This window comes from Mesoplodon mirus (assembly GCF_964341445.2).
Source record: "Mesoplodon mirus genome assembly, chromosome: 15".
Classification (NCBI taxonomy): domain Eukaryota; kingdom Metazoa; phylum Chordata; class Mammalia; order Artiodactyla; family Ziphiidae; genus Mesoplodon; species Mesoplodon mirus.
The window spans coordinates 16,538,295-16,599,242 of NC_138991.1; the positions used below are offsets into that span (position 1 = coordinate 16,538,295).

Consider the following 60,948-nt stretch of genomic DNA (forward strand, 5'->3'; position numbering starts at 1 on the left):
TTCCTTGCTGACTCAAGTCTATCGCTAAGCAAGGTCAATAGCTGGGCCAGGCCAGGGATGAGTGGAGGGCTTTTTACTCCAATATGATATGGCCCCAGCATCCTAGGCCACAGCCTTTTGTAACTGCTTTTATATTTCTCAGGCTCCTGCCCTCACTGTCAGGCTCTCAGCTGCCCCCTCCGGCTGGTGCCAACGCGCCTGCCGACAGCCATACCAACAGCTCTTGTTACTTGTAATCACTATGACCAGGAAGCCAAAAATACAGGGGTTATTAGAACGGTGTGCAAAACAAGAGATAATTGCTATGAATAAGGGCTTGCCTGGCATAGACAATGAGATCTGTGACAGCTTCACTTCTGTTTGTTTCCTGGGTCCAGAGAGGTGAAGTTTCTAGATAAGCCAAGTGCCTCTCTAGTAAATTTTTTCCCTTTTTGAATGCTTTAATAAAAAGGTTTTTTGTTTGGAGTCTGAGGACTTCATTCTTGTAGTATTTCTATAGCTTGTGCTGATGGTCAGTACCTGACAAGTTAGCTCAGGTCTTTTTAGTCCTGAAATCCCATCAGACAAAGCAGCCGGGAGAAACACAAAAGTCCTTTTGCAGCTCTAGGCTCTGAGGCAGAAATGAGTGAAGTGATACCGTGAGGGACTGGTTTCTAGCCCCAGAGAAGAGCTGGTGTCCTGTAATCCTGGGCTTTCATTGGTCTGCTCCAGCTCCACTCTCCTGGGCGAGACCCTCCCGGGCGAGATTCTCCCACCCCCTCAGGTCCCAGTGTCGGCCGTACACTTACCTGATTCTGGACCTGAGCTGGGTGCATAAAATAAGCAGGATGGGACCCACCCAGCCTCGTCCCCTGGCAGCCTCCTGCTCCTGTGCTGTGTAGCCCTCCTGGACAGTCCAGGTCTAGGTAGCATGGTCCCACTCTAGTCCCCCATCCCAGCCTGTCCTTCCCTCCATCAGCGCTCACTTACTTCCACTGGGCACTTTTCAGTTCTTGATATTTTTTTTTTTTTTTTTTGCCTGTGCCATGTGGCTTGCAGGATCTTAGTTCCCTGACCAGGGATCGAACCTGGGCCCAGGGCAGTGAAAGCTCCGAACCCTAACTGCTGCACCGCCAGGGAATTCCCTCTCAATATTTTTTTAAAAATGAAAATCTAAACCTTCTCTCCACCCACCTTACCCCCACCCCCTTGGAACAAGCCAATTCTGCATCTATTAACCTATTCGTTTCCACCTTCCTGACTACCTATATTCACATCCACTCTCTGGAATCTCTTCTGAACCAGTTTTTAACACCTTACTGGTTTCTTCAGTAATTAATGGGTTAAAAAAAAAATCTTTGACCCCGGTTTAAAAAAAAAAAGAGTAAATCTGTCCCATGGGCTCACACCATGAGCATGAGCACTCAGTTTTCCTGGGTTTCACGCTCCCCTAAATCCAGGGCCTGACACCAGAGAGTGCGTCTCTCTTCATGGACAGGGACAGCCATTTGCTTGTTTTCTGACACTTCTTGCCGAAGCTCCAATGGCTGTGCTGTAAAAAGCCACTCCACCCTGGGCCCACAGCTCACGTTTGGCGACTGTGTCCCTTTTAATGGATGCACACGTGTCTATTGTGGGTACAAACATAATGGTTTCCATGGAGACGTGGTCACAATGACTAATTAGACAAAAGAAGAGTGTTTTTCAAAGCCTTGAAAGACATGATGGTTGTGATAAACGAACATCATCCTAGTCAGTTGATATATTCCTTCTCATTTATCCCCAGAAACTTCAAAAAATGGTCCCTGGTGATGATTTTATTATGGAGTTGGACTCTCTAGCCACTGGGACAGAGCCTTCCAGATTCTCAACCGCAGGATTCTGATCCTGACACACATTCCAAAAGCAGCCAGAGGGCTACTCGTCCACTGCCAGCATTTCCAGACTAGGCGTCCCACTCTGGCACCACCTGCTTACTCTCGTTATGGCCATTCAGGAGACCAAGGATGCTCCAGGCCTGGCGACCTCGTCCTACGCCCTCCAGCACACCAGCCTGACTCAGCCATCAGCTGCCCGACGGGGCTCACCCCACCACCTTCACTTATTTGTTTCAGATGTTGGGTGCGTGAAAATTCATAAAAAGACATCTCAACCAAACTTGGAGTTGGGAAGGCCTGTAGAGGAAGCCCTCATACACTCATAGTCAATTACCCCAAACAGGAAGACGTCAATTACCCCAAACAGGAAGACATCAATTACCCCAACCAGAAGACCTCAGTTACTGACCCCAACAGGAAGAGACCTACCTTGCACTGACAGAAAGTGCTACTACTTTACTACCCCAGCAGGAGGAGGAAGACTTCCTTCCCGCCCAGCAACAAACCCAGCCAATGGAAAACGCCACAGCTCAGCCAATGAGAGGCCATCGTCACCTGAACTTTTACTTTCCTCCAATGAACTTGAATTTTTTTCCTTGCTGATGACTTCCCTTCCTCGTCCTGTCCTCCTTACTATAAAAGCCTTCCATGTTGTGTAACCCCTCAGAGTATCTCTCTGTTGCCAGATGAGAGCCTGCCTGATTCATGAACTGTTTAATAAAGCCAACTAGATCTTCAAATTCACTCAAATTTTTTTTTTAACAGATGCAATTTTTCTTGTAGTCCCCTCCCCCTCAACAAAGCTGGGGAACGAGTATGAACTATCCCATATTCTAAAGAAAAGTGATATTTTCCCCAAGGGTGTGTAAACTTAGCATAATGTACTGGCAAAAATCTCAGAAGTGAGGGAACAACCCCAGGTATTTCTTCCAAGGGCTGTACACTGATCTGCATGAGCTTTTCCACTTTCCTGACCCTCATCCCACCATGATCCCAAACAAAAAGAAAAGTGTTCAGAACACAAAATACCAAGACCTGAAACTACAACTTGACAAGGAAAACTAACCTGTCTCAGATATATTGAGTAATGAGTCCCAAAGCCACTCTATATAACAGCAAAATAAGAATAATATAATAATATATCTGGATAGAAATGAGAAATGTCTGGACACAAGAAGCAAATGGCAACTATGCAAACATACTTTAGCTAACTGCCCAAGAAAAATATCATCTAAAGGCAAAGCATCCAGTCTAGAAGAAAGCACAACCTAAAACTGAAGAAAAGTTTACCAAAGTGCTGTTATAAAACTGCATAATAAGAATACAAATATTTTAAAAGCATAAACTCTTAAGAACAAACATAACAGAAGAAATGACAGTAGAGATATCAAAATTTTGAAGATAAAAAGTGAATGGATGAATGGTAATTGACCCAGAAATACAGAAAATTGAGACCTTCATGTGCCTGCAGGGTAGAGAACCTGCAAACAGAAAACTGATTCAAGCCACAGAACTCTGCATCGACCAGAGCACAGTGGAGGCTGGGGTACAGGAGACACTGAAACAGAAGTGACCAAAAGGCTGTATGATGAGCATTTAGAGCTCCAGGTTCCCTTTACTGACCCTGTAAATCCAGGTGATGGTATCTCCCACCCAGCAGCAGAAGAAGGTGGGCAGTTTACTCCCTGGAAAGGTCAAAGCCAGAGGCTCAGGAATGAACATGAGGCTTCCCTGGTGGCGCAGTGGTTGAGAGTCCGCCTGCCGATGCAGGGGACACGGGTTCGTGCCCCGGTTCGGGAAGATCCCACATGCCGCGGAGCGGCTGGGCCCGTGAGCCATGGCCGCTGAGCCTGCGCATCCGGAGCCTGTGCTCCGCAACGGGAGAGGCCACAACAGTGAGGGGCCCGCGTACCGCAAAAAAAAAAAAAAAAAAAAAAAAATCCTTTATGAGCTTAAAAAGTAAAAAAGTCAGAGTTTTCAATCCTGACCTCAGACAACAGCTTCCCACTGTCTACTTTCCTACAGTGTAAGAGAAATCAGGGAAGAAGGAGGACGTGGCTAAAAGCTTAGCTCATAAGAACACTGGGAGACCAAACATGGCCATCTCACTGCCTAACAGCTAGTGACATGTCTCTCTCTCCTTCTAGTGAGAGATTTTGATGGAAACCCAGCGGTTAGGATTCTAGAACCAAGAGTAAACAAAGAGAACTTCAGAATGTGATGGAGCCACAGAAGCCTGGAAGACACCATGGTTAAGCAGAGATGGAATAGATAAATCCAACAGACTCCTTGGCATTCATTCATGAAGTCAACATGAATTATCTGTAAGCCGTCTTCAAACATGGTGACATGAGATCACTTGTTATTTCACTGAGGAATGAGTTCAGCTTACATGCACTGCAGAGCTGGGTGTAGGAGGTATTGAAGGGGTGAGCCCCTTGGATAGTGAGTGAGCCAAGCCCACCACCAGTGCATTTCAACAGGGTCTGTTTCTCTCTCTTTGTCCTTACATGTCCCCCCAACTACTCCCAAGTGATGAAACTTTGCTGTTGTGAGAAATGGCTTCAAAATAAATCCAACTGCTTGTGTTGGTAATAGAAGTGAAGAGGAAATGAAGAAAAAGTGAAGGCATCCAAGAAAGTGATGATGTAGAGCTATATATACTGAAAAGGAATATCAAATTATAGTGTAGCTCAAATCGACCATGTGAATGACTTCAATATAGTACATTCAATATGGAAATCAGAAAATGTGACTCATGAAACTTAGAAAGTTCTTCCATCATAGACAAAAATGCTTATCAAATGAAAGCTTGGTTTGTTTGTTTGATCCTTCATTTGATTCAACCAGTATTACTGATGTCCTACTATGGCCCAAGCCCTGGTCTTGGCCTTGCGGATGTGAAAGTCAGGAGAGCGAAGTCCCTGCTCTCGTGGAGCTTACTGTCCAGTGGAGGAAGACAATAAATAAATACATCCTACGTCAGGTGGAGACAAACTGTGAAGAAAAAGTAAGCAGGAAGAGGGATAAAGAGTGAAGGGAGGGCTTCCCTGGTAGTGCAGTGGTTGAGAGTCCGCCTGCCGGTGCGGAGGACGCGGGTTCATGCCCCGGTCCGGGAGGATCCTGCATGCTGCGGAGCAGCTGGGCCTGTGAGCCATGGCCGCTGAGCCTGCGCATCCGGAGCCTGTGCTCCGCAACGGGAGAGGCCACAACAGTGAGAGGCCCGCGTACCGCAAAAAAAAAAAAAAAAAAAGAGTGAAGGGAGCTGATATTTTAGGTGGAGTGGTCAAGAGAGCCTCTCTGGGAAGGTGTCAATTGAGCAGAAACATGAAGGAGGCGAGGGAGGGAGCCACATGGATCCCTGGGGGAATATGCATGGGTGTTTCAAGCAGAAAGAACAGCAAGTGCAAAGGCCCTGAGGTGGGAAGACACTTGGAAGAATAGCAAGGAGGCCAAAGAGGCTGGAACAAGAGCAAAGGAACAGCAGGAGATGAGCTCGGAGGGGGAGTAGGGCAGACCCGTAAGGCCACGTAGGCCACTGCAAGGACCTCGGCTCTGACTCCGAGTGGGACGGACACCACTTGAGGGTGGTAGGCAGAAACTGGTATGATTTGACTCCAGTTGCTAACAGGATCCTTCTGCTGCTGTGCAGAGAATAACCGGCAGGGAGAGAAGCTCAGGGGAGGGAGAGCAACAAGGAGGCTACTGCAAAAATCCACGTCATTTGCTGGGAGCTTGGACAAAGGTAGTAAAGTGGAAATGGTGAAAAATGGTCTGATCTGGGAAATAGTTTGAAAAACATATTCATATGCTGAGGTGGGGGGGTGTGGGGGTCGTGCCCATCCCTAGAAGGTGTCAAGGGTGTACTTGGAGCAAGAATCTTTTACTTGTGTTGAGCCATATACATTGATTTAAATATTGCTTTAAATTATGCATTATATTCTTAAATCTATTGCTGATCATGAATAGTGGCTTATGTTCAGTTTTAGCACCATTCTCATTTTGATAAGAATGACCCACTTAGGGTGCTATAGGGTGACTGATTCATGGGCAATCCCATTGTTGGGAAGCGCGATTCAGGTCCAGACACAGCCAACTACTTGTGCTTGGTGTCAGATATCCAAACGGCAGTAAGTACACTCAGGGCACCCAGGAGGATACACCTGACCTAGTCTGGCTTAGCCATAAGGCCAACGATTAAGACAAAAGTTGTGTGTTTTTACAACTACCAGGGAAGATGCTTTACACAACAAATCCAGCAGACTATAAACATGGCCTCAGTCCTGTTCGGTGATGCTCCAGCACCATTGAGTTTGACCACAGGACGGGGCAAATGGACAGTCTCATGCAGCCACATGGGCAATGAAACCTCTCTGCCTTCAGGTCCCAGGCCAGGGAGTAGAGGATGGGTGGGGAAACTGCCAGGCTTCCTGCTTACCTGCAAGGTCTCCTCCACTGTTTTGCTATGAAGCCTCTAAACCTTGATAACTATGCATGACTTTGTTTGTTGTTTCCAAATTGGGGAGGTGTTGGAATCAAATAGGCTTGAGTAAACATGCCACCTCTGCCCCATACTTACTCCATGACTTGAAAATTGCTTAGCCCCTCTGTACCTCAAAGGTAGGAGTAATGGTACCTACCTCACATGTGAAAAGCCAAGTGAAAAGGATATGAGACCATGTATGTCCAAGTGCCCAACACTGCACTTGGCACTTAGAAAGCCCTGGGCCATGTTTGGCCCTGATACTGGCTTTGTGAATGTTCCACTGCAAGTCCCAGAGTTGGGAAGTGATTTTTGAAGGGGTTGAAGGACCTTGAGGGGCCCCTTGGGTCTGAATATTGGACCCTAGTGGACTTGCGCATCCCCAGACTGGACCACAGTGGACTCGTGCATCCCCAGACTGGACCACACTGGACTCGTGCGTTCCCAGATTGGACCATACTGGGCTTGTACATCTCTAGACTGGATCACACTGGGCTTGTGCATCCCCAAACTGGACCACACTGGACTCGTGCATTCCCAGATTGGACCATACTGGGCTTGTACATCTCTAGACTGGATCACACTGGGCTTGTGCATCCCCAAACTGGACCACACTGGGCTCATGCATCTGGCTGGCCCCTCTTTTCCCAGATGGAGAATCAAGCCCAAAAGAAAAGAGAGAGTTAGCCAAGGCCACATGACCACTAAGAGTCAAAGCCATAGCTGGGACTCGGAGCCTGGTGCTCCCTCCCTTACCCAATTCTAGCTCCCACATTCACACCCTTTACAATTTGACAGAGATCCCCAGGTGCTGCCGTGAGCTACCCCAAGATGCTCTTTGGAGCTGATGCAAACATTTTGTTTTGTGTCACACCTGTGGTGACAGCTGAGTGAAACTGAATGTTCACAGTCATTCTGCTCAGAAACCACACATGCGTTCCATGTAATCGGAGTTTCAGAATGAATCAGGTTTCCAAACTCTCCTCTCTCCATCTAATCGCATGTCTGTATACGGTAACCTTTAGAAAATGAGTCTAATAATTAGTCATCTTGGCCTAGTTAAAGAAAACAGTATGTTCTCCAATTTCACTTTGTTTTCAACAAGAGAGTGATGCCAACCGTAATTTTCACCATGGTGAAAATGTGCTTCTCAGCTGGGCCCTGCCGTCGACCATCATCGACCTAGACAACGCCAGTGGCCACACCTGCCCGGTGCTTTCCCACAGCTCACCCTTTAACCAGGCTGTGCCCCCCAGGTGCCCTCCCCTCACACACACATCTATTGACACCAACTGTGTACTGGGCCCTATCTGAGACATTTTGGACTCATTATTACACTTAATCATCTTTGCAAAACAAACCTTACTGCCCCATTTTGGAAATGAAAAATTTAAGAGCCTGAGGGTCCCTGCCTACTCTCCAAATCCCAGGTCCAAGCCCTCTCCCCCTTTCTCCCTGCACTCTAGCCAATCTGCCTCCTTGCAGTTCCTCAAAGGCAGTGAGCTCATTCTCACCCCAGGGCCTTTGCACATGCAGAGTCCTCCATCTGAAATGCTCTTCCTCCTGACTCTTTGCCTAGGTAACTCCTACTCACCCTTCAGATCTCAATTCAAGCATAATTTCCTAAGGAAAGAACCCCTCACACCTTCCCACAGGGTCCCATAGTTCTTTACTCACATCACACCAGCCTTCCTCTCCTTTCAAAGCAGCTATCTCAACTTGTCGCTTCATGTTTATGGGATGATTTGCTATTATCTGACCTTCCCACAAAAGCATGAACTCCAGGAAGGTAGGAATAGGGCATCTTGTCCACCACTCTGTTCCCACACCTAAAAAGGACACATAATAAGAGTTTAGTTACTACACTGGACGGATGATGGATAGATGGGCAGATGGATGGATGATGGATGATTACAAAATCTAAAAACCAAAAACAAACAAAGACAAAAAACTTTCCATCCGCCCGGGTAAGAGATGGGGCCAGAATGCAAGCCCAAAGCCTCCGACTTGTCGCACTTGCTCTGCTCTGCCTGATGATCATCCACTCCCGCACCACAACAACCAGCACAAACACACAGGGACGTTCACACGCACACCCGACCCCCAGACTCTGAACCCAGAAGACTGTGCCCACTTCCATAGAGCAATCTACAGAAGCAAAACTCTCCAGGCGGTAACTGTCCTGTCCAAACTGTCCCCACACACCCTCCACACACACCACATCCCACATCCCACATGCCTGGAGCTTCCGAGGTGCTGATTCAGTGGATCCAGAAGGGCCCCCAAACCCACACTGTTAACATGCACCCAGGTAATTTTGAAGGGCGCGTGTCCCAGACCTCCGTCTGAGGGTCCCTAGACTAGGGCGAATCCCGAGGAGCGGGTGGAGATGCGGTGAGCCACCCACTGGAGAAGCTGTGATGGCCGCAGAAGCTGGGGCCGTGCTGCCCTCTGGTGGTCATGGTGGCGCTGCAGCTCCTAGGCTTCCCGAAGGACAGTGGCCCATATTGGCCGGGCACCTTCGTTCCATCCCTGACTCAACAGTGACCTCTCCAGGACTTCTTTCTCTTTTGCAAATGGAACACAGTGTTTTCCAAACTTTGGCTCTTCAGGTAGCATCACCATTTTGCCCATCTCATATGACACCTGCTCTATTTTTTTTTTCTCTAAATGTTAGTGTATAAAATAACTTTTTTCCCTTTTTTTGGCCACACCACGTGGCTTGTGGGATCTTAGTTCCCTGAGCAGGGGTTGAACCCAGGCCGACCACAGTGAAAGCATGGAGTCCTAACCACTGGACCGCCAGGGAATTCCCTAAAATAACTCACTTAAAAAAAAGAAACTTGAATCTTCACAGTAGATGGGGAAAAAAACAATTTTACTCACTATAAATAGGACAGGGGAGGGAGATATGGAGGAGTGGGGAAAACAAGGATTACCAAAAATTTTTTACAATAAAGATTACCATTTGACAAACAAATATAAACAATGACTTGCCCAGACGGCGAAAGTATAAAGAACAGCGCAGAAATTATCATAAAAGTCAGGATAGGGGTGATCTCTGGGTGAAGGAAGGAAGCTGTAATTGGGAAAGGATAGTGGGAGTTCCCAGAAACCCAATTCCCCTTAATCTGAGAAGTAGTTACAATCATGTAACTACTTATGGACATATGAGTTGACTGCATTTTTTTCTGTATTTTTATCTCACAATAAAAAAAAGTGATGAAACTTAAAAATAAGCAGTGAAATACAAGTAATTTACAACCACACACCTGAAAATAACAGAGATGATATCGAGCAGCGGTGTTAGGGGCGGGGACCCACCTGGCTCTGGGATGCTGGGAAGAGCTCTTGGCCTCCTGATAAAACAGCTGGGCAGGGCCAGGAGCCCCGCCTGGATAAATGCTCCAGAAACAGGCTGACCAGCAAAGGGTCTCCCAGGTGATCCACCTCCAGGCAGCAGCCACCCGACCCTACCCCAACCCCCCTTCCTTCCTTCCTGGGGGGCGGGCAAGGCTGAGATTAAAGCTCAAAGCTTGGGGACTTCCCTGGTGGCACAGTGGTTAAGAGTCTGCCTGCCAATGCAGGGGACACGGGTTCAAGCCCTGGTCCGGGGAGATCCCACATGCCGCAGAGCAGCTAAGCCCGGGAGCCACAACTACTGAGCCCACGCACAGCAACTACTGAAGCCCGTGCGCCTAGAGCCCGTGCTCTGCAACAAGAGAAGCCACCGCAGTGAGAAGCCCTCGCACCACAACGACAAGTAGTCCCTGATCGCTGCAACTAGAGAAAGCCCACGCGCAAAAACCAAAAACCAAAAAAAGCTCAAAGCTTGGAGCATGTCTGTGGTGGCCGGGCTGCTGTCGGAGGGTCTTGGGGCCAGGGTGATGAAAACAACATGAACCCACTCTCGGGGGACAGTTATCACCCCAATCACCAGGTGGGCTGCTCTGGTTCAGTTAACCTTCAAGGGTTAGTCACTGACACTGTCCATTCTGATTGGCTGAGTACTACGCTATTCCAGTTGTTAAATATGTTTGTGATCAGCCCTGCTGATATTCATTAAAGCGTGTGTGTAACTGTTAACTGAAGCACCGCCCACCGAAACACCATCACACAATGCTCAGATAACTCCAGTGGGGCATGTACTGAGCCTCAGGGTAGGCGAGGCTTTACCCGGCCCCTCCCAGGGGCAGGCTAGGTGTGAGGGTCCCATGAGATGTCCAAGGGGAGGTGCCCATTAGCAAAGTGGATTTGTGGGTTTGCACTCAGCAGGTGGTTTGGATCTTGAGCCCCTTATTGGTGAGTTGTCTGCATACAGACAGGAAGAGTGAGAAGAGCAAACAGAGCTCCGAGGACTCCCGCGTTCAATGGCCTGGTGGCAGAGGATAAGATTGAAGAATCCAAACAGCGAATTCAAGCGTAGGGTAGAAACAGTACAAAGAAAATAGAAACTAACAACCAGAATGCATGAACACCAGAATGCAAAAATGCAGGGCTGGGCTTCCCTGGTGGCGCAGTGGTTGAGAGTCCGCCTGCCAATGCAGGGGACACGGGTTCGTGCCCCAGTCCAGGAAGATCCCACATGCCGTGGAGCAGCTGGGCCCGTGAGCCATGGCCGTTGGGCCTGCGTGTCCGGAGCCTGTGCTCCACAAGGGGAGAGGCCACAACAGTGAGAGGCCCGCGTACCGCAAAAAAAAAAAAAAAAAAAAAAAAAAAATGCAGGGCTGACTACAAATAATGAGGCATGAAACCCACTCCCAATTATCAGAAATAAGTATTAAAGCTGAAGATACACAATACGTTAAAATAATTTACTATGAATAACAATGATCATAATCATCTGCCTGTAAAAATCCCAAATAATTTCCCCCTAAAATGAGATATAAGAGAGGAAGGAAAAGCATATGATGGGAAATCAAGATTTTTGTATTTAAGATAACCTCTGGTATAATAAAAACAAGAGGTATGACTTCTAACCCACCAAAGAAAACTAACTGGAGAAAGCACGGCTCATTAGAAACAAAATGACAGAAGTAAACCAAACATAATAGGTGACACAATAAATGTGCACAGATTAAATTCATCAAAGACTTGGACTGGATCCCAAACCCAAATCCAAATTGTTAGACTTCAAAGTGAGGTTTTCCTGATATTTGATGGAAGACCCAGGAATACCAAATCCTGCGCTGGAGGACCCAGGAAAACCAATACCAAACGACCCCTTCTCATGAAGTTCCCAAGAGACAGACTCTCCAAAAATAAAAGAAAATAGAAAACAAGTTTCCACATTATTATGTTTAGGCTTGAGCCCTAACAAGGACAAGGGCACCAGTTCATGGGTTGCCAGATACAGCAAGTAAAAATACAGGATGTCCATTTACATGTGATTTCAGATAAACACCAAAGAATTCTTTATTTTTTAATTTTTTTAAATAAAAATGATATTTGCTTTGAAGAAATGTAAGTCATGCAAGAAATGACAAAACAACAACAACAAGAAAATAAAACCCAAAAAACTGACATGTTATATGATAGATCATCTCCAGGCACAACAGCATTTATTAATGAATATTAAAAAGTAATTTTGGGCTTCCCTGGTGGCGCAGTGGTTGAGAGTCCGCCTGCCGATGCAGGGGACGCGGGTTCGTGCCCCGGTCTGGGAAGATCCCACATGCCGCGGAGCGGCTGGGTCCGTGCGCCATGGCCGCTGAGCCTGCGCATCCGGAGCCTGTGCTCCGCAACGGGAGAGGCCACAACAATGAGAAGCCCGCGTACCGCAATAAATAAATAAATAAATTTAAAAAAAAAAAAAAAAAAGTAATTTTATTATTTTTTTCTGCTCTTTCCCCAGCTTTAACTACTTGTTTTTGGAAGCTTGAGTTTCTAAGAACATTCCACAGTTATCCCAGCCCCTACAATGTGACTGAGGTTAAAATCCCATTCCCGCCATAGGGAAATAAATTTCTATCCTTGGGGATTCTGAGCTAGACCTTAGGAAGTTAAAAAAAAACCAAAAGGTGCTTTCATTAGGATCCTTCTAACATGGGGAAAATGCAGCCACTGTGCACTGAAACATGATCCAATTTGGATACATAAGTATATTTTCAGCATAAGTAGGTCCCATGCAATATTTGGGACATACTTGAGCTAAAAAGGGATCATTATTTGAAATTCAAGTTTAACTGGGTGTCCTGTATTTTATGTAGCCACCCATCATGCCATAGCAGGTGTATTAGAAAATGAGATCCAGGAAAGGGAGATGGCACCCACCCAGCCACATAAGGGGGAACGTAGACTAGCAGGTGACCTACCCACTAGTAAAAGCAGACTCACCAATCTGCAATCTGGCCAATGAGGTCGGCAACTCCTCCTGGGAAGAAGTCAGAGTGAGCCAAGGGCAGCAGCTTTCCCTCCCTGTCCTCAAATCAATGATGTGTACGAAAAGCCCACGTCCAGGGAAATGCCACATAAAGGTTAAAAGTGAAGAGATTTCCAGATGACTGGCAGTGGTATACAGACGCTTGCTGAAATGGTCAAAGGAAAATCTATATGAGCATGTAAACCAGAAAGGAACCCAAACCACATGTTCACAGCCTCGTGGTGAAATGTAACAAGGGAGGGAAGGCCTGACTGTTGGTGAGCTGGGTGGAGCTCATCCTGCCTCACAAGAGCTGAACTTTGAGAGCTGGTTATTAAACCATCGGTAGCTGAACTTGGCCTTAGCAGGAATGTCTACACCATGGAAACTGGCAGATGCTACAAAGCAAGAAAAAAACAATTTGAGCTGTTGGTTAAACATTTGTTGGATTGACGACACCATAAGTCACCAAATAAGAGTGTCGGAAGTGGTCAGTGCCTCACCCTTATCCGTGGGACCTTTCAGCGTTCTGGCCAATCCACCTCCAGTCTCTGCACTTGGGGGATTCGGGTGGACGGGCTGTTGTTCCCAGAACTGCCCACGCTTGGCAGGTTGGAAATGCCAAGGAAGTTACAAACCCTCCCACGATAGCCCTCAACAAATGAGTCTCTTGGAAGTCGGTGTATACATGCCCCAGGCCCCTGCCCCTTTGGCTGGGGTAATTCTGAGTTGTGTGCTTTACACCATTTCCCATAGTTTCCCCAAAGGCCTTCAGAAGGAGGGAGATGGCTTGATCACTCATACTGTTACCGAACCTAAGTCCATGTGCCCGACGCACAGTGAGGCAAAACAATACCACATGTCAGAGTTTGGAGCAGAGAAAGGTTATTGCAGGGCCGTGCAAGGAGACAGGTGGCTCATGCCTTAAAAACCCTGAACTCCCCAGAAGCTTTCAGCAAGTGAGGGAGGGGCGTGGTTAGTTGCTGCAAACCTCTTGGTGTCAGATCTTTTGTTCTTAAGGTCAGGTCACGGTCGGGTCACGGATGTTCCTGTAAACCTCCACCAAAACAAATGTTATTCTCTGTGCTGACAAGAAAGGGCAAGGTCCCAAGGCTCAACTTTCACCCTCCGAGGTCCAGGCCCTGGCTAAGAGGAGGGGGTCCCTGCACGGGCTGGGTTACCCTGCCAGGGAGAGTTCATCCAGCACCCAGTCTGGGTCCTCCCGCCAGTGCCCAGGCCTGGGTGAGGAGGCAGATCTCAGCTGGTGGCGCCCTCAGGGCCAGGTCCCCAGACCCCGCCCACCCATCATCACTGAGGAAGCCAGGTGCCCAGGACCCGGCCGGCCCTCGGGCTTTTCATTTAAACTGGAGCGAATCATTTGTATAGGATCAATAGGAATACGGGCGGTAGCAGATACCCGTCAGGTGAATTCCCAGCTCACAGCAATTGCCCTTCTTTGAGGAAAGCCCCAATACAGAGGTGGACCTGAAGTAAGGATGTGCAAGTGTCCTTGCAACTTAACCCTAGGGGTAGACAGCTGATCTACGCTGAACCAATTTTTGAAACTTGAACGGAGAGACTGAAGCTGGTTGAAGCTGTTACCTTAATGGCAGTGTCCATATACTCCAGTTGCTGAGAGCTCCATGGACCTCGTGAGACCCATGGGGACCACCACCGCCATGAGGTCGAGGAGGTGGGGATGGGGGAGGGGTTCACCGCTGCTTCAAGGCCTGGGCCTGGCAGTGGGTGGCCATGGCAAGGGCTCTGGAGCTCTGCGAGACACAGCCCCAGCCAGTCCCCGGGCCCCCCAGATCACCCACCAGCCCCAAGGCCCAAGGGCCTGGAGAGCCCCAGGGAGAAGGCCGCGATCCGCACCTCTGCGGGGAGGACCCCTGCGAGCTGACTGTTGGCAAAGTGGGACTCCGACTGCCTCCCTCAGGGTCTTGAGATAACAGTCTCATGCTAACGGCTACAAGCCCCCCACCCCACCCCTATTACAATCTTTTAAACTTCGTAAATCTTTACTCGTTTCCATAAATGTTTTTCTAAATATAATCTTTGCTTGATTCTTCTTGGTATGGAAAGATATGTTCAAGGAAGTTTTAGAAAGTATAGAAACTACACCGCTACAATTTTTGTCTCATTCTTTTTTACCATCTGCATGTGAGTGTACATACAAATGTATCTCACTTCCCCAACCTTACCTGCACTTCCTGAATAAACTACCTGCACTTGAGTCCTTGTCTCAGGCTCTGCTTCTGGGAGAACCCAGGTGAAGACAGTCACATCCCTGGTAGAGCACCATGAAACTGGAGAGCTCCAAGCAGCAGGGAGCACGGAAGCAAATCCACAGGGCACCTGTCGGGGACTAATGCTCAGTGTCGAAGTGACCCCTGGGGAGGTGCGGGAGGGCTGGCTTGTGGCACCCAGGGCCATGGCCCCACATGACACCCCCATCACTGATGTTGGAATGAGGTCTGAGTTTCTCTTGGAGCCAAGTGTGGAAAGGGGGTCTGGCTGACTTCAGGCTGCTAGAGCAGAGAGACCCTTAGGCACAGATCCTTGATCTTGGACATCCAGTCTCCAGAATTATGAGAAAATGAACTTCTGTTGTTTCAGCCACCCAGTCTGTGGTATTTTATTATGGCAGCCTGAGTTGACATGCATTCTCCATTGAACCTTCCAAATTAACTAGTGTACCATATGTATTTATTATTCTCTTTATTTTTTTTGGCCACACCGCAGGGCATGTAGGATCTTAGTTCCAGAACCAGCGATCGAACCCATGCCCCCTGCAGTGGAAGCATGGAGTCCCAACCACTGGGTTGCCAGGGAAGCTCCAGTATTCCCTTTTAATGTGAAAGCTCTTCTCTGCAGCTTTGGCTAAATTTCCTTTGCTTTTCTTTCTTTCCTCCCTCCCTCCTTCCTTCCTTCCTTCCTTTCCTTCTTTCTTCCTTTTCTTTCTTCCTTTTTCTTTCTTTCTCTTTTTTTTGTATCCTCTCTCTCACTTGTTTCCCAGCCCCTCCCTTTAGTGGGCTTTTACAAGTCTAGGTGTCTTATAGCGATTTACTAGTAGCTGAGTCTTAGATTTACCAGTTCTACTGATTTTTATGTTTTCCGTCTCATTAATTTTTACCTTTACTTTTAATTCTCTCTCTAGGTTTATCTTGTTGCTTATTTTCTAGCTTCTTGAGTTGGATGCTTCATTAAGTTTCAGTCTTCCCCATTTAACAACACAAACATTTAGAGCCATGGGAGTACTTGTTTACATTTCATGGGTTTTGCTATGTGGAGTTCCAATTGTCATTATGTTCTGAATGGCCTATAATTGCAGTTTTGTTCCCTTTTTGATTTGAGTTATTTAGGAATAAATTTCCAACTGGTTTAATTTTCTGTTTATCCTTTTGTTTTCAATTTCTGTTTTTTTTATTGCTTTGTGGTCAGATAATGTGGCTGGAAAAAGACTGCTTGTTAGTACCTCGGAGGTTGTCTTTGTGGCCTAGAATGGCATCTGTTTGTCAGTTCTTTACAGATGCTTGAATGAAATGTCTTTTCTGTTTGTATTTATTTATGACACTGAACTTATTTTTTCCAAGCTGACATTCCTTGGAGCATGAGTCCTGCAAGTAGCTCTGGGGATCCCGGTGCCACCAGCATGGACCCAGAAGTCCTCAGGCAGAACCACCATGGACCTTGCCCCACTCAGTGTCTCCTGAGTGCGGCCTTTTCTCCCAACACCTCATACCACCTCGAGCAGCTAGTTTTCCATGGAGCGTATTTCAGAAAATCCCGTTTTAAGGTTTTCTCTTATTTCTTGAGGATCAGCTACTTATGAAGGGTCATGGGACAGGCATACCTCGTTTTTATGGCACTTTGCTTTATTGCGTTTTTTACCAATTGAAAGTTTGTGACAACCCTGCATCGAGCAAGTCTATTGGCATTATTTTTCCAATAGCATTTGCTTACTTCATGTCTCTGTGTCACGTTTTGGCAATTTTTGCAATATTTCAAACTTTTAAATTATTATTATATGGGTTATGGTGATCTGTGTTACCAGTGATCTTTGATGTTACTATTGTAAAAATATTATGACTCCCTGAAGGCTGAGGTGACAGTTAGAATTTTTTAGCCATAACATACTTTTAAATTAAAGTATGTAGATTGTTGCTTTAGACATAATTGTGTGACTATTGCACACTATAGTGTAAACCTAACAAGGGAAAGTTCGGGGCAGGGGGGTGGGTAGGAAGCACCCCATCACTATATGATCATCCTCCAGGGATGCTTGGAAGGGGATGTTGGCCTGTCAGCAGAAGTCTGTCTGAGGGAATTCCCTGGAGGTCCCTCCAGGCAGGGAATGGAGGACTCCGTGCTTCCACTGCAGGGGGCAGGTGTTCAATCCCTGGTCAGGGAAATAAGATGCTGCATGCTGCGTAGCACAGCCAAAATAAATAAACAAACAAACAAAAAAAGAATTCTCTCCAAGCCTGAAGGATTCGGATCCATAGTGACTCTGATTCTCCATCCCACCCCACGATGATAATTGCTGACTTGGCTGGCCAAGACACACAATTTTTCATCTTCAGGAAACATTGTTTCTGCATGTTCTATGACCTCTTCTCCATGCCTGCTTTTCCAGCTGTTGGCAGCATCTCTCAAGATGATCAGGGTGGGAAGGGAGGGAGAGAAAGCAGATCTGACCTCGCTTGCATTATTGGTCTCTGACATGCACTGGCCTGCGAATTGCTGCCCAGACAGGTGTGTCTGCGTCCCTCTCTCCCCTCTTGTTGCCATGGTGAGTGACCTGTCAGGTCCCAGGCATGAAGTAGATGCTTGGAAAAGGCTGCAGGCTGGAGGACCATTCAAGACGTCTGTTAGAAACATCAACAAGCCAGGCCTTCCCTCTCTCTGTAATGGATTAAATGTTAGCCTGCCCCGCTAATGGGTGCTTGGCCACAAAGAAACCTACAACAGCTAATGCCCTGTTCCTTATTATGTGGATTTCAGTGACAGAAGAAATGCTTTCATTATCATCTCCATTAGCAGACTTACAGATGCTTGAATCATTTGAGCCTGGGCCACCACTGGTCACGAGCATGAAAGAGGTTATGGGACTGGGAACAAAAAAACATTGTCAACATCATCAACAAACACCATCCTGGGCTTTGGGGACCCATCAGAGCAGATGCTGAACCACTTGTTAGCTCCCAGTAGGGCCAATAGTTCCTTCAATACTGGGTTTCAGGCTTACAGGAAATGGGCTCTCTGTCACGTAAATGGTGTGGAAGTAACAATTTACCAAGGACTCCTTCTCATCAAAGTATACCAGGAGCCATCCTTGTGTATAGGACATTCAAGTTGGTGGTGGGATACAGCAAGCATGACTCTGAAGGTCTCTCATTCCTCATAGGGGACAGCTTAGCTTCGTTGGAGACACTAGGATTCCCATCAGTGCAGAGTAAGGTCCTGGCCAGAACCCAGGAAGCCCCCAGTGAGCACTGGTCGAGCGTTTTTCACCAAGCCTGAGCTAGGACTTTGGGTTTTCTCTCTTGGAGAGAAGGCATGCTCTGTATGTGTGGAGAAAAGTGAAATAAGTACTGGTGACAAAAAGAACATAATGGGGACATTCTTAGGACTCTTGTCAAAGTTCCTATTTTCCTCCTTTTGTGCATGTGACAGGCCTGTAGTTCCTCAACCCCTGAAGTTAGGTGTGGCCATGAAACTCACTTTGGACAATGAAATGTCAGTAGAATGAGCATTTATCATTTCAGTGGAAGTAAAAGAATAAGGTAGAAGCGATAACTGAAGAGACAATGCCTGACCATTTTCCAAAACTAATGAAAGACACTAATCCATAGATTCCTGAGGTCCAACCAACAAATAAAAGGAAAGAATAAATAAAAAGAAATACACAGGTCGACATCATAGTGAAACTGTAGGAAAAACAAAGATAAAGAAAAGTTCTTTGAAACAGACCTATGAAAAGACATAGATTCACTTCAAAAAAAAGTGAGGTAACCGTGGGATTCTGAATTCTCAACCACAGGATAGAAGTTAGAAAGAAACTGGGCTCTGCTTCAACATGAAGAAAGAAAATAGCACAACTACTCTCAGCAAAAATAACTTCCGAGAAGGAGGGTGAAATAAAGACACATTCAGACTAACGACATCAAAAGCATTTGTCAAGAGGAAATTCTAAAAAAAGAAAACTTTGAGCAGAAACAAAGTGATCCCACATGGTGAGTCTGAGATGCAAAAGCAGATAGAAGTAAATGTGAGCACAAGTGTAAACAAACTAGCAATACTATCTTGTGAAGTTTCCTTTAAAATTAGGCTTAAATGCAGGGAACAATAACATAGTAAGTCAGGAGGGAAGTAAATGAAGAAAAAGCCCTGTATTATTCAGGAAGAAGGTAATACTTATTAACTTTAAGCCTTGATAAGTTATCTATAAATGTTTTCATTGTAGAGGAACCACGAAAAGATTAGTTCTACAATGTGTAACTTACAAAACAGCGAAAGAAATGGAAAGTTTTTTTAAATGTCTATTTAAAATAAGGGAAGAAAGGAGGAAAAAAATGAACCAAAGAGTAGGCTAGGAAGCACAAAATAAGATGGTAGATTTAAACCCAAATATATCAGAAATTATATTAAACGTGTAGGTTTAAAGACCGGTAAATAATAAATTAGGAGTTTGGGATTAGCAGATACAAACTATTATATATAAAATAGATAAACAACAAGGTCCTACTGTATAGCACAGGGAACTATATTCAATACCCTGTAATAAACCATAATGGAAAAGAATATATATATATGTATATATATATATATATACACACATATATATATATCTGAATCACTTTGCTGTACACCAGAAACTAACACAATATTATAAATCAACTATACTTCAATTAAAAAAAAAGACAACAGTTTTGAATGTCAGCTTTCCCCAAGCCCACCTCGTCCCTTGAAAGTGATGGACAACAAGCAGCCTGATTCTGATGACACACGCTGCCCATTGAGACTGTCCGTGACCTCCCCGAGACATCACATAGTTTGAGTCAGAGGCAAGGGCGGGCTGCCACATACCTTCTTCACCTCCCTGAGGGGCTGCTGTGGTTTGGGCTCTTGCATCTGCTTTGTGTGGTCCTTCTGTCTCATGTGCCGTTTGATGACTGTCTGCTCTCTGTGCAGCTGCTCCTAACAGCCCCTTGTCCTTCTTCAAGCCACCGCTCGTGGTCCCAAAGAACAGGGAGCACAGTTGTTCAGACATGTGCCAACAGAGTTCCAAGGGCTAACGCTGGCAGAGGACTGCTCCATCCTTCTTACCAAAGGGCGTTTCCACGAAGGACGTTTCATTCTGACTCCAGGCATCGGACTACTCTGCTTCAAGAACTATTTCCCATGGATCCAGAGCCTTAGAAATTTGCCCTTACAACCCTCAACACCGAATCCCACTCAGAAGATTTCAGTACCACCTGGCATCATGCAGGAGAAAGAACCCCCAAAAAGCCAAAAAGATGGCCAGCTGCAAATACAACGCCTGCCACGTGTTCCCCATCAAAAAGCTGGAGGAGCATGAGGCTGCCTGTGTCAACAGAGACACAGTGGAGGAAGAGGACAGCTTGAGCCCTCTGAAGTTCAGCCTTCCGAGTTCAGAGCAGAACGGAAACACCCCTCCAGTGTCCCCCGGCTCCCCAACTCCGATGTCTGGAATGTAGATAGCACGAATTGCCACCCCATGTTTGTCCTTAAGACTTTTGTTCCCCAAAAGCTTACTTGTGAAAGCGACACAAGAGAGTCAGAGAGAGAGGACCACACCCCATACCTGACCACCCCCCAGAAGATCATCAGATCAGGAGAGTAAACCACCAGCTGCAGAAAGGAGATGCAGGCCTCTTAAATGCATGAAAGGAGATGCAATTCACTAGAATAAAAAGCATACAAAGTAAACTACAGTGGGATGCTTTTTTTTTTTTTGCTTTTTTTTTACCTAACAGATAGGTTTAGTAACACTCTGTTGACAAAAATGGGACAAAATGGGCACTTTCATAACATTGGTAAGAGAATGTAAGTTGGTAAACTTCCCTGGAGGGCAATTTGACAATAGCTATAAAAATTATCAACGTGATGGAATAATTCTACTTCTGGGTATTCATCCTGTAATATATTCACACATGTGGACAATGAGGTAAGTACAAGGGTATTCATGGCAGCATTATGTGTAGCAGCAAAAGATCAGAATTGATCTAAATATCCATTGGGAGTATTTGATTAAATAAATTATGGTGCCGCCATGTGATGAAATAGTATGCTGCCGTGAAAAAGAGGGAGGACACTCTTTCCGTAAGACATGAAAATGCTAAGACATGTTGTTTAACTCAGAGACGAGCACACTTTTTCTATAAAAGGCCAGAGAGTAAATATTTCAGGCTTTGAGAGCCATATGGTCTCTGTCACAACTATTCGGCTCTGCCTTGGTAACATGACAGCAGCCACAGGAAATATGTAGACCATGAACATAGGTTCCAACAGAACTGTTTACAGAAACAGGTGATGGGCTGGATTTGGCCTGTGGTCTATTGTATGCCAAGCCCTACTGCAACTGATCAAAGCCAAGTCCATGCCACTGTTTTTGTAGATTTGTGGAAGAGGACTGTGTAGGGAAGTGCTTGTACTTGCATAGAATTTCTCTTCAAGGGTACATTAGTACAGGGGTCTGCCCACAAAGCCTGAAATGTTCACTGTCTGATCCCTTACAGAAAATATGTGCTGCCCTCTTCCCTAACATCAGCTGCCCCAGGGAAGACAACTAGGTGATTGCAGGACAGGGAAGAGAGAGTTTTTACCTATAGTACCCTTTATACATGAACACACTTGAATGCATCATCTGGTCAAAAAATTAAAATACATATTTTTTCTAAAACAGCAAAAGACTTAAATCTTTTGAAAGTTTTTCAGAAGGAAGTCTTAACTGCTAAGTTTTTTTTAAGTACTCATAACTTTGTTACCCCTGGCCCCTTCGACTGTTTCTACAAAGTGTTACATAAAGATTTCTTCTTGGAAAAAAACAGAAGTTCTGGGTATTGGCCCTTGAAATTCCATGGTTAATAAAGTGCTTGGACTAGAGAACTGCCACATAGGAAGTAGGTGAAATAAGAAAGTGGTGTGTAGGGCATATAGCTGCAAACTATGGGTCAACAAGACCAGGAGGGCTTCCCTGGCGCAGTGATTGAGAGTCCGCCTGCCGATGCAGGGGACACATGTTCGTGCCCCGGTCCGGGAAGATCCTTCATGCGGCACGGCGGCTGGGCCAGTGAGCCGTGGCCACTGAGCCTGCGCGTCCGGAGCCTATGCTCCGCAACAGGAGAGGCTACAACAGTGAGAGGCCCCCATACCGCAAAAAAAAAAAACAAGACCAGGAAAAAAAGAGTAATTTGGTTTGGGGTATGTATAAAACAAATTGGTCATGAGTTAGTTATTGTTGAAGCTGAGTAAAGAATAAATTTTACATTCTCTCTACTTTTATATAAATGTGTTTATTTTACTATTCTCTATTTTTATATAAATTTGAAATCTTACATAATAAAAATAGTTTAAAATATATTTTAATATATTTACAATATATTTTAATATAAAGATATATTATATCATACAATATTATATATTTTATATAAATTACATATATTATATATTTTAATAAAAAGTTTTAAAAATACATATTATATAAATTTGAAATCTTCCATAATAAAAATAGTTTAAAATATATTTTAATAATATATTTAATATTATATATAATATATAAAATATATTAGATATATTATAAAAATATATATTAGGGGAGGGATAAATTCAGAGTTCGGGATTGGCAGATACAAATTATTATACATAACATAGAGGTAAACCAATATTGTAAATCAACTATACTTCAATTTTTAAAAATTTAAGCATATATATATTATATTATATATTATGTACAAATGTATATTATATATTTTTAATTAAAAGGTTTAAATATATATTTATATGCAATACATATTTTAAATATATATTATAGAAGATTTCAAATTTATATAAAAATAAGAGAGACAATAAGATAAACTATATATGCATGTATAGTGTGTGTGTATATATATATACTGAATGTAATGTAGTATCCTGGGTTGGATTCTGGACCAGAAAAAGATATTAGTGGAAAACTTGGTGAAATACAAATAAAGCCTGTAGTTTAGTTAATAGCATTCTACTGATGTGAATTTCTTAGTTTTGCTGAGTGCTCCATGGTCTTTTAAGATGTTGACATTAGGGAAAGCCGGGTTGAGGGTATAGGGGAACTCTTTGTACCATCTGTGCAAGTTTTCTGTAAATCTAAAATGATTTCAAAATAAAAAATTTAAACACAGAGCAAAGAGCAACATGATGGGCATAAGGATGGACTCTCAACTACCTCCTACTGACCCTGGGCAGAGCAGGGATGACAAGCTCATAGGATGATGTGGAGGATTACAGGATTTAACACTTGTAGGATTATTAGGACAGCGTACGTTACAAAGGGAGCCCTCGGTTAATGCTAACTACTAGAAGTAGTAATGGTGGTTGTATTCAGCAAAAAGGAACTGTAATGTGGTAAGGGAAAAAATGATGAGCAAGTAAATTTATAAAATATATAAACAAACTCAGTCAACTGAGAAAAATCAACAATATTGCATTTAAAATGACAAAACAAAACTTCTAGATAAAGATAGTCTAGGGGAGGGGATTGTTCAGGAGGGAAAAAACGTTGAAAAACAAATATGTATATTAAAAAGGTTTAAAGAGTCCCTAAAATAAAAGAAATATTTTTAATACATTACAAACCAGCCAAGAGGAGAGAAGAGACCAGGAGATGACAGAAAACTTTATAAATGCAACAAAGAAAAGGAAAAAAAGGAATAGTAAAAAGAAAACACAAAATGAAATGGTAGAAATCAATCCAAATAATCATATAAATGTAAAGGGATTTAACTTACCTATTAAAAATTCTATTTATATTTCTAAATCAAATACATGTCCATTTCGATCAACACTAACCAATAGAGACTGATGGGAAATACATGACCTGTGTGCCACCAGCACCACCACCCACGCACATAACAGACATAACCAATCAATCACAACATTCTTTCCTGAGCCTGGACAATACCCCCAGAATTCTTCTCAACACAAGGCTCCAGGCTGCTATTACAGAGAGAGAGAAATCAGCTCTGTCTTGACGGAGCCCACCCCTAAGCAGGTTCCCCACTTGGCCCTCTCTTACCCTCATGTCCCGACTCAACGTCTTGCAGGAACAGTAAAGAAATACAGGGACTTAAGAAAAAGTCCTACCTGGAGATCTAGAGGAAAGACCAGGCAAGAGAGGAACGCCTGTTCCAAATTCCTAAGCTGGATCTCAGCCAGCTGTTCCCTCTCCCCCCCATTCCTTGTGTCAGCTGGCCCTGTCTGCGGGAGAACATCTGCAGCAAGCCAGACTCTAGCAGGGACGATCATAAAAACACTTGTTAGGGGCTTCCCTGGTGGCGCGGTGGTTGAGAATCCGCCTGCCAATGCAGGCGACACGGGTTCGAGCCCTGGTCTGGGAAGATCCCACATGTCGCGGAACAACTAAGCCCGTGAGCCACAACTACTGAAGCCCGCACACCTAGAGCCTGTGCTCCGCAACAAGAGAAGCCACCGCAATGAGAAGCCCGCGCACCGCAACGAAGAGTAGACCCTGCTCGCCGCAACAGGAGAAAAACTGGCACGTGGCAACAAAGACCCAGGGCAGCCAAAAAAAAAACAAAAAATACACTTGTTAGTGAGCGGTGACAGTGACCACACCCAGCCAGTGCTGGGCTGGGTGCCAGTGACTGAATCACAGCTGAATGGGCTGGGGAAAGGTAGGCCCCGCAGCCCTGGGTAGTGGGCAAACTTTCCAATCTCATGTTTGAAGATTCCTGGCAAAGGAGGAGCCTGGCAGAAAAGCCATGTGCTCAGGCAGAGGGGGCTCTGGCACAGCAGAGGAAGGAGGAAAGAACGGGGGGCGACCCTGGGGCAGGTGCCTTGTCCCAGGCACAATCCTGAGGGGAGAGTACTTTTATTTCCAATATACAGATGTGAAAAGTGTCTCAAAGAAGCTAATTAACTTGCCTTGGTTCACAAAGTTAGTAAGTGGCAAGTGGCCTAATGAAATTGAACCGATCCGCAGCAGCTGTACTCCTAAATTTGTAGAAACCAGAAATATGTACGTGAGTTTGCCAAAAGATGAGGACAGCTGTTCACAGCAGCACTATTTATAATGCCAACCTGAAAACACTCCACCTGTCCTTCAGGAGAAATGGGTGTAGTATGGAAATGTCCCACGATGAAACACAATATAGTCATGAGAATGAACCAACTATAACTACCCAGTCAGCATGGGTAGTTTCACATAAAGTGAAATTCAGTTTACACAATGTTTTTTTGGAAAAAGCAAGATAAATCGATGGTGTTTGAATTCAGGATGGTGGTTACCCTTGGAGGGGTAGGGAGGGGGGTTCTGGGGTGCTGGTCATGGTCTATTTCTCAATAACCATACTGGTTACCTGAGTGTGTTCACTTTGTGAAAATTCATCCAGCTAATCACTTGGAATCTGTGTATTGTCCTGTATGTTGAAATTCTATGGAAAGTCTTGAGAAATTGAACCTATACCTAATGTAGATGCTTTCTCTACTGTTTCTGATTCCCTGGCTAAGAAACAGATGGTTACACGAAACAGGGCACTAAAGTGCTGGCCTTAACTGGGCTCAAGTCCTGACTTGACCACGTTCTAGTAACTTCTGCTCAGAACAGTCAACAGAAACATGGACACTAACTTCTCCTTTGCAGGGTTCTTGTGGACAGAAAGAAATGAGAAAGCATTTTGTAATAATATCGTAAGAGCCCATGTTTTCTGAGCCCCGAGTGTGTGCCAGTGTTCTATCCAACCCCTTCAACAATTCTGGAAGGTTAAGGATTCTCCCATTTTATAGCCAAGAACTCCAAGGCTCAGAGCAGGAAAGAGCCAGGCTGGGATTCACATCCAGGTCTGTCTGATCCAAAGTCAGAGCTTTATCCATGGCTGCCAGAAAACCCCTGGAAAGCTTGCCAGATGTCCTGGGTAACAATCAAGACACAGGCATTGTCACAATGGCTCTGGATTCCGGAATCCTTCCTCCCACTTATTTCCAACAAAGTTCCTAGTCTCCTAAGTTCCTCCTCCACGCTGTTGAGCCCACCGTGCACTGTTCATTTCCTCACGGTTCTTTAGCTGACACAAGCTACCTTCCTATCGGCTAGTTATTGTCACATTAATGTTGTGTAACAAACCACTCCAACATTCAGTGGCTTCAAACAACATTCTTATCATGTGTCATTTGGGGGTTGGCTAATCTAGGTCCACAAGAAAAAGCAGAAAAAAGAAAAAAGGGACACCGCCACCAGTGCTGCAGACCTCACGTTTTTTCCCGATGCATAACACTGACAGAATTGATGATATGCTTGACCAGAAAAGGCACATTTCAACACATTTCAAAGATTTGAAGCCACAGAGACTACGCTCCCTGAACACAGAAGAATTAAGCTAGGAATCAACACTAAAAAACCATGAAGGCTTCCCTACCCGTCTAGTCCTAGCTGCCCCAGGCTTCCCTCTTGGCCACATCCCATCATGGCAGGATGAGGTATCAATTAGCACCTACTGGGTACCAGGCCTGCTACTCAGGGAGAAGGACATCCCCCATGCCTTTCTGAAGAGCATGTGAGACTCAGGCTCTGTACCTGTCCTTGTCAGACTGTCCCGTTCATTATGTACTATAACCTAAATACCTATAGGTCAGTCCTAGTTAATATACAAGTAAAACAGCATCCTGACCAGCCTGAGACCACTGGTCTGTATCAGTGAAAAGTTCGATTTTCAACTCATATCTAAACTCAGCTTTAGTTGCTCTCAAACACATCCAGCCAAGGGTGGAAACATAAAATCTATCTTAGAGGGGGTTAAATCACTGTCATTATTGCATGAGAGCCTTGGTGATCTCTGGAAATAGCTGGAACATAGAAAAGATTCTCACTGGGGTCTGCTGAGAAAGTGGCTCATTCAAGCAATCACACTCCCAAGCTTATCCTGACCTATCAGCTACCTGTCCTGAGAGCCTGATTTCCCCACCAACCAGCTTTCCTATTGCTTTTGATATTACAAGGGGGAAATTTTTTCTCTGGGTAAAGAATCACTGTCTTCGCAATTGCTGTCCAACAACGGAGCTGGCTGCCAAGTAAGAGCCACCTCTCCCCTTCAGTGGAGGAGTTCAAGCAAAGGCCAGAAAACTGCTTGATGTGGATGCTGAAGAAGGGGCCTGAAAATCAGAAAAACGCTTCAAAGACCTACCAAGAACTTCATGGCTCACTTTACCTGCTGCTGCAAGCACACCAATGGCCACCAGGTGGCGATAGAGTTGCACCATCCTTGCAAAGGCTTCAACAGCCCAGTTTTTCGGCAAGTACCCAAAACCTAATTGAAACAAAACATAAACTCAAAATAGGAAAAAAATAGGAATTCCATACGATCCATCACTCTCATTGCTGGGCATTTAGATTGGCACCTCGGCTCCTTGCTGGCTATTTCCCTCTTGCTTGTCACTCTGGTCTGGAAAACACCGGGCTCCGGATGAGCCGGGATAGTCAATTTCCCCAGGCTGCAGGCCCCGCTGGAGCACTGTGGCCCCCAATCTCATGGTCAAACCACAAGCAGGGCCCTCAGCACCCTTGCAGTGGCACCTAATCCACCCTTCCCACGTGGGCTCTTCCCTCCCTGTCCACACGGTGGACAGACCTTCTCTCAAACCTACCTCTTAGCAGACAGCCCAGCCCCTGTGCTATTGCTCCTCTGCTGTTTTCCGGAGTCCCTGTTGCCTCTGGCAGGTTATATATAGATCTGTCTGCCCTCTCTAGAGTCTAAGCTCCAGAAGAGTAAGGTTGTTTGGGGTGGAGTCGGGTGGGGTGTTTTTCTTTTTTTTTTTTTTTTTGCTCTCGTATCCTCAGCACCAGAAAGAACCATGCCTCACCCGAAGCGGGGGGAGGGAGGCAGTGGTTGGAGGGACACTGGATGCGTGTTTATTCCAGGCACAAAGCAGAGAATAGCCCCAGGGCAAGCTAACAGGTCTGCAGTGACTGCAGCCACCTCCCCTGGGGGACAGGGAAGAGCCTCAGGGTAAAGCCCCAGTGGGTGGAGAGGACGGTGGGGAGGGCGTTGCAGGCCAGTCCGCTGTGCATCACCCCCAGGAGCTTATGATGACCCCGGGGCATGGGGAATCCCAAGTGTTTCCCAGGCACACTGCGTCTGGGTCTGACGTGGGTGTTCCACACAGTATGACCCCCTAGAGACAAAGGTACCCCTGCCCCCACCCTCACTGCAGGGCAGGTCGCCCATCAATGCCAACAGCCCTGTGGGGAGCAGTCAGTGACAGCACCTGGGTCACCAGGGGAAGGGATTTGGAGGTGGGCAGAGGGGTGTCCGGGCCAAGAAATCAGCAAATGCACAGGGGCATGAAGCTGGCATGGCCCAGCCATGGGATTGGCTGGAGTGTCCAGCTCAGCCACGTGGGCAGGAGGCAGGTGGGAAGGGTAGAGGCCCGTCCCGGGTCTCAAACGAACACCAGGACGCAGCCAGGCCCAGACCAGGCTTGGCTATGTGTGACCGATGGCGGCTGCCTGGGGAGGGCTGTCAATGCTGAGTCACAGAACCCTGTGTGCAGCCGACAGGACAGGGCTGTGTCGGAAACTGGCAGACTTGAACCCTGGCGTCCTAACTCCCAGTCCTCTCTTTAGAGGCTGGGGACCTCAGGCAAGAGGACCTGCCCCCGCCTCCCTTGGGAACCAGAGGCACTGAAGCAGGGTGTGGATACCGGGCTGCCCAGACAGATGCCGTCCTGCGGTGAACTGAGACCACAGCCCCCAGGGACGGTCACATGCCCTGTCCGATGGACCGCACTGCTGAAAACATCACTCCCTGAGTTAGACCCCTCTAAATCAGGCACCTGCCCCTCTTCAATCCCCAGGGACTCTTCCCGGCCACCAGTCAAGTGGCACAGTCTCTGCACTGGGCCATGACCAGGGTCCAGAGTCCAGACTGGAACTGCTGCCTTGGTCTTGGGAAGTTAGGGCCACTGTGGCCAGAAGGTTCTGCCCGGCTGCCGGTCACGCCTTGTTTACCAGCCTGATCTGGGGGTGGGGCTCATCACAGGCCAGTTCAGCCAACCACCACCCGCGGCAAGGGCCAACCACTGCTCCACCCCTTCCCCAAGTCCTCAGAGCTTTGAGAAACACCCACTGGGTACAGAGAAAACTGCCTCCAGCACATTGGGTCCCTGGGGCCAACAGAGTCCAGAGACCCAGGCCTGGGCTGTGCAGACAAGGTTGCACTCTGAGGATGAGGGCCCCGGTCCCCGCATCCCTCAGGGCCCTAAGGACAGTCACCAGGAAAGCACTGTCACCAGGGAACCTCGAGCAGGATCCAGGAGGAAGGTGGGGTCCAGAGCACAGGAGAAAGACTTTTATTCTTTCAAGAAAATGTACCAACGGGTTGAAGGAAGGAGAATGCTGGCCACATCCCCTGTCCTAAGCAGGGGTCTGAGATGAGGCCAGGCCTGACCAGGGCTTGGGAGAAGCTAACGGGGCTCCCTGTGGCACTGAGGGGAGGGCTGGGCCAGCTCAGAGGTGGGACTTTGTTCTGTTAGCACCAGGAACCGCCCACAGCTGCAGCCGGACTAGGAGACAGGACAGTGGGTGGCCCTGCTGTCTCCACCTGAGCAGTCTGGGGAGGGGCCGGCGGCAGAAGGCTCCCTGCAGGCGGTCATCTTTGTGTGATTCTCAAATTCACAGCCTAGACTTGGCCCCCCAGCCCCCTGTAAACATGAGAATGGGCTCGTGACTGCCAAGCCCCTAAGACAAGATGAGGGTCCGAGATGTGTGGCTGGGCTTCAGGCGGCCCAGGAGCTGCCGGGCTTTCTCCTGCATGAAGAGCTGGTCCCTGGTCCCCCCGCAGGCCACCATCTTCCAGGCACTGGTCATCTGGGAGGAGGCAAAAGGGTTACCATCCAGGCAGGGGCAGTGTGCTCCCAGGGAAGCCTGGCGACCCTGGTCGGGGAGGGGTGGGGACATTTCTATGACGCTCCCTCCCTCTAGAAGCCACAAGTCTTTCTGTGCTCACTGCACCTTCCTGGTGGACCTGGGGAAGTCACTCCCATCTCTGGGAGTCCTCAGATGTAGAGCAAGGAGGCTGGACCAGGACACAAGCCCCCCCACCCCCACCCCTACTACGCAGCACCAGCCTCCGCATGAGGAAAAGCTACAGCCACGCAGGCTGGTGAGGAGCAGAGAGGGGTTGACCTGTGCAGAGGGTGAGAGCAGCAGGCAGGGCCCCCCCGCCCCTCAAGGACAGAAGTCACAGAGACGATGTCTTAATTACGAGTGAGACCACATCAGGAAGGAGGGGCTTAGTGGAGGGGATGGTCTCTAGTACATAGATTCCCTGAGGGAGTGACGTCCGGACAGAGATGTGAAGCCTAAGTTAATCAGGAAGAGGCAAAGCCTGTGCAAAGGCCCTGAGGTGTGAAGCACACAGAGCAAGGGTCCGAGGAGGATGCACTCACGGGGGCAGGAGTTGCAAAGTGGCCTCGGGGCTTCTGGGCCGCCGGCTTCTCCGGCTTGGCCTGCAGGAAGCCCTCGTTGAGCAGGCTGCTGTCCTCTCTGCTGCCCGACGGGGTGAGGCTGGAGGAGCCTGGTGGGATGTTGGTTGGCTGAAACCAAAACCAAATTGAAGGCTCAACATTTTGCCATGAGCTCTTTGTGGGAAGGAGAAAACAAAACAGCAGGCACATCCCAGCACCACCACCTCTGTTGGGACCTTGGGCAGGATATTCCTTCTCTAAGTCTCAGTTTCCTCTTCCAGACGGGAATTCATTTAAAGATGCAGTAGGAAAACAGCTGTAAAGTGCCTGTTTCAGAGCCTGGCACCTAGTAAACGCCCAATAATGCTGGTGCCTTTTTACATGAATCTGGTTCCTCCCCGTCCCAGGTGGAGACAAAGATGCTCCAGCTTCTCCTGGGACCAGAAACACCCACAGAGGTGCCTGCGTCGACTAGAACTCACTGGGAGCTGCACAAAGCACCCCAGGACTCCCAGACAGGCCTTTACCCTCCTAACAGCCTACTGGGCTCAGTGCCCTCATTACAGGCAAGAACCTGAGGCTCAGGGACCTAAGAGATGCCACAGACCAGGGCCTGGTGTCAGGACTCACCCTAGGCCCCCCACTCCACCTCCCCTGCTCTTAACCACTTGCCCTAACTTTTTCTGCTAACTATTTTACTTGCCCAAGGCGATGCTGGCTGCAGGTCTGGCTGGTGGGCGCTAAGTCCCCAGCCTGGCGGGGATGCTTGGCCCAAGGGAGGTTTGTCTGCACGAGCTATGAGAGCAGCAGGCCGCCTGCAGGATCTGGTCAGGCAATCCTGTCTCATAAGCTCTGCCACAGCCCTCACTGTCTGCTACCAGCGGAAGACGGGCTCACCCCACTGTCTGCTGCAAGGGATCAAGAGCATGGCATGGTTTCTGGGGCCCAGGCTCTGTGTAGGCAGCAGCCCCCTTGCTGGAGGTTGGCCTGGGAACTGGGAAGCACCCATGCCAGAACTGAGGTGTCCCAATCCCCTGGCTATGCCCTGAGGCACGTCGCCAACCCTCTCCTGGGTCACCCTCAGGAGCAGAACGCAAGGGAAGGCGCTGGGGACTCAGAAACCACGGCTGTCAAATGGGTTCTAGCAAAGCAACTCTTGCCAAATAAACCTTTCTGTGAAAGACACAAGCAGGGATGTCTGGACTGAAGCCAGGGGGGTGGTGCCCAGCTGCCCCCTCCCTGCTGAGCCCGGCACGTGGAAGCCCAGCCCAAGAATCACCAGACTCCACCTCCAGGGTCCTCTCCAGGCTAAAGGGCTCAAGAGGCGAAGGCCCCCAGGGAGACTCCATCCCCCCAGCCTTCTGCAGCTCGGGTGGGGAGTAGCAGGTGGCCTCACAGGATGGCTTCTCTCCCAGACCCCTTACCAAAGGCAGAGCCTTGGGCAGCGTGGACATCATCAGCTTCACGTCCTCATCCACAATGTCAAGAGCCAGGGACTTGCGGACTTTCTTGATGGGGCTTCGCCGCAGCTGAGGGAGGAGGAGGTGCTTAGGGCAGGCGTTTGGATTCCCCTGGGTCACCACCAGCGCCTGATGATGCCTGCCCCAGCTGCCCTGGTCACAGAACCAGGCCCTGGTGCAGGGGAGTCCTTGAGCATGCCCGGCTGGCGAGGATTTTCGGGGGGGGGCATGGGGGACCGGGACACTTTGGCCCTGCTGCAGACTCTGCCCACAGAGCAGACTGTCCTGCCAGACGCTCAGTGTTGGTACTGAGGACACCAACGCCACCCTCCACCCAACCTCATCCCCAAAGGGACCAAGCACAGCCTCCAAGCCTCTACTGCACGAAACGCTCTCCTAAACAGCCAAGTTACAGCTAAAACACCTACCTGCCGGTGAGTGACATGGAGATGTGGGGCCCAACGGGACACAGGCATTACAGGAATGCTCAGCCCCACCCCCGCACTTCCTATAAGCAGGCCAGGGGTCAGCTCCAATGCCAGGGAGGGGCTCTGAGACTAGTACTCACCCCCCAACCCAGCACTGTGCCCCAAACAGGTGCCACCACGGCTCAGAACCACCTTCGGACACAGAGAGGCCACGGAGGGTCCCGGCCATGCTCTACATACACGCCCAGGGGCCCAGCCCAGTGGGTCCCTCCCAGCCTGGCCACCCACCTTCCCAGCCACCCTCCACCCCGGCACACTCCCATCTTCCTTGCTCCCCAGGAGAGCACCTGGGAAGAAAGGGGCACAAAGACAGAGGGGAGGGCCTCCCTGGTGGCGCAGTGGTTGAGAGTCCGCCTGCCGATGCAGGGGATACGGGTTCGTGCCCCGGTCTGGGAGGATCCCATATGCCGCGGAGCGGCTGGGCCCGTGAGCCATGGCCGCTGGGCCTGCGCATCCGGAGCCTGTGCTCCGCAACGGGAGAGGCCACAACAGTGAGAGGCCCGCATATCGCAAAAAGAAAAAAAAAAAAAAAAAAAAAGACAGAGGGGACACGGAGCCACCTGCTGTTGGGAAACCCCACACGCCAGGCGGCGGGAGAGCTTGTCCAGTATGGCCCGGCCCTGCCCAGAGCAGCTCCCCACCTCACCGGAGCCCACTGTCCCCCACCTGCTCGTGCAGCCAGGACACCTGGCTGGCTCCATACCAAGGATTTCCCTTGAGATCCTCTTTGTGCCCTTTCTACCCCCTTAACACCGTATGTACTGAGTCACTAGGGTGTTTGCCGTTTCCACCCACTGCACTCCGGGAGGGAGCAACCGCTCTGGGTCTTGCTCACTGTTCTGACGCCCGACCCAGCCCAGAGCCGGGGTCCAAACAGTGCTGAGTAACTAAGGCACCAGTTCAAAGGGGAAGAGGGAAGGGTCCCAGGCACCAAGGCCTTACCTTGGTTGGTTTCACAGACAACCGCTCTGCAGGAACAAAGGGCCGGGGCCACGGTTCCACTTGCCCCGGTGCCTTATGTCTACCAGACCCGCTCCCCGCTCCGCCAGCCACTCACCCCAGCCTTCCTCTTCTGCTTCTCGGGCCTCACTTCATCCTCAATGATGAGCTCGATGCCGGCCTCGGAGCGCAGCACCTCCTTCAAGTCCTCCTCCAGGTGCGGGGTCTGGGGCTACAGGCAGGGATGTGAGTGAGGCCCTGCACCCAGGCCGTAGGACACAGGCAGAGCCTGCTCACGGGAGCAGTGGGGCAGACGCGGGCAACGCAGGGAGGAGGCCCAGTGCCGGGACACTGGCCTCACACACACAGTATCCATGACCGCTAACTGCCCTGCCTGGGACACTGGCCTCTGCTCACTGAGAGCCGCACAGGCCCGGAGTGTCCCCGCTTGACCACAGCCAACCTCACACAACCCGGGGAAATAGCTGTCTACCTCTTCCACGAGGTAGAAACGGAGGCTCAGAGAGGGTGAGACCCCAGCCCAAGGCCACACAGCTGTGAGGTTAGAACCTGGATGCGCTCAAAACCCTAACTCCTTCACCCCTTGGTCCCACAGTAACGGGGACATTGATTCCATTTCCCTTTCTCAGGCCTGGGGGCTCAGGCGGCAGAGACCAGGGGAGGGAGAGAGCTACTGAGCAGCAGGGGTCGGGTACAGTAACACACGAGAAGTCACTCTAAAAGCCCCCATGTGGGCTTCCCTGGTGGAGCAGTGGTTAAGAATCCGCCTGCCAACGCAGGGGACACGGGTTCGAGCCCTGGTCTGGGAAGATCCCACATGCCGCGGAGCAACTAAGCCCAGGCGCAACAACTATTGAGCATGCGAGCCACAACTACTGAGCCCGCGTGCCGCAACTACCGAAGTCCATGCGCCTAGAACCCGCGCTCCACGAGAGAAGCCACCGCAATGAGAAGCCCATGCACAGCAACGAAGACCCAACGCAGCCAAAAATAAATAAATTAATTAACTTATTTTAAAAAAAAAAGTAAAAAAATAAAAGCCCCCATGTACTTGAATTATCGCTGCCAAGGGCAGATTCACCCTCCAGCTGTGCCTGGAGAGCACGCAGACCTCTTAGTATCCGGGAGCCGAACCCCACTCAGACAGGAAAGGGCAGTGCTGACTGGGGCCTGACCTGGGGCCTGTGCAACTCCACCAGCTGCATCCCAGGATGGGGAGACCACGGCCCCACCACCCAGACCCCACGTGGTGAGCACGGAGGGGAGCTCGCTGCAGGCTTTGTCCACAGGAAATGCTTCTCTACAACCTGCCTTTCTCCCACCTTCAGCTGGTTTCTAAGACACAGCCTATTTGGGAAAACCCGGGGTGCCAGCTCTCTCTTCCGCCCTTGGGGAAAGCAGGACCGTCCCACGAACCGGGAAGAGTCAGGGGAGAAGGGCCATTCTCACACTGCTGGGGAAGCACGCCAGGAGGTGTCTCCTCACTGGCGAGCCATCTCCAGTCCCCCCCGCCCCGAGTGCTTTCCCGTGTTTTGCAAACGACGGGCAGTTGGTCAAACGGCTTCGGTTTGAGGAGCAATTCGCCACTTTCATGAACCAGCCCCAGCGCCCGAGCAAGTCCTTCTCCATCCCAACTCCTGCCCATGTTCTGCTTGGCATGGCCATGTGCTGAGTATTCAGTCATTTATGCACTTACATGCTGAATGCCAGCTTCCACCACCCCAAACTCCCAGCTTCACCGGGACGCCACCGTGGCTCCAGCACCCAGCACCGCCTGGCACGTGGCAGCTGCTCAGGAGACGTCTGGTGAACTGGTAACTCCACCCCGGGGGCCCCATTTGTAAAACTAGGGTATCTGCAACTTCTCAAGGCTGTTGGGAGAGTCTAATGAGATCTCAGAGGGACGGGGCCCTGTGAACCGTAAATGGCTGGAGGACCAGCCCGGCCGTACCACGTACCAGGGGCTTTAGTGGTCCGTACTTCTCCAGGGCGTTCTTGAACGGGGTCGGCGTGTGGGGAGTGCTGTCCCTGGAGTACTTCTGATCTGGGGTTACAAACCTGCTGGGGACAGAGGAGGAGGCGTCACGACGGGGCTGGGGGCAGACACCAGCTGCTCTGCTGCAGGTGGCCCGTGAGTCCCACACCGCCCTCCACCGGACCTCTGCCTCGGCAGCAGGGAGGCCACCCCCGGACACAGTCTCTTCCCATCACACTTGCCCACACACCCACCTCCCCACCCCCGAAGGGAGTTACGGGGGCTGAGAGGAAGGGCCATCCTCAGAAACGGGAAAGAACGGGGAAGAGTCCGAGAGGGTCCAGCACACCCGAAAGGCTGGAAGAACGACTGAGAAGGCTGCTGGTCACTAGGATTCGCCGTAAAACAAGGCCGGCCTGTGGCCACACCGCAGAACCAGCGAGAGAAGGGGGAGGCGAGGAAGGTGGGAATCCAGGAAGGCCGCATCCCTCTCCAACCTCTCTCCGGAGAAGCAGCGACTCCTTTTGTGGTTCCAGCTGTCTGTTTAAGAACTTCAAGTCCAGGATTTTGGCTTGAATAGAGAATCATTTCTCATGAAACGTATCTAAGTATCAATTCTTTTTCTTGGTTCCAGCATACGTTTAAGAGCTTAGATTTGAAGTCCAAGATTTCGGCTTGAAAGGAGAATCATTTCTCAAGAAGCCTACTTATGTTAAATGTTAGACCAACTCTTGAGAGACTGACTTCTGACCAAGCGATTCATACATCTTTTCTGAAATTACATATTATTACAAGAACTAAAACTCCTGAACTGATTCCTGAATTACAACTTAACTGCTGAAACATAAATAGCAATTCTTCTCCCCCGGCACATGTAACAAGCAGAAGACCAGTTAAGTAACTCTCTCTACCTGGAATTCAAGAGTCACGATGACACAAGGAAGGAAACTTATTGTGAAAGCACCTCCACAGAAGCAGGTAAGCAACCTGTACAGGCTGAAGGTGAAACGCTGTGCTTCATACGCACGGGAGGTGGGGCACGGCCGTCCCTCCTGACTAAGCACCAGAGAGACGGAGAGAACCGGGGGCTCTTCCGTCCTTCACGGAGGGCTACTCAAACACAGTGGATCTGCACTTGAAATTTATAAAGGATGCAGAGATTAAATTTTTCGTGGCAGTGTGGACTCTCTCCATTTCTGAGATTAGAAAACCATCAAGTTAAAAAATAAAAACGGGGAATTCCCTAGCGGTCCAGTGGTTAGAATTCCGCGTGCTTTCACTGCCGAGGGCGCAGGTTCAATCCCTGGTCAGGGAACTAAGATTCCTCAAGCCATGCGGCGCGGCCAAAAAAAAGAAAAACAAAAAAGAAAGAATTAGAACAGAGGTGAAGCGGCAGACTATCCTGACGGAAGTGAAGAGGTGTGGTGACCAGGAGGAGGCTGCCTTCCTGTAACAGAGTCTCAGGTGGTTTTCCAAGGGGTCCCTCCCCCAGAGAACCTTCTCCGCCAGGCCGGCCACTGCTTGGGGAGGGGCAGGCCCAGCACTCACGCAGCGTGTTTCTGGTGCAGGGGCGTCTTATCCCGGTGCAGCGGCGTGGTGACCACCACCTTCTGGCTGCACACGGGGGTGGACGTCAGCGAGGGGCTCTCCAGCTCTAGTGTGTCCTGTTTGTTCCAGAAGTTCAGAAACTGCCAGGAAGACAAAGGAAACAAGACAAGGTGAGGACCTAAGGGCCCACCGGCAGGCGCCAGAGAGCAAAGGCCAGGACAGATGGGCAGGGACCCACTGAGCAGGTCCATGTAGACCCCAGGCTGGGCCTCACCCAATCCTCGTTTTGCCAGGAGGATGGGAGGTCCGTCTCCCCTCCCCACGTGCTGCTGACAGTGTACTTAAGGCCACGGAAACTGACCGAGAGAAAAAAGAAAGTAGCTCTTAAATGAACTGCGACAGACGACAGACAGGGGTCTGTGATGATAGAGAGAGATGGTGACACCAACACTTAGACACACCTTCTCACACCAGAGCTGAGCACTGCACACTGAGAATTTCACATAGTTTTCACAGATCCTCTGAAATGTAAAGATTCCGATCCCCCTTTACAGATAAGAGAGGTTTGGATTCTTGCGCTGAGTGCTAGAGGCGGGTCTCAAACCCAGATGTGAAGCACCACCCTCTCCCCTCTGCCCTGAAGGTGCCCTTGGCAGCTCAGGGCCACCTGCAGCCCTCAGGCCCACTGCCCTCTGCAGGGTCTCTGGGCAGGGCAGCTGCACTCTGTCACCCTGGGCTGCTCTCTGGGCAGCTCCAGCCCTGCTGTCTTCCTTCTCCAGCCGGCAGCCCTCACGGGAGGCCTGCTATGGGCTAAACTGTGCTCTCCCCAAGTTCACATGTTTACACCGTAACTCCCAGTACCTCAGACTGTGACTGTATTTGGAGATGGGCCTTTAAAGAGGTGATTACGGTAAAATTAAAATGAGGCCACATGGGTGGGCCCTGATCCAATAAGACTGGTGTCCTTAAGAAGAAGTTTAAAAAGAAGAAGAGATTATAAGAGAAAAGAGGTTAGGACACAGACACTGAAGGAAGACCACCTGAAGACACAGAGAGGAGATTACCACCTAGAAGCCAGAGACCTCAGAGGAAACCAGTCCTGCTCACACCCTGATCTCGGACTTCTAGACTCCAGAACTAAGAAAATGAGTACGTTGTTCCGGTCCCCCTGTGTGCAGTTCTTTGTCATGGCAGCCTGAGTGAACTAACACAGGGCACCTTGCAGAAACACCACCAGACATCCTGACACATAGGCCTGGCCTCAGGCCCTCTACAGCAGAGAGGGTGGCCTCTGGAAACATGCCACGACTGGGCCTCATTCTCTCACGTCCCCACAGGAGGGAGGAGACCCTTGAGACCCAAAGCCTCTGCCCCCCCGCCTCCTGCCTTGGGCCTGCCTCTTGCCCACCCCTCCAGCCTACCCCCCACCCCACAGCCCCCAGCGCAGTGCATAACCCCTAGCTGTACCCAGGACCCTCCGAGGCCCCAGCCCCCATCCCTCAACCCTCCTCCTGTCCCCATCAGTCCTCCTGCCCCCCATCCATGAGTCCTAGCTCTGGACTTCACACCATACTCTGCTCTCCCCTTGACTCCAAGCCTTTATTCAAGCCGACCAATCGATCAACAAACCCCACCTGAGACACCACTCTCTGAGTGCCTCCCTCACCTCTAGGAAAGACAGGGCCCTTCAGGCTCTCCCCAACACTGTCTATTACAAACAGAGCCTGGGAAGCAGTACTCAACACAACAAGCTCTCAGCGACTCAGTAACTGCTCCTCCCACAGCCCTTTCCTCAGGACATGCTGACCACCAAGTCCCCCACCCCAGCCATCCTCTCACCCCAGCCATCCTCTCCATGGGCAGGGCTGTCATCGGCCCCTTCCCTCCCCAGGGCTGGCAAATCTGCTATAAAATCGGTGCTCAGTAAACTCACTCTTTTAACACACACTGAGTCCTCTTCCCTTCTTGGTCCGTTTATCACCCTCTGCCCCCAGCTCCAGCAATCCCCCTGCTCATAGAAGCCTGCCTGGCTGACACCCTTTCCCGACTACATGCACCCTAAGTACCATAAGCTGCCTTTTTCACTCCATTCATCACGTTTATTTGGGTCCTTTTTTATTAACTGGTCTTCCCATCAGCACGGCTGCTTCATGAGGGCAGGGCCAGGCCTGTTTCTGCCCTCCAGGGTCCCCAGCACTGGGCACAGGGGGGCTGTCACCGCGCCCAGAGAACAGTCGGGGTGGGGTCCACGCACCTGGGAGGGCGAGAAGGGAAGGGTCTTGACGGGCGTGCTCTTCGGGGTGAGGCTGTTGCAGGAGTCCAGGAAGGACAGGCTGGCGCTGTTCTCCGTGACAGGTGACAGGGCGACTCGCCTCTTCTTCTGCCGCTTGAGCACCGAGGGCGGTGTGCTGATGCCCGAGCCCCCCACGTCAGTGCTGGGGGAGATGGGGATCAGCTCGCCCCGGCTGCTCCGGCTCAGGTCAGAGATGGTGTGGCCATCCAGGCGGTACTCGGTCACGCTGGGCACAGCGGCGGCAGGCTGGCGGGTTGGCGGGGCCTGCTGCTGCTGCTGCGATGGATGGGGCTGCACCGGACTGCCGCCAATGCTGCCCTCTGCAGATGGCTCCTCGGGGAGGTCAAACTTACTCAGGTCACACCAAGCATCGGGGTCCTGCCCAGAGAGGGGGTTTAGGAATAACTGCAACGGCTCTGCTTTTCTACCGGTTGATATACCACAGGGCTCATTCGTTAAAGGAAAATACACAAGCATCAAGCATGATCCTACAGGGACTTCCCTGGGGGTCCAGTGGTTAAGACTACACGCTTCCACTGCATGGGGCATGGGTTCGTTCCCTGGTCAGGGAACTAAGATCCCACAAGCCGCGTGGCCCAGCCAAAAAAAAAAAAAAAAAAAAAAAAGGATGATCCCACAGCCCAGAAACGATCACCTTTAACATTGTCTTGCCTTTCCTCAGATTCTTCTAAGTCTTTGTATTTGTATTTGGAAACATAACTGAAGTCATATCGTGCCTATGGCTGCTTCCTGTTATTTACAAAAATGTTCTATGCGTTTTTAAGATATACAAAAAGCACAAAGAAAAATACAAAGAAAATTCACATACCCATCAATAAGCCTAAGAAATAAAACCTTATCACTAAAACTCCAGGTCCACCTGGCACATCCTCTGCCTACATGCAGGAAATCACTGCCTGAATTTAGTATTTACCATCTTTATGCATTTGTTTATCAATTACCGCTTACATGTGTCCCTAAATATTTAGTACTTTCAATGTTTCTAACTTTAGTACAAATCATTTCTATTTAACTTCTTTTTTCCATTTAAAGTTTCGGTGAAGCTGGAATAATGATTGCACCTCATTCTATTACCTATGAGTTTAATATTTACTATGAATATTAGTTGTTATTATAGTGAAAAAAGGTCAACTTTTAACAATTTTAAGGGCTGTAAAATATACCATCATTTGAACATGTTACATGATTATCCCCTTTCTATAGGACATTAGGTTTTCCCCCCTAATTCTTAAAAATTAAAAATAGCATCTTTATGAACATCTTGGATGTAAATCTTCTCCTGCGTTTGTAGCTATTTCCTTAACAGATTACTGGAAGCGAGGCTTTGGGCCCAAGGCCGTGAGCAGGTTGAAGGGTCTTGATTTGCCAGCCACGTACCCAGAGAGCACCACTGGGCTCCATGACCCTGTCAATCACAGCGCCTCCTTGGGTGCTTCACCTACACTGTTTCCAACCCCACATCCACTCTGCTAGAGAAGCATTACTTTCCCCTCTCATACTGAGGAAGCCAGGTCAGAGAGGGTGTGATCGGCCTGAAGTCACTAAGTTTCCAAGAGCAATTCTAAGAGGCATGCCCAGGTCTTTCTGCCTTTGCCCAGTAAATTACAACCCAGCCCAAGGGCTTCTGGATACAGAAGTTTCCACTGGTCCCTGGAGGTCTGGCCCTGAATGGACCGAGACCCTAGTGGTGATTTCTTCTGGTCCTTGGAGCTCACAGAAGCCTGGCAAGTTCATTGCTAAGGGGGGAGGCCGGCTCAGAGCTGTGCTGTCTCCAGGCATTCCTCCCAGCAGCCAACCCCAACCTCGGAGAGGCCCCGGAATGGATGGCATCTAACAGACCGGAGCACATGCTACAAGGACTGCCCGGAGAGACAGACGGCAGTGTTTCTGCAACTACTATCACTCCCCATCAGTCGCCGAAGGTCATCGTGGAGAGCTCGAGCTCGGCACTCACCAGCTGTGTGACACTGGACAAGCCTCCTAACCTCTCTGAGCTTGAGCTGAGTCCACCACCCACTTCACCGGCTGTTAAGGAACTAAGAGCATATACAGAGGCAGCAAGTAACAAGCCTGGCACATGGCAGGCACTCAAATGTTAGAAACTATCATTACAAAAGCAGCACTGGGCCTGGCCTACAGCGGGTGCTCAAGAGAGCAGCCTGAGGGTGGGCGGAGGCAACACCGTGAAGCGTCAGCAGTGCAGAGTGGGCCCACTCTCACCTCAACCCTGCCTCAGAGCCCAAAGGAGGGACAGCCCACGGTGGCCCCGGGGCTATTTGCTGAACAGACTGACACACGCATCGCTACTCTGAAATCCCCTGTAGTGAAGGGGACACCACAGTCCCAGCCACTAGGGGCAAGAGGTGAGACCCAGAGCCAGAGGGTCTGAGCAGACAGCCCACCCGAGACCCACCCCACCATCCAAACGCTCATTGGGCAGGACAGTGGAGCACAGCATGATGGTTAAGACCTAGGCACCTTACTTGCTGTGTGACCTTTGACCTTTGGGTACACTTACTTGATCTCTCTGAGCCTCAGTCTCATCTGCAAAACACAGAAAGGACACCCCTCACAGGATACCGTGTGGACTATATGTTAAGCCCACAGCCTGGTATTTAGCAAATGCTCAATAAACAGCGTCAATGTTCTCAGCCAATAGGAGGAAGCCCAAGTGGGAAGGTGAGTGTGGGTGCTGCCCACTGAACCCCTCTACCCCTGGTCGCCAGCCTCTTGCCCACCACCTCCTAAAACCCACTTCACACCACAGGCCTGGCTGGTGGACCTGGGAGGTCACACCAAGAAGTACACCCCCCACCGGGGTGCCTTCCCCAAAGGGGCACAATCCACAGCCAGCACGGCCCCAGGGGTGGCTGTACCTGAGTAACCAGGACCCACTCACCACTGCAGCCCCAAACCCTGGCCCTTCCCAGGGTCCTCTCCAGGGACACCCAACCACCTGTGCTGCCACAAACACCAATGCCCACCGGGGCTGTGTTACCGCTTCAAACACCCTCCCCCGTCAGCCCTGAGGACTCTGGCTTCCACTGCGAGCCCTCCCAGCCCACCCTGCGCTGTACAGGTGAGGCAGGAGCTCCCCGAGGGCAGGCGCTGCACAGCCACTATCTTGGCATCACCAGGCCCTGGTGCTGGGCTGGGCACTCGGCACCACCTGAGCCACATCAGCGAGACAACGAACGGACGGAAGGACGGACGCCTACAGAGAGAAAGCGCTCCCTGCTGGGGGTGCTCGGGGCCCACTGTGAAGTGCCGTGACCAACATTACCGACTCGATCAAGTCCAGGGCTTCAGAGAGGCTGGAGCCCACGGCAGGGATGAGGAGGTTTGCGGCCTCCACCACCCACTTGTAGGGCAGGCTGGTTTCCGGCGAGGAGCCCTCCTGGTCCTCACGCTTGGGGAAGTCCTCCAGGGGCTCTGGCGTCCGCACTCCGTCCAGCTCTGTGGGGACAGGCTCCTGCTCCTGGGAGGGGGCAGCCGCCGTGGCCTCCTCCTCACTGCTCTCCTCTTCCTTCAGGGCAGGGAAGGCCGGGGGCCAGCTGGTCACAAGACTTCCCTAGTGGGCACAGGGCACGCGGTTTGGATTTTTCATTATGAGAGATAAACTATGCCGTATTCCAGCTAACAGTGCACAACCCGAATCTAATAATAAGGAAACTCAAGTGAACCCAGATTGAGAGAGAGTCTATATAACGTAACTAGCCCTACCTTACGCTTCAAAAACATCAGTATCGTGAAAGACTAGGAAAGGCTGATGAACTATTCCAGATAAAATTAGACGAAAGACATATGACAACGAAACAGTGTCTAATCCTGGGCTGGATCATGGGCAGGAAAAAGTAGAATCTAGATGGTAGATTAGTCAAAAGTCCCGCACCAATGTTAAATTCCAAGTGCGTACTGTCGTCACACAGGTGAATGTCCTTATTTTGAGGAAACACACACTCAAGTATTAAGAAATAAAAGGCACAATGTATGGAACCAACTCTCAAATAACTCAGGTTAGAAAATATGCATATTGAAACTTCCCTGGTGGTCCAATGGCTAAGACTCCACGCTTTCGCTGCAGGGGGCCTGGATCCGCATGCCACAGCCATTAAGTAAATAACTAACTACAGGGTCTTTTAAAAAAAATAAATGTACATAGAGAAAGATAAAGCAAATCTGACAAATGTTAAAAATTAATGAACCCAGTAAAGGATATAGGCGAGCAGTCTTCTTGCAACTTTTCTGTATACTTAATATTATTTCAAAATGAAAGTTTGAAAAAGGAGTGGAGACTAATTTTGTGACAGAAAAGAAATAAAGAAAAAGAGGTAGATCGTTATGGCAATCGCTCTCTTGGCAGAACCTCGGAAACAAGCTTGACTCGTTGACCTGACAGCCCCCGAGGAGCCTTGAAAACAGCACAGGTGATTAACACAGGCCTGGTGGAGAGCGAGAAGCGGGGTCCCGTGTTAATGGGGGGAGAACATGGGCTCTGGATGCAGACAGAGCTTTGCCATTTCCCAGCTCGGGCAAGCTTGTGATGAGGGTCAGTTTCCTTGCCTATAAAATGAGGACACTGAGGCTTACTGAGCAGGGAGGGTACACAGATCAACAACTGTGTGAAAACCTTTCAACCTAATTAGTAGCTATTATTGCCACTGCTGTCAAGTGAACAGAATGGAAATGGTTTGTGATATAAGCAAAGGAAGAAAAGGAGATAAGAGCAGATTGGATTAAAAGCTTATAACTGCTATAATTGGAGGGGAAGAATGCTATGAATACTATTTAAAAGCTACCAACATGTGATTCCCACTTCAGAAAACAGCCACTTTGAAAAAAGTCTGGCAATTTCTAATAAAGTTCAGTACTTATCATTTATAATTGCAAGCACTGACTAGTGAGGTAGGCCCATACACACAGAACAGGCAAACGTTTTCTGGCAGGCAATCTAGCAAAATGTATTAACGTCTATTTTGTTTTTGTTTTTTGGGGGCGGGGGGTGATGCCACACGGCATGCGGGATCTTAGTGCCCTGATCAGGGAATCAAACCCAAGCACCCTGCACTGGAAGTGGGAGTCTTAACAACTGGCCCACCAGGGAAGTCCCTTATAGTTTTTAAAGAATGTATCTATCTACCTCTAGGAATTTCCCAAGAGACAACTGAGCACATAAGCAGTGATTTAGCTACAAGGACAACCACAAAAAGTCAGGTGTAACCTTAATTAAATAAATTACCAGCACAATAGAACCATTAAAATGACAGTGGAGAGGAGTGGGTGAGGCTGAAACCCACACTGTAACCTGACCTGTGTGCTCAGGATCAAGGTCTGGAGCTCCCCCAGGCCCAGCAGGGCCAGCCTCCCAGACACAAACCTTCACGGGGGTGAAAACAGAGTCAAGGAAATGACTTTCAGCCAAGGAGGATTTTCAGAGACTACTGTCCACTCTGCCCTATCCTGAAAGACGACTTCTCCATGTTTGCTGACGCACATTGTTTCTCTCTGGGGCACGGATGCTTTTTATTTAATCAGAAGTAAAAGCCTGGAAAACATATTACTTAGGCATACAAGAAACTGAGAAGTGAATTCCTCTGGTTAGGGGACCCATGGGGAATCCAGACAGGAGGGAGAAGTCCTTTTACGTTTCACTTTACAGCTTTTTCAACTGTTACCGCATAGATGCTCTCATATCTGGGAAGCAAGGAATAGTCTCTGAAGCTGAAAAATCCAGAAAGAGGCAAAAACATGATATAACGCTCCAGCAGGGTGTTGCAGAAGCACTGGATCAGTGAACAGTTATAATCTGGCCAGCAGGAAAAGGAAAGGTGGAGTATTAAAAAGAACTATTCAATAGTTCACGATTACAGAAAAGATTGGAAAACAGTGTAGAGGAAGCGTGTCACCTGCCATGTACCCAGCAACGTCCCATCTTCATACTCTGACACATGTGCTTCAAATCTTTGTTTTTTAAGAATAAATCATATGAGATAGTTCAAAAATAACCATAAACACCCAAAACTACTATAATATTGTAAATCAACTATACTTCAATTTTTAAAAAAGTATGCTCTGGAGTATAGGATGGGAGATGTTAACAATTGTAAATGCACCATATGACTTCATTTATATGACTTCCTAGAAAATTATAGAGACAGAAAACAGATGAAGGGTGCCAGGGACTAGGGATGGGAAAAGGGCTGAAAGAATTATGGGGGGTGATGGAGATGTTGTGTGTTGACTATGGTGGTGGCCACAGGACTGTTTAAAGCTGTCATGACTCAGACCTGCACACGAAACACAGTGAATTTTACTGTATGTGCCTGTACCTCAACAAATCTGATTTTTTTTTAGAATTGCATATGTGCTTTTAGTATGAAAAGGCTGGAAACAGCAACGGGTAGGAAGGAAGCTGTTGAGGACAGGAGGAGGCTGAGGACCTCCCCACCTGACCCTTCTTCACCTGGTGTCGGCTCTGGCATCCTGCATCTGTGGACAGATGAGCACCAAGCATGGGCACAGGTGACACAGGGAAAGGGCCTCGTGAGAGATGAGGCCACAGTGAGAACCTCTTGTAGGATTAAGGAACAGCCACGGAACAGGTGAAAAAGGAGGAATAGGTGTTGGTGAGACGGCATCGGATACATATGAAAAACAAACCAACTAACCCAAGCCCAGTGGCAGAGGTGCCTGACATCCCCGCCCCACTCACCTGGCCTTCTGAGGCCGGGGCACTCTGGCAGCCGTCCTTGTCCTCCACCTCCAGCAGCAAGTACATGGGCTTGCTGTCTCTGGACTCACTCAGGAAGCCTCCCGTGTCCACCTTCCTCTTGATAGTGGAGTTCCAGTGATTCTTCACAGCATTGTCTGTCCTACAGGGGCCAACCGGGGATCTTTGACCCCAGCACTGGGGCCCGTGCGCCACCAGGCGCGTCACTAGCCTCCCTGAGCTGAGCTCCCGCTTCTGTAAATGAGGGTTCAATCTGAGGAGTTCTAAGGGCTCTTAGCTCTAAGATGAAGTCTGACATGCTTGCACCCTGTAACAATTTACGGAATATTTCCACACACCTCTGAGAAATAAGCAAAGGTCTTATTCAGCCTACAGGGCAAAATCCTCACACTGAAACATTCTGGGAACTCTCATTCCCTTTCCCACTCACTCTGCATTTGTAGAAACCGTAAGCAAGCTGCTGGCCGCTGGCCCCTGTCCTGAGGCTCAGTGACCTGGAACACAAGCCCTGATCACGTCCCACAGACAGAAAATGGCCAAAGGGGGCACAGAGGATCCACTACTGACCACTCTGAGCCTTGGCTTTTTTATCTGGAGAATCAAAAGACTACTTCACTCGCCATCACTTGCTGAAGATTAAAGAGGAAACATATATGGTATAAGTCAGAGCAGTACACCACACTACAGAAGCAGAAAGTAGCACAGTGGTACAGGAGTCAGGGAAGCGTGGAGGGAGAGAAGCAGACAGGTACCGTAGGACAGAGTAACAGAGTAGTAGGAGCAGACAGCAGGACGAAGCACAAAGTACGAAACTACAGAAGCACACAGCAGCATCACAGTGAGTAGCAAGGGGGCTCAGCAGCGTCAGAGCCCACAGACCTACAGCAGTTCAGAAGTGCAGACACACAGAGGCGCTGCCTTCTTTGGGTTTCCGAGCAGAGCGCTTTTCCCTCGAACTGTGAACAGAGAATAGCAGCTTGACAGAGCCACCAGTCTAAGAGGAGGCTCTGGATCTCTGTTCATTCCCACTGCAGGCTGTCAGGACACAGTGCTGACTGGGCAGGGGTCGGGGCACGGTGCGGAGGTGGCCAGGGGCTGACCACAGTTGGAAAGGACAGAGAAACCTTCCCCGAGGAAATAACGTCCCCACTGAGAACCAAAGGATGAGAGCGTGTTGGCTACATGATGGGCACAAGTTAGAGGGCATCCAAGCTGCCAGGAGCACAGGGCGTTCGTTCTCAGCAAAGAGCTCTCCCGTGTCTAAGGGAGAGAGGAGGTCGGAGCAGCTAAGTCCCCACAGATGAGCAAGGGTGACGGGAGATCAAGGCGAGGCTGGTGGCATCAGCCAGGCCAGGCTGGCCACACGGGAAAGAGGCCCGAGTCCTCAACCCAAGTGTTATAAGAAGTGCCAAAAGGAAAACACACTCCGGGGTTTGAGTTTTGGAAACAGATGATTCCAGACTCCAGGGGAAAGAGACCATCGGGCATTTTATTTCCTCTCCTTCCCAGGACCGCAATGCCATGGCAAAGAAAGGAAACAAAATAAGGTAAAAAGGCACACAGACGGGCTTCCCTGGTGGCACAGTGGTTGAGAGTCCGCCTGCCGATGCAGGGGACACGGGTTCGTGCCCCGGTCCGGGAAGATCTCACATTCCGCGCAGCGGCTGGGCCCGTGAGCCATGGCCACTGAGCCTGCGCGTCTGGAGCCTGTGCTCCGCGACAGGAGAGGCCACAACAGTGAGAGGCCCACGTACGGCAAAAAAAAAAAAAAAAAAAAATTGCGCACAAACGAAAAGAGCAGGGTAGAAGACAGTGGTGAGTAAGTGATTTTTTTCCAGAAGATGGAAAGCAGTTAGGGGAGCAGTGAGCAACTTAAGAGACTGGGAGTTGACCCTGGAGCAGGATTCTAGCAAGAATGGAGCCAAGTCGTCCTAATGCTCCCTGCAGAACACCAAGAGGCCCAGGGCTTGGAGGGGCCAGGCCCAGCGTGAAGAGTAGGGTGAAAACGGGCAGTGGTTCGGACGTCCAGATCCTGGCCCTGACCTCACAGGCAGGAGGAAAGAGGTTTATTCTCTAAAAGAATAACCAGGCCACCCCGGCCACAGCAGAGGGCAGGGATGGCACAGAGCCGAAAGTGGGACCAGATGAGAGTCTGCACAGTGAACGGGAGGCCCCCAGGCCCCCCTCCCTTCCCTGTTCCAGACTCCCTGCAGCTGGGGCCCCCCTCCCCCCCCTCCCCTATCCCCTCCCACCCCGGCAAGAATCTGAAGGACTCGTTCACTTCTGGGAAAAGTGAGCAACTCCAGAGAAATCGGACTGGGCCTTGGAACATCCCCGCAAAGGCCCCGGCAGGCGGCTCACCTCCCCGGCAGCATCTTGGCGATCTCGGCCCAGCGGTTGCCCAGCACCTTGTGGGCCTCGCAGATGATGCGGTCCTCTTCCTCCGTCCAGCAGGACTTCTTCACTTCGGGGTTGAGGTGATTGTGCCAGCGCTCGCGGCACTGCTTCCCCAGCCGGCCCTTCAGGTGCTTGGCGATCAGCGTCCACTGCTTCGTGCCGTACTTCTTGACCAGCTCGATGACCTTGGGGGAAAGCTGCTGTGAGGCCAGCGGGACCGGCCCTTTTCCCACCCCAGCACCGACCAGTGGGATGTCACACATCCAAGGTCCAGCTGGACAGCCCAGCCAACACCCAGGGCAGCCTCAGTCCCTTGACTCCCGGGGGTGGATGAAGGCCCGCCATGTGGCAGGCACTGTCCTGGGCGTTACCTTCTGGTCCTCCTCTTTGGTCCATGGCCCCTTGACGAGGTCTGGATTCAAGACCCTCAGCCACCGGTACTGGCACTGCTGGTCAGTGCGGTTCTGGGAAGAGGACAGGCACCCGTGAGAACTCCTGGGATGGTGGCCCTGGACCCCGGACACACACTGGTCTCAGGGGACACCTCAGCGGGGTTCTGTCTTGTTCCCTGCACCACCACACACTGCCTGCCCACGGGAACACGCATGGTTTCCCTGTGCTACCAGAGGGCCCGGATGGAACCAGGCAAACTTAGAACCATGTGGGAAGCCACCGCCAGCTGCCCTAACACAAGGGGGCCGCCCTGTCCCAGCCTGCAGGCTGTATCAGGGATCCTTGCTTGCTTCTGGGAGGGTAGTATCTCCCTGAAGGTTTCAGACCACATGGAGGAGGGGGAGGTGAGGAGGGTCTGGTGAGTTGGTCCCTGAACTGCCCGATGAGCCAGGAAATAAGCCGACAGCAGCTCCTGCCACATCCCCTCCCTGCCAGACGCCTGCAGTGCTGGGGATGGGGGACCTGAGGGGGACCCACATCACCAGGAGCCTCTAGATGCTGGACATGGTGGCACCAGTCAGCTCCGCAGAGGCCTCACCATGGAGCCTGCTCAAGTATTGTTTCCCCTCAGTTTCAGTCTCACGGTTGAGAAACCGAGCACCAACTCGCTCCTGACTTGCAGGAAGAAATGCAAATATGTCACTGATCTGATTTCATGATCACGGAGCCCAAGACCCCCAGGCACACGGAGGCTGCTGCGTGGAGACGCTTACACCAGAGTGCCTTGGATTCCGGTTTGGGAAGAAAGGGCCTAGGAAGCCTGGAAGGTTGTTTTGTTGGGAGAGCTGGGGGGGGACTTGGTAAGGAACCCCCCTTTCTTCTCCTTGACAGAAAGTCTGTCCCGGGCCCACTGTCCTAGGGGAGGGGGCCGCAGAGGGGCTGCACTCACGGGAAAGTGGCTGGCCAGGAACTTCCAGTCTTGCTGTCCAAACTGCCTCACCAGGGCCCTCAGCTGCTCATCCTGCCAAAGCCGGAAAGACAGAGGGCTCAGCTACACGTGTGCAGAAAACAGCTGCTCTTGACGGAGCCCTCCCCAAAGGAAACAGCCTCCCTCATCCACTCAGTCATGAAGTGACCACCTACTGCACACCAGGCACGCCAGGCATGGCAGCGGGCAGCATCGGAGCTGCCCAACCTTACGGGAGTTAAAGTCTAGAGGGAAGCAGATGTTAATCAAAGGCTCCTGCAAACAAAAGGAAAGGTGCTGGGGTGAGTACGGAGAGGTCGATGGTGAGGCCTATTTGGGGGGATCCAAGGGACAGGCTCCAGGGAAGTCCAGTGAGGCTAGAATGCAGGAAGCAAGCAAGAGGGATGCAAGGGGGTTCTGGAGGCGCCGGCAGGGGCCAGACCACATGCAGGGTTGATTCGGGCCTCTGCGTCATGCAAAGCCACTGATGCACTGAAGCAGTGGGTGGTCACGGTTCAATGTGCTTGTTATGAACTTCACTTTGGCAGCTGCAGGAAAAGGGGCTACAGGTGGGCAGAATGAACGAGGGGAGGCCATTACAGGCACCTGGGCCAGAGACGACAGTGACCCAGCACTGGAGATGGGGGACGTGGGCAGAATCAAGAGCACTCAGAGGGGAAGGAAACCAGTACCTGCTAAAACGTGCTCCTGAATATAAACTACTGATTTACGCCACAACACGAAATCACAGCACCACTGTGATGAGGGAAAGAAGCCAGACATACAGAGTATACATGGCGGGCTTCCCTGGTGGCGCAGTGGTTGAGAGTCCGCCTGCCGATGCAGGGGACACGGGTTCATGCCCCGGTCTGGGAAGATCCCACATGCCGCGGAGCGGCTGGGCCCGTGAGCCATGGCCGCTGAGCCTGCACGTCTGGAGCCTGTGCTCCGCAGCGGGAGAGGCCGTGGCAGTGAAAGGCCCGCGTACCGCAAAAAAAAAAAAAGAGGATACAATGCATGATTCTGTGCTTAAGAACTTCTAGAAAATGTAAACTAAGCTATAGGGACAAAAAGATAGTCAGTGGTGTCTGAGGTCAGGGGTGGTGGTAGGGAGAAATGGACAGCAAAGGGAGCAAGAAATGCCTGGGGTGATGGAAACGCTCTACAATGACGGTGCTGGGAGTTTCATGGTAGCACATCCATTGAAACTCGCTGAATTGTACTTTAATGGTTGTCATTGATTGTATGTAAAGTATTCTTCCACCGAATCAATTTTTTAATATCTTATATATATAAAGGAAATGTAGGAAATTCCCTGGCGGTCCAGTGGTTAGAATTCCGTGCTTTCACTGCCCAGGGCCTGGGTTCAATCAAAAAAAAAAAAAGAAAAAGAAGAAAATGTAGTATATCCATACAGTAGAATATTATTCAGCCTTAAAACAGAAGGAAATTCTGTTACAAGATACAACGTGGATGACCCTTGAAGACATTATGCTAAGCGAAATAAGCCAGACACAAAAGGACAGTGTATGAGTCCACTCTTGTGAAGAATCTAAAGCAGTCAAAATCATAGAAACAGAAAGTAGACAAAGGTGGTTGCCAAGGGCTAGGAGGTGGGGGGTGGGAATTAAGTGTTTAATGATTCAGTTTTGCACGATGACAAAGTTCTAGAGACCTGCTGCACGGTGAGAATATACTTCACGTACTGAACTGTACACATTTAACGTTAGGTGTTTTTACACACTCTCTCTCTCTCTCTCTCTCTCTCTCTCTCTCTCCCTCTCTCTCTCTCTCTCCTGGACAGAAAAAAAGGCCACCAGAGAAATCCAGACCCTCAGCTGCAGCTTGGCCACAGCCCAGCATCGGTTGGACAAAGTCCCCATAAATCCTGTAGCTGAGCCAGCCCACGCGCACAGAGCCAGCCCCGGACACCCGGCCCTCCCCTGCTGCCTGCCCGACCTGGCCAGGCCAACCCCTGCCTTCTGCCCATGTCCCCTGTGTCCATCTCCAGCACCACCATCCTCCCCGACGACTGGGGGGGACACTTTCGTCTCCAGCTCCTGCCGGACCCCGTGGGCTCCCTCCACCCGTCCACTCCCGCCTGCACTGTCCTCGTCCCTCTGCAGCCATCTTCTCCCACCTGCCCGGCACAGCACCCTCTCCAACTCCCTCAGCCTCAGGCTGCCCCCAAATCCCTTGCCCACGCTACACACAGCAGACTAGCTCCCTGGAGCCCAGCTGTGGTCATGTCCCGCATCTGCTTCAAAAACCTTCAATGGCTTCACCTTGCCAGCTGAACAAGCCTACATCTCTGAGTCCGAAGTCCAAGGCCTTCCGGGATTGGACCCCATTCGATCTTTCCATCTTAATCAACCACGCTTCCTCTTTAAGGACCCTTCGCTCCAGCCAAACGGGGGCTCCTCTTGCTTTTCTCCACCTATAACCCGTTTCCTATTGACTTACCCACCATTTTGAACACCTGACTGCTGAATTTCCAAATCCTTACCCCATGAAACTGTTCTTAATTTCTCAGACAACAGTAAACTCAACTTCTAAAAGCATTTTGGGGAATTCCCAGGTGGTCCAGTGGTTAGGACTCTGAGCTTTCACTGCTGAGGGTGCGAATTATAATCCCTGGTCACGGAACTAAGATCCCACAAGCCTCTAGGCCAAAAAAAAAAAAAAGAGACAAAGAGAAGGAAATTTAAAAAAAGGCATTTCGGGGCTTCCCTGGTGGCGCAGTGGTTGAGAGTCCGCCTGCCGATGCGGGGGACACGGGTTCGTGCCCCGGTCTGGGAAGATGCCACATGCCGCGGAGCGGCTGGGCCCGTGGGCCATGGCCGCTGGGCCTGCACGTCCGGAGCCTGTGCTCCGCAACGGGAGAGGCCACAGCAGTGGGAGGCCTGCGTACCGCAAAAAAACAAAACAAAAAAAAGGCATTTCGACAATTACAGGTGGCGCCTACGTCTAGGAGGCTTAGTATAAGACAGGAGAGACACCAGAGTGAGCACAAAAGACACTAGTCTTGGGACTTCCCTGGTGGATAGTGGTTTGGAGTCCGCCTGCCAAAGCAGGGGACATGGGTTTGAGCCCTGGTCCGGGAGGATCCCACATGCCGTGGAGCAACTAAGCCCGTGCACCACAACTACTGAGCCTGTGCTCTACAGTCCACGAGCCACAACTACTGAGCCCACATGCCACAACTACTGAAGCCCATGCGCCTAGAGCCTGTGCTCCACAACAAAAGAAGCCATTGCAATGAGAAGCCTGCACACCACAACAAAGAGTAGGCCCCGCTCACAGCAACTAGAGAAAGCCCGTGTGCAGCAATGAAGACCCAACGCAGCCAAAAGTAAATTAAAAAAAAAAAAAAAAAAAAAGACACCGGTCTTGCCAGCACCATGATGGCCATAGCATGTCCACGGGCCTGGGCATGGTCCAGGCAGAGAGATGCTCTGGGGTAGGGACCCCATCTTGCTTGTTCTTCTAAGCCTGCAAGAGTGGAATATAGTCCCTGGTCCACAGCGGGATGAACAGAAAAGGCTGGCTTAGCACTCCTCTGAAGAAACATCTTTTATGATTTAAGAGTGTTTCACAACTCAAACAGTAAGGGGGGAAAAAAAAAGACTTAAAAGTAAACACATACAGGAAAATAGAGGTAGAATAAAAAGATAAGGCCAGTAGGAGTCTAAATTGGTACAACCAAGTCAGAAAAAAACCTGACAGTTTCTAAACTAAACATACATACACCATTAGCGTACCTAAGTATCCTCTCTAGATGAATGAAAACATAATCCTCAAAAACACTTAGGCAGTAAAGAAGATGTGGCACATATATACAATGGAATATTACTCAGCCATAAAAAGAAACGAAACTGAGCTATTTGTAATGAGGTGGATAGACCTAGGGTCTGTCATACAGAGTGAAGTAAGTCAGAAAGAGAAAGACAAATACCGTATGCTGACACATATATATGGAATTTAAGAAAAAAAAATGTCATGAAGAACCTAGGGGTAAAACAGGAATAAAGACACAGACCTACTTGAGAATGGACTTGAGGATACGGGGAGGGGGAAGGGTAAGCTGGGACAAAGTGAGAGAGAGGCATGGACATATATACAGTACCAAACGTAAGTTAGATAGCTAGTGGGAAGTAGCCGCATAGCACAGGGAGATCAGATCGGTGCTTTGTGACCGCCTGGAGGGGTGGGATAGGGAGGGTGGGAGGGAGGGAGACGCAAGAGGGAAGGGATGTGGGAACAGATGTATATATATGACTGATTCACATTGTTATAAAGCAGAAACTAATAATAAAAAACAAAAAACCAAAAAAAACCCCAAAAAACACTTAGGCAAGAATTTTCACAGCCGCTCTATCCACAATAGCCAAAAACTAGAAATAGCCCAAATGCCCATCAACAAGGGAAACATACTATGGTCTATCCATACAATGGAATACTATTCAGGAAGAAAAAATGAACAAATTACTGAATCATGCAACATTATGCTGAACAAAAGAAGCCAGATAGAAAAGAGTAGGGCTGTATGATTTCATGTCTAGGACATTCGAGAACAGGCAGAACAATCAAACAGAGAGACATGGATGGGCGATTGCCTGGAGCCGGGAACGATGGACCACAAAGGGAACTTCCAGGGACAGTCAAGGTGGTGCTTATGTGAGTAATAGACACTTATCAAAACTGTTGGAACTGCTCACTTTAAAAAGGTGCATTTGACTGTATCTAAATTATACTTCATAAACTTGATTAAAGAATAAAATCAATTCAGAGCTTGGTATCGCAGACAAAATACAATGATTTTTTTAAAATGATAGTAAAGAGGGGGTTTGCAGATTTGGCTAAACCTCCCAGCAGTTAAAGGACAAGAAGCACAATTAAAGTCCACGATGCAGAACACACCAGCTTTAAAGAGACACAACAGCAATTGCTGGCCCCAAGGTCTGAGAGGTGCATCCCCCTAAGGGTCCTCAATACTGAGAGTGCCCAGGAATGCTCTGAGAAGAATCATCAGGCAGAACCAGAGTGCCTATCTGCTTCTTTTTTTGCTTGTTTTTTGGCTGCACCACACAGCTTGTGGGATCTTAGTTCCCCCGACCAGTGATTGAACCTGGGCCCCCAGCACTGGAAGCACCGAGTCCTAAAGCTGGACCGCTAGGGAATTCCCCCATCTGCTTCTTTCATCAGCTCCTCCTCTTCATCATACTGGTCGGGGCATCAGGCAGACACAACCCAGGCTCTGTTCCTGGTCCAGCCTCCCAGCTGCCATCACCTCCACCCCCGCAGTTGCCCCTCGGTGTCACTCACCTCCTCGTGGGTCCACTTGACCTTGCACTTGCTGTCTCGCTGCTCCGGCACATCTGAATCTGTGTCCTGGTAGTGCAGCTCATCCAGCTCCTCACTGCAGGGAAAGCAAGCCAAAGGTCAAGGACATGCGTCTCTCTACCTGCTGCTACATGATGGACGGACACTGTGGACTGTGGCCATGACCTCTAGGGAAAGGTTTTGGGGACGCAGGCTTTTACTGTAGTTAAAATGTAGGTACTTCCACTCTCCTCTTTTTAAAAACTTTTTAATGAAATGGGATTATGGGCTACTTTTTTCTTTACTCTTTTTCCAAAATTATTTATTTATTTATTTATTTTTGTCTGCATTGGGTCTTTGTTGCTGCACGCAGGCTTCATCTAGTTGCGGTGAACAGGGGCTACTCTTCGTTATGGTGCACAGGCTTTCTCATTGCGGTGACTTGTCTTTGTTGCAGAGCGTGGGCTCTAGGCGCACAGGCTCAGTAGTTGTGGCTCGGGGGCTCTAGAGCCCAGGCTCCAGTAGTTGTGGCGCACCGGCTTAGTTGCTCCGCGGCATGTGGGATCTTCGTGGACCAGGGCTTGAACCCGTGTCCCCTGCGTTGGCAGGCGGATTCTTTACCACTGCACCACCAGGGAAGTCCTCTTTACTCTTTCATTTTCAGTTAACACTCTAATGATTTCAAAAGCTACAAGAAAAAAGAAGTTAAGATTTCACCAAGGACTTCCCTGGTGGTGCAGTGGATAAGAATCCACCTGCCAATGCAGGGGACACGGGTTCGAGCCCTGGTCCAGGAAGACCCCACATGCCACGGAGCAACTAAGCCCATGTGCCACAACTACTGGAGCCTGCGCTCTAGAGCTGACAAGCCACAACTACTGAGCCTGCACGCCACAAATGTTTAAGGCTGTGCGCCTAGAGCCGGAGCTCCACAACAAGAGAAGCCACCGCAAGGAGAAGCCCGCGCACAGCAACAAAGAGTATCCGCCACTTGCCACAAGTAGAGAAAGCCCGTGTGCAGCAATGAAGACCCATCACAGCCAAAAATAGATAAATAAATTTATAAAAGAGAAAAGATTTCACCAAGAATATTATATTCAACACCAGACACCTATTTCAAATTTTCTTTTAAATAACAAAACTTTTTCAACTTGCATGGGTATTTTAAGGATTAAAGCTGATGATGTATGTGGGCTTCCCTGGTGGTGCAGTGGCTGAGGATCCGCCTGCCAATGGAGAGGACACAGGTGTGAGCCCTGGTCCGGGAAGATCCCACATGCCGCAGAGCAACTAAGCCCCCGCGCCACAACTACTGAGCCTGCGCTCTAGAGCCCACGAGCCACAACTACTGAGCCTGCGTGCTACAACTACTGAAGCCGGCGTGCCTAGAGCCCATGCTCCGAAACAAGAGAAGCCACCACAATGAGAAGGCCGCACAACACAACCAAGAGGAGCCCCTGCTCGTTGCAATTAGAGAAAGCCATATGCAGCAACAAAGACCCAACACAGCCAAAAAAAAAAGCTGATGATGTATGTAATCATCAAGCACCAGGATTTTAAGAAATATTGTTTGAGAAAACCGTTTAAAATACATTATCTCAGTAACTATGCCCATTTTTGCATACCCCTTCTCAATCCTTGCCTACACACAGGTCTAGTTTATGGAGCGAAAAATCAGAGTACAAGCAGCTTTGAATTCTGGATGCTTTTATTTTCTAACAGGTAATTTTCCAAGTTACTCCAAAATCTTCCTATTTATCAGGTTTAATAGTTACAAAAATGGAGATCATGCTATCCACCCCCAGGCGTGTCCAGGGCTCAAAAGAGCACCCTCCCAACTCCACTAAGTCACCTCTGTCAGGGACATTCCGAAGTCAGGCATTTTTAAGTGGGAAAAAAGCCTATACGTCTCCAAACAAGCAAGGCAAGCACAGGCCTCTCCAAGAGGAAGAGGACTTCCTTCTGTGGCCACGCTCCTTTCCCCTTCTCAGCATCTTCCTAATCACACCCACACTCCCCAGAGCACATTGGAAATCCTCCCTCTCATAACATAAGCCCTTAGGCTGCAACTGCCTGTCTCCTTGACAACCTGGACAGAGGACCGCTCCACCTCATATCTGTAGGGCCTTTGGGGGGTAGCAACAAAATGCCTTAAGAAATGTTTGCTCTGGGAATGGCTGGATATAGGAATGAATAAACATGCAGAACTGCTGCCTGTTAGTCGATAAAAAATGTTAATATAAGTAAACTTTTTAGAATTAGGAAAGGGACAGATGGATTTCTAAACCCAGCAATACACCAGTCATAGGAGGAGCTGGAATTCAGCCTTGTCTTGTCATTCCCAACCCTATTCATGGGGTCCTCCACTATCGCAAAGTAGGAGGCAAAAAAAGCTCTACAAGATGCTAATAACAGAAGGAAGCTGGCTTTAACATTAACTGCCCCCAGACTCCGTTTTGACAGAAACTACCTTTGGTTCTCCAGCACCCAGCTTCTGAGAGAAGCTCAGCAAATGTTCCTTCGAGGAAGAGACTGTTTCTGGGTGAACACTCTCTGGTGCTCGAAAATACTCTATTTAATGGGGAGAGCAGCTCAGATGGCTGGGAGAATTCTGTGAGGCAATATACTTCTATCACCAACACGACGATGACTGTCTACTTCACGTGCATTCTCATTATCCCCATTTAATAGATGTGAACATTGAGGCTCACGGGGTTATGCCACCTGCCAATTCCACTAAGCCAGGCTCCAACCGGCACCTTCCAGTCCTCCTCTCGTAATCCCAGCTGGAAAAGCAGAGGCTAAGTCAGTAGTGGCAACCACATGGAGGTCCAACACACCCTTTCTATGCCCTTTCATGTGCTGGGCCCTGCTCCAGATAGGGTGAGTCAGAAGCTGAGCAGGAAGTGGAACACTGGTGCCGAGGAGAGTTACAGCGAGTGGCCAGGAATCAAACTGAATGCTGTTCCAGGGTACAGAACTCATCCCTCACCTGGAGGGGGGGGTCCTCCACTGAGCCCCAGCGGGGAAGTAGCAGAGGACCTGGGGGTTGTCTGGGGCCTTGGTTGTTGCCTGGAGTTAACACTTCCTGAACCAGAAATTCAGGGCCTGACAAGTGCCTGCCCAGAACAACCCTTGGGAATTGGAGCTGCCCTGAGAAATTGTCGCCTGAGGAAGACACACCCTGAGCCTTACCACGGCCCAGGGATCAGATGCTTCCTTGCTGAAAGGAATTCTAGGGAAAGCCAGCAACGATGGCTTCTCGGGTCTATATGCTGGGCCTGAGAAGGCAACCACCATCTGAAGTGGGGTTTGAAGTTATCTGGGCTGCATGAATCCAGGGAGGGAACAGGGCAGAATCCCATTGTTCTCCGTGACTCCCAGGCTGGTTGAAAAGCCCAGAGCTCAGGCACCGGGTGCACGGGTCTAAGACACGGACCTGGAGCCCACAGACCTGGTTCCTGGCTTGACTCTGCTACTCATTCTCTGGCGAGTTAAGTAAGATGGAGACCGCAGTTCCTGCCTCCACCCCAGGGGCTGCTGGCACAGAGCAGTCTCGATACACATCAGTCTCTCTTCCCCTCGCCTTCAACCTCAGCTGCCCCAAACCCCTCATGTGGAACAGGAAGACAGGTCTCCGAAACGAAAACGAGCTGGGGTCCGCAACCCAGGTGGTGGGGGACCAAAAAGTCACCCCCCCGCCCCTGCATCCTTCCTAGGTCGGGGGAGGGAGCTTGGGGTTCTGTGTTTCCCCGAATGTTAAGAAATGCTCACCGGCAAATCTGAACCCCAAAAGGCTTGAACGACAAGAGTCTCCCGGGCTTTGGCCGCCCGCTCGCCGTGACTTGGAAAATCACTTTCCTTCTCAGGGGTCGCCTCCCTCCCCGGTAAAGCCCCTTCCAGCTGACACCGCCGTCCCACCCCCACCCCGCAATTAGGCGGGAGACAAAATGACATCATGCAGGGCTTGGCCCGGGTCCCAGAAGACCCGCCCGCCCCAGCTCCGGGGCCCAGAGAGCCGAGCGAGGGGCCCCCGAGAGACCCCGGCTTCGCGCGCACCCCCCGCGTCTCCCCGCGTCGGGCGACACAGGACACTGCGTTTCCTGAGGACCCCACCCCCGCCCGGCTCAGAAGGGCCACGGCGAGGGTGGGGGCAGAGGTCGGGGTTGGGGAGAGGTCGGGGAGGGGGGAGGGGCCCTTAGCTTCCCGGCTCCTCTCACCCGCGTGTCCGCCGAGACATCCCCCCGGCCCGGGCCGCGCCGCGCTCGCCCGCCCGCCGGCTGAGCCCGGAGCGGGAGCCGGGCCGGGGTCAGGGTGTGGGCTGCTTCGGCCGCTCCGGGCCCCGGGGCCGCGCTGCGAAGCGTCAGCGTGGCCGTAGGTCCCGCCGCTGCTCGCAGGGGCTGTGAGAGCCGCCGGCGCGCACAGAAGCACTTTTCTATCTCCCGCCAAGCGCGTCGGCGCCGCCCGGGCCTGGCGCGCGGGCGGGCTGGCGTGCGCGGGGCGGGGCCAGCGGGCGGGGCGTGCTTGGGGGGCGGGGCCGGAGAGCCGAAGAACACCGCACCTGCGCAGAGCCCTGAAGCCCCAGGGCAGGGAGAGGGCGTGGTTGTGGCTCAGAACCGGCAGCCAGGTGACTGAGGCCTGGCTCGAGCCAAGAGTGATCGGGGCGGCCCTGGAGGAAAGACTGAGGAAAGGGAGTGAGCCGCAAGGATGGGAGAGCCAGGCCGGGGAAACCACCTGTGCAACAGGGCCAGCTCTAGTCCAAGCCGCTCCTGCGTCCCTACAGCCCCACCCCAAAGCGGCCCCCTGACCCCCACCTAGACCGGGTCTGTGCCTTGAAACCATCTCCCTGCTTCCTTTCCAGCCTCGAATTCAATGGCTCCAGCTCCTCAGCTTGACTGCTGGCGGCCAAAAGCGAGCCTCCTAGAATGCAAAAGTGATCTTGACTCTTCAGAACTTAAAATCTAGGTCCTCTCCCTCAGGGTAAAATACTCTGTAATCAGGTATTTATAGGATTCTGCCAGATCACCGCCCCACCCCCCAACCCCCCGCCCCCAGCCAAAGAAAACTCGCTAGCGTCCTGGCCTTTACTCGGGCCCAGTACACTTCCTACCCCTCCCACCCGACTAGTTCCTGTTTATCCTTAGAGTCCCTGGCCCACAACCTGCTTGTTGACTTGTGCGTCTCCCCATTTGAACTATGGGCTTGCTAAGGTCCAAGTGGCCCCTCAATTCACAGCAGTATCCCCAGGGCCCAGAATTCAACTGTTGCACTGAATTCAGTTTACTACATGCTTAAACTCCTAGAGGCTTAGCAAGGATTTTCCATTTTAAGTTGCCATTTACCAAGTACCTCCTGAGTGTCACCCCACATCCAAGACAGGGTGATGAAAGAGGGGTAACTGAATTATGAGACAGGAGCCTGGGGAGATGGGCTTAAACCTCAACCTCTTAGCCCCTACTTATGCCTCGGACCCCACTTCCAGAAACTTCTGGCCACCTGGGGACAGTCCAGCCCACTGCTGCAAACTTCACTTACCACAACAGAAGGAACACTGACATCTTATTATACTTGCTAGAAGCTTCCACATCAATTAATTCAGGGCTTCCCCCACCCACTTCCCTCATAAAGTAATTCATGTGGACATCCCCTTTTCATTGCTAGGGCATAATATTTAAGAGTGTAGGCTCTGAAGCCAGACTTCCTAGGGTTTGGTTCCCAGCTCCATCATTTACTAGTTATGTGATCATAGGCAAATAACTTCTCTGTGCCTCAGTTTTCTCATCTATAAAAATGAGATTTATCAAAGACTTAGATAGCTTTTACTATGTGCCAGCCACTGTTCTGTACGCTTTATACATTTTAATTCATTTAATCCTCATAGCAACCCTATGAGGTAGTATTAGTATTCTCTTCTTTTGGCAGATGGGGACACTGAGACACAGGCCTCCCCCCAGGTCACACTGCTAGTAAATGGCAAAGGGATTTAAGCCT

General features: G+C 50.0%; 2 protein-coding genes across 3 annotated transcripts; one reads left to right on the forward strand and one right to left on the reverse strand.

Moving 5' to 3' along the window:
- Positions 1-1,963: 1,963 nt before the first annotated feature.
- On the forward strand, positions 1,964-20,570 carry GTSF1L (gametocyte specific factor 1 like; the record flags this gene model as incomplete). The annotated part of the gene is given in 5 exon segments (XM_082644487.1): positions 1,964-2,100; positions 7,494-7,595; positions 14,512-14,614; positions 20,074-20,395; positions 20,398-20,570. Coding segments are annotated over 5 exon segments (837 nt in total).
- Positions 20,571-29,289: 8,719 nt separating this feature from the next.
- MYBL2 (MYB proto-oncogene like 2) lies at positions 29,290-59,403 on the reverse strand. Of its 2 annotated transcripts, none has more exons than XM_082644814.1 (14): positions 59,178-59,403; positions 54,961-55,054; positions 49,618-49,689; positions 48,647-48,739; positions 48,240-48,460; positions 45,861-46,020; positions 42,432-42,719; positions 39,089-39,505; positions 36,835-36,974; positions 35,270-35,372; positions 33,409-33,522; positions 31,828-31,932; positions 30,386-30,532; positions 29,290-29,804 (listed from the first exon to the last, which is right to left on the reverse strand). In XM_082644814.1, exons 1-14 carry the CDS (start codon positions 59,195-59,197, stop codon positions 29,676-29,678), a joined length of 2,103 nt encoding a protein of 700 aa, XP_082500940.1. In that variant the 5' UTR covers positions 59,198-59,403; the 3' UTR covers positions 29,290-29,675. The 2 variants fall into 2 exon arrangements, with proteins under 2 accessions (XP_082500940.1, XP_082500941.1); XM_082644815.1 differs by having other exon boundaries at positions 35,270-35,369; positions 59,178-59,402.
- Between the last annotated feature and the right edge of the window lie 1,545 nt (positions 59,404-60,948).

Coding starts and splice junctions, on each gene's coding strand:
- MYBL2 (XM_082644814.1), bottom strand. CDS start 59,197: ATGTCTCGGCGGACACGCGG. Junction 46,021..48,239: donor GCCAAGATGCTGCCGGGGAG/GTGAGCCGCCTG, acceptor TGGCCCCTGTAG/GACAGACAATGCTGTGAAGA. Junction 39,506..42,431: donor CCCTGGACTTGATCGAGTCG/GTAATGTTGGTC, acceptor CTCTCTGGGCAG/GACCCCGATGCTTGGTGTGA.